The following is a 71,524-nucleotide window of genomic DNA, read 5'->3' on the forward strand; positions in this document are numbered from 1 at the left end:
CTCCAAATCTTTCCTCAATTCTTTTCCTCTAATATGAAGAAATGACTTTTAGTAACGTATATACTGTCAGCAGAGACCCAAGGACTGTGCATATGATCACGTTCGCGGGCTTCTTGCAGTTATGGCTCCTATTACATATAAAGCAGATATGCTCGCCTCAGGTGCAGCAAGGCGGGAACGGGGCCGCCCCGTGCGCCGCAGCCGTTGGGGCGGACGGCGGGAGAGGCACGCGCCGCCGGCCCACCAACCCGCCGCTCTGATTGGCCGAGCGGTGCGCGAGGCCGCCAGCTGATCGGTCGGGCCCGCCCCAACCGGAGGCTCCGCGCTCTCGGTTCAAACGTCCGTGCGGAGCTGCAGAGACCGCCTCAGAGCATCTCAGATGAGTTCCGCCCGTCGACGGGGCGGGGCGGTCCCCCGCTGCCGAGATGGGCTCCGGAAACAAGGTACCGCGGCCGAGGCCCCTCCTCCCCGGCGCCGTAACGCTCGCTCGGCCCCGTCCCTCCCGTCTCCCCGCTTCTCTCCGCAGGAGAACCGTCCCGACGCGCCGCTGCGGACTCCCCCGAAGCAGGCGGGCTGCTGTCAGCCGCTCGCCACGCCCCCCAAGCCCGGGGCGGCCCTTCCCGCCGAGCCCTGGACGCCCACCGCTAACCTGAAGCTGCTGATCAGAGCCGCCAGCCTCGAGATCCGCTGCCGCGAGCGGAGCCGGTCTCAGGTACCCGTGGGCCGTTTGCTTTGCCTCTCGGCAGCGGGCCATGCGAGGCCGTCCCTCGCAGCCCTCCCGCCGGCAGGAAAGCTCCTTAACGTCTCTACACCGGACTCTCGTCTCGCTCTGCGTAGGAGCACTCACCGGGAGACGAGCGAGGAAGGGCTCCGACGACGCGCAGGGAGAAGAGCCTGGGATCCCTGTGCCGCAGATTCCTGGCTCGGTACCCCGATTACCCCAGCGCTGAGGAGAACTACTGCATTTGCCTCGATGAAGTAGCTGAGGAGCTCAGTAAGTTGGTGGATGTGCTATTGCACGAGCCCATCGAGCACCCTGACATCGTGCCATACTCTGTCGCAGCCGGAACACTTAAACCCTCCACCTCCTCACTCCTCCCACAGTTCTTTTAAACCAGCTTCTCCAGCGTGCTGAACTTAGCAAATAAACTTAACATTTGTGGAGAGCACAAGTAAACCTGTTGGTTTGTAGGGTTTTTTTTTTGACATGGAAATGATGGCTTAGAGTCCAAATCGCTAACACAAAGCTGAAGCTTTCCTGCTGTCAGAATGGTGAAATTCCAATATTCTGCTGTTTTATGAAGCCCATCATAGTTACGAACCACACTGCTGTAACGGTGTTTGAATTGTTACAGCAAACTGTAGGAGAGCACCTAAAAGACAATTATAAAGCAATTGTGGAGCAGGAGTTTCCAAGAACGTTTCGTTTCTGCCTTTCATTTCTGCAGAGTGTGAACGCAGACGTATCTATGACATTGTGCATGTGTTGGAGAGCCTGCACATGCTGAGCCGCCTTGCCCAAAACAAATACATCTGGCACGGGAGGCATAACCTTGCCAAAACCCTGCACACCTTGAAGAAAGCTGGAGAAGAGAACAAATACATGCTCCTAATTGAGACGATCAAGAAAAGAGAGTACAAGGATGAGTTTGATTTGGATGGGAAAAGAAGTGAAGAAGTGGTAAGATCTTTCAGCACCAGTGAGCAAACAGAAATGTGTTCCGTGGAGCACCCAGGAATGGAGTTCCGTGCTGGTAAGGTTTCCCTGTAACGCCAAGAACAACATGCACTCATGATGATGAATATCTATAACAAATAGATAAATCACAGGGTAGGTGATAGGAGAGATGCATGGGAATATATCACAGTTTGATAGTCAGATGTGGCATCCACCTGATTTCCCAATGCTAGCTGTGTAGAAACTCAATTCTGGGCTCAGTGCTGGCCCTGCCTAGTTGTTGTGTTGTTTGCTCTCATCCTTGTTGCTGACAAATTTCTACAGCGTTATACAAATGTTTGTGGCTGGCATGTCACTTGATGCTTTAATCCTCTTTTCCTGTCTGCTGCAGCCTCTGTAAATAGCAAGAAAGACAAATCTCTGCGACTGATGAGTCAGAAATTTGTGATGCTGTTTCTTGTATCAACCCCACAAATAATAAGCCTTGAAGTCGCTGCTGAAATCTTAATTGTAGATCAGTTGGAAGTCTCTGATAAAAGCAAGTTTAAAAGTAAGTAAAAGGCTGCTGTTCCCATCTGCTTCTTGATCCTTCTCTAAAATCAAGTGTGAGCTAAATGAGCAAATCTGGTACAAGACTGCAGTGTGAAGTGCTGTCACCTTCACCTTGCAGTGCTGGAACCTCCAAAGCAACGACCGATGGAAGCCTAAAGAAATACTGTCCAAGTCCTTAAAGATTAAGCACATGAGGAAGCGAAACCCAATGCTGTAACTGCCAATTGTTTCTTCATTATTTTACCCTTCTTTCAGTTCCCTGTGCATTTCCTCCCCATTCATATGTAAAGGTGCTTCGAGGTCTAGGCTTGGGTGTTCTAATAGTTGAGAACATGTGCTTGCTCTTGAGGGATCAACAATTCATCTCGCGTTTCCTTCTTAATTATACTTTTCTTTGGTTCTCAAGCTCACCTTTTATTTTTTATTCTTTTCTTTTGCATGAAATAGTACAAATGCAACAAAAAAGCTGTCATGTCTGTGATGTTAAGTCATAACACACCAAAACAGTTCTCGTAAATGAAGACTTGTCCTTTCAACCGCTAAAAATACACCACAGCTTTTGTAATCAGATCAGTTGTAGCTCGTTATTAAAAATTGCTCTGCTTTACATGCATTTGTTTCAGCCAAAATCAGGAGGGTTTACGACATAGCAAATGTTCTCAGCAGCCTTCAGCTTATCAAGAAGCTTTACATCACAGAGGAGAGAGGCAGAAAACCAGCATTTATATGGACAGGACCTGAAGTCACACCAAACACCCAGGGTACATATGTGTCACTTTCTTTTGTTTTGCTGATGGCTGTGACTCCTCTGTTTTCACTCCCAGAAAGCTGTGAACCGAAATACCGAGTAAAAGCAGCACCAAGTCCTCCACACGCAACTCACTGCACTTGGTTCTCAGCAGCACAGCAATTCTTGGAGTAGCACATATGAGCCACACAGTATAGAGCCACACAGAATATGTTCTTATTCTGAGACTCCCATTTCCATTTCTACCACTGCTGATGCTTCAGTAGTTATAAGCCAGGCTCAAGTAATTGCTTTTAATTACTGCATATGTGACTACATATATATCATACAGACCCTTCTGTTTGTTCTGCCTTCTAACTACAAAGCTTGAAACAACACCTGCAGCCTGCAGCTCACATATTTCAGAATCCACCGCCACCGTACAGCAATGTGCCAAAAATCTTTTTCCTTCAAGAGGAAAGCAACACTTCACTCGGCATCTATCCGTGATAAAGTTACTTAAAAGTACAGAAAGCGACAGAAGGAAGATCCAATCTGCTCCAACCAGTCCACTTAAAATAAGCACAAGTACATAGCTGCAAACTGTATTTGTCCATCTCTTTCTAGTCACGTTTTTCTCTTGTATGTGTAGTCTTGTATTAGACATGCAGGCTGGCCACCCTACGATAGAAGATGTGGATGGGTCGATACGCCTCTTTACAACAACTACATTTGAAAATAAGAAAGCAACAAGATGGGGGGAAATGAAATGTATGTTGTCTGTAAATCTTGAGGCCTTAAAAGAATAATAGCAAAAACAAATCTAAATTAATCTGTATTCAAAGAAGAAGCTCTGCAATTAGTGGCAATAATGGTAGAAATAACACAGTCTGAAGGCAGTATTTCACTTAAACGTTTTGAGACATTATCAGTTATGTTCCTTTTCTGTTTTCTCCCTTGAAGCAGGTACAGATGAAAATGTATCAGTTGACACAAGCAAAACTGCTCAGCTTGCAGCAGTCCCTTGGCATCAGCTGGAAGGAGCACCAAAGTAAGTTTGCACATGTTGTGTTTGGAAGCTTTTGGTCACTGGCTGTTAAGTTTAATCTATACTTATTTGGAGTTGGGCAGTGATCTGCAAAAACCTTGTCACCCCTGACTGTACGCTATTTTTTCCACTTAGAGTTTTCTGTTCAGTTTATCAAGACACACAAATTCACGCTCTCTGTATAACAAAAATAAAAACACTCGAGGCATTTCTGCAGGAAAACATTAAAATGTGTGTTCTGTCCTGCTTTTTTGTTTTAAGGACACCAAAAGTGAAAAAGAATCTGTCGGGATCTGCTTTGGAGCACAGCGTGCCCCAGCCTGAGGCAGCTCCCAGGGCCAACACTCACAATGCTGCACCCCCTCCCAAGTCACTTATCACTCAGCCATTAAGTGCCTTCCCTCCCAGCCACTGCTCAGCATTGCCAGTCATACTACCTCAGCCTCACTCTGGAGCCTCCAATGCAGTATATCTGCCTCCTTTCCAAGCCCACGCTGTGACAACGTATGGCCCGAGTTTCATGCCTCAACCGTGTGCTAACGTGACAGGAATTAAAAGTACCAACCCAAAAGCATTACATGAAATGACCACCAGGGAAGGGGACAACTGCACAGCTGCAGCTGATCCAGGAAAGGCCACGGCAGCTAAAGAAAGATGTGAATCTTCCTCGAAGAGTTGCCTTAAGAGATGGCAAGCACTGCAAGAGAATAACTTGATTAAAAAGCACAGAAGCAACGAGGAAAGCCTTGACAGTGCTATGGCAAGTTAATTGCTGTAACTCTGGCTCAGAGCATAGTAATGGGGCCATCTATTCATTTCCAAAGTGATTTAGGAGCTGCGAGGAACCAGGCTAACACAATGAATAATACCAAATTGTATTATAGCCAAGATATTTTATAGATGGCATTATTAGATTATTCTGATAGAAAAGAATCGAAATAAAGGGGAAAAAATGCTCTCCAGCATCCAAGGCTCACCATAAGAAACTCCAGAGGAGAGATCTTCAACAAGAGATCCTTCCCCAGTGGTGGTCAACCCTTAAATGGAGTCTGGGAAAGGTGGAGCCAGACTCCACCCCTTCTGCTCACACAGGAGCATTGCCTTCGCCTGTGCTCCTATGGCTGACTCAGTGCTCACCTCAGGTGATCCATCAGTGGTTCAGGCCATGATTCAGCAGTTCCCATACAGGAGCCTAATGTGCTCTCATATTTTTACATTAACTGTAGAGAAGCCTCTCGGGCAGCTGAGTTTTGTTGCAGTGCTTGGTTTGGGTTTTTTTATGTAGAAAATATAACCATGGTATTTGCAAAGCATCAGGCAGAATATACAGGATACAACACAATGTAAATCTTCACAAAGCCAGCCTAGAATCAGGCTGTATTCTCTCATTTCCCCATCACATCTTTGTTCCTGAGAAGGTGTGTCAAAGAGTACACTGTCAAAAAGAAACAATTCCTGACACATTATTTCAAGACTCTTTCAATCTGTTTATGCAATGGTTCTAAAGTAGCTCCTGTTACTCATGTTTATGCAGGAATCTGCTTTTCTAATCAGTAACACAGGGCTATCACAGTACTTGAGTAGTTAATGTCAGGCCTTTTACAGCATTACAGCATCTGCTTTCTTTTTCCATACGTAGTTTATTTTAAAGGGAGAACCCACCGAGCACAAGAGACCACCTTCCAACAGCTCTCAAAGCAATTGTGAAATGGACAGCTTCCAGGAAGAGAAACAGACCAGACCCCAAACACTAGATCAAAGCGTGGCAAACTCTTCTGACCAACACAAAAGAGAACACGCTCCAGAAAACGAGGACAGAACCAAAACAGGAATGGCGTTTGCCATTCCTGCTCGTGAGGTGAGCTTTGCCTGACACCACAGCATTTCTTGCTGTTAAGTGCAAAAGCACACACGGAACAATCTGCAAAAGAAACCAAACAGGAATAACTACACGAATACAGATTTGCCTTAGTTGGATTATTATAAAGCGTGCTTTAAAATAAAACAAACAGCTTAGCATAGGACTCCCCTGTAAGAGGAAACAAAATGATTTTCAGGCTTTGACTGGGATAGGTTCATAGGTTCATTAGGTTGGAAAGGACCTACAAGATCATCTAGTCCAACCATGGATGAAGATATCTAAGTAGATGGAAGCTATACTGAATTCTCATTCTGTCCCACACTGTTATTTATAAACATTTATTTCACCACGCTTTGATTCACAGTGGAACTGTGGTAAAACTCGCTGCTCCACAGTTTAGACTGACTGCTACAGCCAAATTGCAAATCACAAGCAGTTCTGTTGACAAAAGCAGAACACACAAACACCAAAGGATTGTCTTCTGGAATTTGCCACAGAAAAAAGACACAACGTAGGAATGAGGTGACACAACACTAAACCCAAATATTTCCTCTTAAAAAAATTCCTCATGAGGATTTCTTTTGCCTAGTTGAACTGCACTGTGTTAACTGCACGTAGGTTTGCAGTTCCTCTCTGAGCACACTGTCAGGGGATGAGGCAAGGTGACTTGTGTGGATGAGGACAACCTCACTTTAGAGCACGGCTTTGATTAGACCACGTGCAATTTCAGACAGCAGCCAGTATGGGCATGGAATGCTGAGACCTGGGGATGTGAGGGATGGAGAATAAGAAAGTGGCAAGGGGAATGCAACTGTGAAGAAAAGCTTATTTTCTTCTTACACCTATGGGGTACATTGTCTTCTTTTTCAGGCCTTTCTTCCATCTGGCTACCTTATTCCTATTACTCAGTGCACTCACCACAGCAATAAGGCATGTCTTCTTAATAGAGAGAATACTGGGATGTGTTCACTGCAGCACCCTGGTACCTACAGCTCACCCACTGCAGGCGAGTACTAAATGAAATACATACGCATACACCTGGATTGAAGGACTGTGGGTCAGTTCATCCGACCAGAGTCATAAAATCGCAATGCAAGGTCTCTAGTTTCAATTTTCAGTCCTTCCATCGTTGTTTCTTTCTGTTTCAGGTTTCATTCCAATGACAGCATCTGAACAGACAGCAGTTAACATTCCAGCTTTTCAAATAACGTCCTTGAACATCACACTGACACCAACTTCTACAGCTACTGCACCCGTACTGAGCAACTCCTGTCTCAATTCTGGCAACATCAGCCCCGTCCCAAATCCAAGTTCTTCACTTCTGGACTTTGCACTGCTGCACGGAAGACTGATAGCTGCTGGTGTGCAAGTTCCCCCAAATCCCGTTCTGCAGCATATTCCAACCCCATTGAAGCCAGAAAGCATTAATCATAGCTCACAAAATGTGACCTTACAAGGAAAGGTAAGAAACAGTGGATTGCAACTGCTTCACCGTTGGTTGAGTGGGAATTAATGGTGCAGTAATTCCTGAAGAAGGTAGCAGTTTAAAATGAGCACTTTTCCTGTTCTTATTCATAACCCAGCACTGCCTCCCATAAGGGCAGGCAGGGAAGACTGGCGACAGCACGATAGAATTGAGAGGTTAGAAGGGAAGAAAATGTACTTTACTTGTTGAGAAAGTGGAGCCACCTGGAGGGGCTGGAGGAGGACCAGGTGTGAAGAGTCTTTGAGAGGATGCTGAATGATATCCAAAATGACATGCTCTTAACAGTCTACTTGTTGCCTCTTCTCCTAATTGACTCTCAGCTTCTATTTATATAGTACTGCACTGCCTACGGTTTGTTGGCATTAAACAAGGAGATAGGAGGAGGTTAGATAAATGAGTTTATTTCTATCAGAGTCGATACAGATGAATATGGATGCATAGCTTCAAAAAGAAGGACGCTCTTCTCCACAGGCAGCTGTTAGATTTCTACATTTGAGGAAGGAATGCGTTTGATACCACTCTGCAAAAACCTACAACTGACTTTTTTTCCTTCACTGAAAGTTCCCTTTCTCTTTCCCTTCAGCCCACTGTGCCAGAAGACCCCTGGAGCCTGAGACGACAACAGAAAACTTCTTCCACAACCCAGGAGGACCAAAACCAGCATCTGCTCCATCCACAAACTCAGGTACTACTGACACAGTCTCCCAAGGAACCTCACACGTTCCACAAGGAAAACTGTAAGCGGCAGGGAACTGATGTCTGGGCACAGACTTGCTGACTGTGTCAGCAGGCATCGTTACTGATTGCACACTGCATGCACGGTGAGCTGGGCTGTGTCCTGGAACTGGCAAGACCACAACACTGGGACAGCCTGAACGCTTTAGAACTCAAACCAGCTTTGCTGAGAAAGTTAGGGCTGGATGTCTTTACAACAGGCTTACCTGAAGCATTGCAGCAGAGCTCTGCATCTTGTGTCTTCTGCTTCGCTTTTCTGCTATGCAAAGCAAGGTGAAAGTGTCTTTGTAAGGACAGGTACAGTCCATTGCTCAGTCCATGTGTTGCACAAAGGAAGTACTGTGAGCGTGCACATAGTTTATGTCTTTCTAAAAGGCCAGAGATAGAATTTCCTTTGTTCCTATGACCAGTGATCCTCTTCTGGTAAGTTAATTGAAAAAGTCTTTAAAACAAGCAAACAAAAAAATGTTAGCTTATATAAAACTTGAGAATTATTTACGCTGCAATGTAAAACGCATTTGTTCAGATAAAAATTACATCCAACTCTCACTCTGACTTCATGTTTAATGAAATTAAATTACTGGTGTTGTGTCCTACGTTGTATGCTGACTTTCTGCTGGCTTTCTGTTGGGGTTTTCCTTGCTCAGTGAAGGCTACATGTATTCTGAAGAAGGGGAAAACTATATTTAATCAGCAAGGGGCAGAAAGAACTGGTGCTTTCTCTCTGAACACGAGGTGCTGTCACATAGCGTGTATGAACTAGTGTGCCTGAGCTCAGCAGGAGGAGTCCCACCTCCGGATGACCCCACCCAAAGATGCTTCCCCGCTTTGCCTCGATAACCGCAACGCAGCAGGGATTACACACAACCCCAGGGAAGCAAGGAGGCATCCTTGGAGCTCTCCGTTGCGAAGGGCTCAGTGCAGCATCACACAAAGACATCCATAAACATTTATAAGCACTTTGGTAAGCAATTCTGGCAACGTCACTATGACAGAAGCCTCATTGGAGGATTCTTACATTTCACATCCACCAGCGACCACAGCGCTTTCATCTTTATTTAGGACCTATTAGGCTGCACTCAGGAATGCGCCATAGGTGTCATCTGAGGGGCTGCATTGTTGTCCACCTACTCACAAGTGGACACAAGGGCACAAAATGCCAGGCTTTTATCAGCAGCTATTTCAGCTTGGCGATAGCAATGGCACTGCTCAGATCCCCTAAGCCCTCTCTCTTTCCCCTCCCCTCCCTGCTCATAGGGCCGGCAGCAGCAGCCCCTGCATTTAAAGAGCGCAGGAATCCCTCCAGTTCAAATCCTTTGAGGCGTATGAGAAGAGATTTATATCGCCATGATATCACACTGTAGGACTCCTTTCTAAAAGTGAATGTCTTGGTTATTTCAAGGAGTAAAAGCCAGAGGAAGTGGGCTTTAAGAACTTGGAATCATTATCTCTGAAAGAAATTTCCTCTGCTGTACCAAAGACAGATGCTCTGCAGCTGCGCTGATATCAAGGTACAGAACACCAAACCTAAACTTGTGATGAAATAACCATGATGCTTTTCCGCATGTTTAGGGATCAAACAAATAGCCAAGAAAACCCAATAAAGGAATGAAGAAAAAGCCCAAGCAAAGATGCCACAAACCTCCTTTGGGATTAAAGCAAGCATGTGTAATGGGAGCCCGAAGGGTAATGCATTCAGAAAGCTCTAAGTGCCTGAAAATTAAGGCTGAGAATGAAAGCACCTCTTCAGCCATAACTCCAGTGTCAGTGACATACAGCTATCATCTTTTCTCCTATTTTCCAACTATTATCTAAGCGCTACTTGTCAGTTAAAATGGAACAGAGCAAGAATTTTCAGTGGCCTGGAAATCTTTTGTTGCCTCATTTCATATGCATATAGGAGCGCTAAGAACAAAATTACCATTTTGTCATTGTGTTTAACTGACCTTTGGTTTACTGCTGCTGTGACAACCTTTTAAAGAGAGACACTGTGAAATGAGATGATACTTCAGCACTCTAATAGACTGAAAGTGTCTTTTTTTCTTTTTTCCTTTGAACCAGAATTTAACACCAGAAAGCTTAAAGCCCAGATCTATGATAAAAGAGAGAGAAGCATATTGGTTAGCAAGCACATGAAGGGATCCTGGTTCAAACCTTCCTCATCATTTGAGGGCTGACAGATTAGATGTAGCTGTCCGGAGTCACAGCGTGCCTTTGCTTTACACGTCTTCCTATTGGTAGCAGAAAAAATATTCTGCTTTTGCTTAAGTGTTTTACTGAAGAAAAGTATTGCAATGGGAAAAGCTATGCACAATGTGCTCCCTGTCCACAGTCTGACATTCTTTCATCGCAGAGCTCCTTTGAGAATATTCACACTGGTGCTTGTTCCACTGTTTAAAGAATGAAATAGTAACCAGAGAAAGGAAGAAAGCAGAATATATCCGTAAGTTAGCAATCAGCTAAGCCTCCTGACTCAATTACTTCATAACTGGAAATGGACAAGGCTCCAGACTCAAGGTAGGCTATGGATTTGAGTGGAGTGCCTGAATTTTGAACTGACTGACAAAGCAGAGAAGGAGCACAAGTCTGGATTTGGATTCACTGTATTGGAGACTTCCTCCTAAAATGAGGAGACTCAGGCTGCAAGTTCTAATGTTTACAATATTTTATTGTCCTTAGAAAGTATTGAGGCAGCTGACAAATATATATATTTATGAGCTAGCTGTAAATGGTGGCTGGGGCTAATTTTGTACCAAGTTGCCATACTCAGGCTGTTGTACCTGGGGGATGAGATGCAGCTCAGCTCCACTCTGCCCTCTCTTCATTCTCCCCCTCTTCTCACATGTTGGCATATGAGCTGCTGAAGCTCATTTTCCTGATTCAGAAGGGCTGTGCCCACTCAGTTGTTCTCATTTCATTTTTCCAGCTATTATACAAACACCTTATTAACACCAAACCATCTATTATCTTTTCCAATAATTATTTAGTTTTCCATCTAGCATTGAAGAACCTACTGTGCAAGAACTAGGATCTCACTTAATGCCACTTCTCATTGTTTTTCACAGGACTAGTCAGCTCATTCTCCTCTTCCTCCCGCTCCCTACACCCGCAGAGATGATGAACACAGGAGATGTCTTCCCACATGGAAGGACATCTTCAGCCCCCGTTTAGTGTGACCTGGTGTTATGGTTTTATGATTTTGGTACTGGTATTCCACATCATAACATCATGCAGTGCATTTGGAGTTAAGGAGTTAATATTCCAGCTCCGTGGACCATCGATAGTTCCAGGTATGCCTGTCTCAGAAGAGAAGAACTCCATTCCCCAGAGGACTTTGCGATGCTTTGCGTTCTTACGTGTTTACGCTCAGAGGGAAAGATAAAAACTGTCTGCAGTCACGGGACTCTCTCTTCCCTTCGGGACCGAGCTCGGCAGTGGGTGTTTGTTGCAGCCGTCCGCCTTCAGCGTTAGCGTAAGGCCTTCGGTTTATCGGACACTCTCTCTCTTGCTCATTTTATTTGATTCATTTGCCTCAATTCCAATTATATTATATTGTGTTATTTTCCTTTCTGATATCTTATTTAGTAAATTAGCTTTCCTCCTCAGATCGTTGCCGCTGTTCTGTTCCTGGGCCCATCTCCCTTCTCCTTTTTCCCTTTCCCCCTTCCCCTTCCCCGGGGTGTGGGCCCGTGGGTCCCCTGCCTCAATTGTCACGGTACCGGGTCAAACTGTCCCGCAAACCGCTGACACCTGGCCTGGTTCTCGTTTAACCAAAAGCAGCAAAATGAAGAAGTGATGCTCAGGACCCAGACTGCTCACATCGCAGAGCGTTTCTGAACTCTCTACTCTGAGATGAGCAGACAGTAAAGTGCTTTGCTCACTCACAAGGCGAGCACTCCAACTGCAGTCACGCATCCCTGCACTCGGCACTGCCTTCTGGTTCCTCAATTTCACACTTTGCTAGAAGCACAGAGCAGCAGCGAGTTTCAATTACTCACATCTAAAACACTTATCAATACTGGCGAGCCTCAACTGCGACATTTGGAGCTCTGCTTCTGACACAGAGGCTGCATCCTTTTGAATTTGTTACCGCTGCCTGGTTATTGCTATTTTGACCACCACTTCTCCATCCTAAAGAGATATGTTAAGGGAGGAACATGGCAACCGACACATCGTTTACTACAAATAACACAAGCAGTAGCTTTCCTCAGCAAAGGAAAGAAACGTTTTTCCCTTTAACCTTAGAAGAAACGAAACGCATCCCCTGCTGCCCTAAGTAATGGCAGAAAGGACCCTTTGAAAATACTAAGAGCTCGCTGTGTTTATTCACACCCACAGAAATCACATTCGTTTGACACGTGCACGAATGGATTAACAACCACAAATGGCGAGCGACTCGGTAAACTTCAACTCTGCAGAGTGAACTCATTTTTTGGCCTGTCAGCTCTGTTAGCATCACATGCATTGCCTGAGAAAACGGGAGATCATCTGAGGGAGCACAGTCATACAAGGAATCACTCCAGCAGCTCCTGAGCTGCAATAGCAGCAGTAACATGGACCAACCTCAGCCCCGCAACCTTTTCTACATCAACACACGCACTTACAGTCACGGTCCAACTCGCTCCCTGCTTGCATCCAGAAGCAGCTCACAACCAGGAACACTCGGGGCCTTTTTTCTTATTTGATAGCATCAAGGACGGCTCAGCTCCAAATCTTTCCTCAATTCTTTTCCTCTAATATGAAGAAATGACTTTTAGTAACGTATATACTGTCAGCAGAGACCCAAGGACTGTGCATATGATCACGTTCGCGGGCTTCTTGCAGTTATGGCTCCTATTACATATAAAGCAGATATGCTCGCCTCAGGTGCAGCAAGGCGGGAACGGGGCCGCCCCGTGCGCCGCAGCCGTTGGGGCGGACGGCGGGAGAGGCACGCGCCGCCGGCCCACCAACCCGCCGCTCTGATTGGCCGAGCGGTGCGCGAGGCCGCCAGCTGATCGGTCGGGCCCGCCCCAACCGGAGGCTCCGCGCTCTCGGTTCAAACGTCCGTGCGGAGCTGCAGAGACCGCCTCAGAGCATCTCAGATGAGTTCCGCCCGTCGACGGGGCGGGGCGGTCCCCCGCTGCCGAGATGGGCTCCGGAAACAAGGTACCGCGGCCGAGGCCCCTCCTCCCCGGCGCCGTAACGCTCGCTCGGCCCCGTCCCTCCCGTCTCCCCGCTTCTCTCCGCAGGAGAACCGTCCCGACGCGCCGCTGCGGACTCCCCCGAAGCAGGCGGGCTGCTGTCAGCCGCTCGCCACGCCCCCCAAGCCCGGGGCGGCCCTTCCCGCCGAGCCCTGGACGCCCACCGCTAACCTGAAGCTGCTGATCAGAGCCGCCAGCCTCGAGATCCGCTGCCGCGAGCGGAGCCGGTCTCAGGTACCCGTGGGCCGTTTGCTTTGCCTCTCGGCAGCGGGCCATGCGAGGCCGTCCCTCGCAGCCCTCCCGCCGGCAGGAAAGCTCTCGTCTCGCTCTGCGTAGGAGCACTCACCGGGAGACGAGCGAGGAAGGGCTCCGACGACGCGCAGGGAGAAGAGCCTGGGATCCCTGTGCCGCAGATTCCTGGCTCGGTACCCCGATTACCCCAGCGCTGAGGAGAACTACTGCATTTGCCTCGATGAAGTAGCTGAGGAGCTCAGTAAGTTGGTGGATGTGCTATTGCACGAGCCCATCGAGCACCCTGACATCGTGCCATACTCTGTCGCAGCCGGAACACTTAAACCCTCCACCTCCTCACTCCTCCCACAGTTCTTTTAAACCAGCTTCTCCAGCGTGCTGAACTTAGCAAATAAACTTAACATTTGTGGAGAGCACAAGTAAACCTGTTGGTTTGTAGGGTTTTTTTTTGACATGGAAATGATGGCTTAGAGTCCAAATCGCTAACACAAAGCTGAAGCTTTCCTGCTGTCAGAATGGTGAAATTCCAATATTCTGCTGTTTTATGAAGCCCATCATAGTTACGAACCACACTGCTGTAACGGTGTTTGAATTGTTACAGCAAACTGTAGGAGAGCACCTAAAAGACAATTATAAAGCAATTGTGGAGCAGGAGTTTCCAAGAACGTTTCGTTTCTGCATTTCATTTCTGCAGAGTGTGAACGCAGACGTATCTATGACATTGTGCATGTGTTGGAGAGCCTGCACATGCTGAGCCGCCTTGCCCAAAACAAATACATCTGGCACGGGAGGCATAACCTTGCCAAAACCCTGCACACCTTGAAGAAAGCTGGAGAAGAGAACAAATACATGCTCCTAATTGAGACGATCAAGAAAAGAGAGTACAAGGATGAGTTTGATTTGGATGGGAAAAGAAGTGAAGAAGTGGTAAGATCTTTCAGCACCAGTGAGCAAACAGAAATCTGTTCCGTGGAGCACCCAGGAATGGAGTTCCGTGCTGGTAAGGTTTCCCTGTAACGCCAAGAACAACATGCACTCATGATGATGAATATCTATAACAAATAGATAAATCACAGGGTAGGTGATAGGAGAGATGCATGGGAATATATCACAGTTTTATAGTCAGATGTGGCATCCACCTGATTTCCCAATGCTAGCTGTGTAGAAACTCAATTCTGGGCTCAGTGCTGGCCCTGCCTAGTTGTTGTGTTGTTTGCTCTCATCCTTGTTGCTGACAAATTTCTACAGCGTTATACAAATGTTTGTGGCTGGCATGTCACTTGATGCTTTAATCCTCTTTTCCTGTCTGCTGCAGCCTCTGTAAATAGCAAGAAAGACAAATCTCTGCGACTGATGAGTCAGAAATTTGTGATGCTGTTTCTTGTATCAACCCCACAAATAATAAGCCTTGAAGTCGCTGCTGAAATCTTAATTGTAGATCAGTTGGAAGTCTCTGATAAAAGCAAGTTTAAAAGTAAGTAAAAGGCTGCTGTTCCCATCTGCTTCTTGATCCTTCTCTAAAATCAAGTGTGAGCTAAATGAGCAAATCTGGTACAAGGCTGCAGTGTGAAGTGCTGTCACCTTCACCTTGCAGTGTTGGAACCTCCAAAGCAACGATCGATGGAAGCCTAAAGAAATACTGTCCAAGTCCTTAAAGATTAAGCACATGAGGAAGCGAAACCCAATGCTGTAACTGCCAATTGTTTCTTCATTATTTTACCCTTCTTTCAGTTCCCTGTGCATTTCCTCCCCATTCATATGTAAAGGTGCTTCGAGGTCTAGGCTTGGGTGTTCTAATAGTTGAGAACATGTGCTTGCTCTTGAGGGATCAACAATTCATCTCGCGTTTCCTTCTTAATTATACTTTTCTTTGGTTCTCAAGCTCACCTTTTATTTTTTATTCTTTTCTTTTGCATGAAATAGTACAAATGCAACAAAAAAGCTGTCATGTCTGTGATGTTAAGTCATAACACACCAAAACAGTTCTCGTAAATGAAGACTTGTCCTTTCAACCGCTAAAAATACACCACAGCTTTTGTAATCAGATCAGTTGTAGCTCGTTATTAAAAATTGCTCTGCTTTACATGCATTTGTTTCAGCCAAAATCAGGAGGGTTTACGACATAGCAAATGTTCTCAGCAGCCTTCAGCTTATCAAGAAGCTTTACATCACAGAGGAGAGAGGCAGAAAACCAGCATTTATATGGACAGGACCTGAAGTCACACCAAACACCCAGGGTACATATGTGTCACTTTCTTTTGTTTTGCTGATGGCTGTGACTCCTCTGTTTTCACTCCCAGAAAGCTGTGAACCGAAATACCGAGTAAAAGCAGCACCAAGTCCTCCACACGCACCTCACTGCACTTGGTTCTCAGCAGCACAGCAATTCTTGGAGTAGCACATATGAGCCACACAGTATAGAGCCACACAGAATATGTTCTTATTCTGAGACTCCCATTTCCATTTCTACCACTGCTGATGCTTCAGTAGTTATAAGCCAGGCTCAAGTAATTGCTTTTAATTACTGCATATGTGACTACATATATATCATACAGACCCTTCTGTTTGTTCTGCCTTCTAACTACAAAGCTTGAAACAACACCTGCAGCCTGCAGCTCACATATTTCAGAATCCACCGCCACCGTACAGCAATGTGCCAAAAATCTTTTTCCTTCAAGAGGAAAGCAACACTCCACTCGGCATCTATCCGTGATAAAGTTACTTAAAAGTACAGAAAGCGACAGAAGGAAGATCCAATCTGCTCCAACCAGTCCACTTAAAATAAGCACAAGTACATAGCTGCAAACTGTATCTGTCCATCTCTTTCTAGTCATGTTTTTCTCTTGTATGTGTAGTCTTGTATTAGACATGCAGGCTGGCCACCCTACGATAGAAGATGTGGATGGGTCGATACGCCTCTTTACAACAACTACATTTGAAAATAAGAAAGCAACAAGATGGGGGGAAATGAAATGTATGTCGTCTGTAAATCTTGAGGCCTTAAAAGAATAATAGCAAAAACAAATCTAAATTAATCTGTATTCAAAGAAGAAGCTCTGCAATTAGTGGCAATAACGGTAGAAATAACACAGTCTGAAGGTAGTATTTCACTTAAACGTTTTGAGACATTATCAGTTATGTTCCTTTTTTGTTTTCTCCCTTGAAGCAGGTACAGATGAAAATGTATCAGTGCTCAGCTTGCAGCAGTCCCTTGGCATCAGCTGGAAGGACCACCAAAGTAAGTTTGCACATGTTGTGTTTGGAAGCTTTTGGTCACTGGCTGTTAAGTTTAATCTATACTTATTTGGAGTTGGGCAGTGATCTGCAAAAACCCTGTCACCTCTGACTGTACGCTATTTTTTCCACTTAGAGTTTTCTGTTCAGAAAAACACAGATAGAACTGGAAATCTGGGATATTAGAAGTAAAAAATCCCAGCCAGGTGAAATACATCAAAAAGATCAGAATAAGCACAACAGAAAAGACATCCTACAACATTTTTGGAGATATTTGTTGAATTGGACAACGGTTTTCCAGTGTATCAGCATTTGAAATGCAATAACACAGCAGTTTAATTCTACTATCTAAAAAGGCTCAAAAGATGGGACACTGGAGAGTATTAAATGAAGTTACAAGACAGGGAAATATATTGAGTTAGATGTATTATTCTAGAAAAGCTATTGTGAAACGATAAACGTCAAGCTGAATCCTTCATGCTAGCAAAATCAAGCCCAGAAAATTTAACAAGTTGTAGCATAATTATTCTTCTCTATAAAAGCATTGGCATCTTGCCATTTGGATGAATACAGAACTTCCTTCAATTTTACATTTTTGCTAATACAGCTGCTATTAAAAATGAATAAGCAATTAAAAGAATAGAGTTGTCCTTATCTTATGTTGTGAATTAATGAAAAACCCTAGGCTCTGTGACTGAATACAGTTTAACCAGTACTATCCAGACACAGTTTTAAGAAGGAATTTGACTCATATTTCAGCCTGGAGTGGAGAGAGCTCAGGGGAGACCTGAGAGAGGCCTTTTAGAATCCAAAGTGGAGCCATAACAAACAAGGGGAAACAATTTTGTCAACTGGAAACCCATTGTATGTGCATACTAGCAAGTCCATTGTTGTTATGCTTTCATCTTGTTCAGGAATTTTATCTAACGGCTTGTATTAATTCTAATGTATTTATTCTAATGGCTTGTATTATTGTAATAATTTATATTAAAGCAGAAGTGAAATTATGCTAATAACACTGACTTTGCATGCCATCCCAAACGCTGTAAATTACTGCGTGTGTACAGTTTCAGGAAGTAAAGCTGTGCCAACTGACATGCAGAGTCTTAGAGAAAAAAATGATTTTGCCATTTCAGATGGTGACTCAAGATTGCAAAGCTCTTACATAAGTAAAAATAGCACTACAAATACAGTTTATCAGTGGCCCAGAAACAGCACCAAAGAGGTCAAACAGAAAAGGATAAAGAGTTAACAAGAAAGTGATAACTTAAGTTTCAGCTGTTTCTAAGTCTGCATAATGCCTCTCTGTTTATGTGGCAGGTCCCGTACTGGGAAGCTATGAAGATTTTTAATGAAAGAACAGTGATAATTATTCCCTTAACGAAAGACAAACACGGATTTTAAATACAAGTAACAAGCGTAGGTACCGTAAGAGTAACAGAAGAAAATACCTTGAGAATTACTACTGGCAATTCCCATTTCATGAGCTCAAAATAAAGACAATTAAGAAAATTGCTGTTTACAGAGTCACATCTACTTATGTTTTCCATGTAGGCTGAGATAATAGGAATGGCAATACTATCAGAGCAGCCTTGATTCAGTGAAAGTTGTGACACACAAAGCCTTAGGTATTTCAGAGCATGGTTGCAGAAGTAGTAAGTCAACAAGCTTAGACCTATTTTCCACTTGACTTCCCCACCCTTACCAAGCTGTCAGCTTCTGCACATTATGCCCACTTCTGCAGTCTTTACTGTCAAATCCAAAGTAATAGAAGAGTTTTCTAATGTAGTAGTTTTTAAGGTAAATAATGTAAATAACTTCCTTGCATGTCAAACCAGGCACGCTCCAAAAAGCTGTTAAAACCATTAAAACACAGCATAGTGTTACAAGGTACTTTGCAAATCTTTGTTCCTTGTCTAGCCTAGAACTCCAAAAACATTTAAAATAATAAAAGTTTTCAAGAACCATAAGGATTCAATGAACATACACTGGTGGCAACCTTGATAATGGCTATTTCTAAACAGTTGTGTTCCTTGAAGACCTATAGGTGTTCTTTTTTTAATAGCACTAAGAAAACTTTTTTTAAAGCTTCAGCCAAGAAACAAATATTCTACCATCAGAGAACGCAATTTTCACTATTTTTTCTCATAGAATAAACTTTCATGAGAAGTGGTCAAACTTCTCATGACTAAGCTTCCATCTCTTTCTGCTACGCCTTCTGATATTAACTATGTAATGTCACAATGCTGATCTCAGATTTTAGCATAGGCATACGCTGCAAGAGCACAGCCATGTTAAACTTTTCCATCAGATCTTTCTGCTGATTCAGTCTTATCAAAGACTACATTTTGATGGCTATTTGTTGTGCGACTCTAAGTAAGATTTGACTTTTTCTTATTAGAGTCTAAGTTTGAAGAAGGAATAACCAACCAAGGGACTTGAAACTTCTTGATGTCACATATCGGCAGGACACTGATACAGCAAAACTATTAGCTGCTGGAGTCATTTGAATTAATAGAACCCCAAATTCAGTTCCCTGAATCATATCCTTACTTTGTTTTCTTTTTGGAGCAAAATAATCAGTTTGACTCAAACATTCCAAAACTTGATTTGATATAAACTGCTCTTCCAAAATGCAGTTGGATAGATGGTATTGCATCCGAACCATTTGTCCATTTTTTCCATGTGCAAGAACTGAATTTTTAAGGACTGATTCAAAAAGTTTGTTACAGATGTCAGTTTATTGAAGATGTCACTTAATTACATCTTCCCCCACTTCAGCTGAGTCTCAGTCTTTCATCCAGTGGTCATAGACATATGAAAAAAACTATAAAACACAGATTACTCCTCAGGAGTTGTTCATCACAATATGTGACGTGGTCTTTTCAGAAGCAGGAACAAGTATCTGTCGGGATCTGTTGGGAAATGGCTGCAGGAGCAGGGAAGTCACGGTGATATGTACGAGCACAGTTTGCACTGCAGCACAGACTATATGCTCATGGAAAGGTATTAGATGTTGATAGGAGGTCATGATGCTCCTAGGCCAAGTGACAAACAACTCAAAGCGGACATGAACTGCTTCAGCTGAGCAACCCAAGCTGCCAAGACATCTATGGGAAACTTCTGTGATTATGTTATTCACCACCAGTTTAATAGCCCTAAATGTCTGTGCTCCTCAGTGTTCCATTGATTTCCAGTGTCCTACAGACATACAATATTCCTCAGGCTTCTTTCACTCATCTTTACTTTTTTTCTCTAAAAAATCTGGGTATGATTGCACAAGAAAGACTGGAAAAAAAATTATTTGTATTTCACACACAGAGACCTCTAAAGCTTCTTTCTTTTTTGCTGTTTTTAGGATATCAGCTTTCATGTCAGCAAGGTGGTCAGGTTAGCTTAAACCATTATGCTCAACAGTTGTACAGAAAAATAGGAATTTCCTCTGTTACGGAACTTTAGAATTCTCCATTAAACACAGTCAAGCTAAACATCTCAGCTGCTTTTTTAGTTAATGGAAGAAGATGGGACTCCCCAGAGGGTAATTCAACCTATTGGTAGGCTTCTAGCCCGCTCACTCCCTTCACAACAGGGTGAAATAAACAGGATGACTCGTTGCCTCTACTGCTGTTTAATCTTGCATGGATTGCAGGAGCACCCTTGCTGACTTGAATGTCTGGATTACATTTAGACATGGAAATGAAAATGGAAATTGTCTGTTACCTGAGTCTCCTCTGATTCAACAACAGACCCAGATATCTAAAAATGTAAGTTATTTATCTATTTTGTGTGAATAGTTTCCAAATAAAATATAGTTTGTGTCTTGGGAAGGGAACCACCCAATTATGTGCTCTGCTTCACGGAGCAGCTTGGGAACTGCATCAGTTTATCATAAAAGAGACCCAAACCTGCCCCTTTCCCACTCCCTTTGTTAGCATTTTAAATAGTTGTGTAGTCTGGCTGCCTCTCCTAGTGACTGAAAAGGAAAAGTCTCTTCCATAGACTAAAGAGACACCCACTGGTTTTAGTGAGAAGCTTCTCCTCCAGATGAAATATACTCCGGTGAGTTTAATTCTTTCCTGGTGAATAGATAATATGCAATGCTTAGCTGAAAAGACGAAGGAAGTTGCAGAACTCATTCAGCATTTACCATATGTGTTTCTGAAGCCACTGCTGATACACCTGCACATCAAAATTAGCATCACCAAAGTAGCTGTGTTGTTGCAGATGCACGCAGCTGTCCCTCAAAGAAAGATCACTGGGCACCTCACTATTATTTTCCTCCTTGAGGATGCTCCCAATTCTGAAAATATTATCAACGTTTTTGAGGATGCTTTAAGGAATCATAGCTGAACTAAAGGGAAGCAAGGTCCAGATACGTAATCTCAGCCTCTGTGCTACTTAATGGTAGCACTACTCATGAATAATGTTTCTTTCTCTCTTAGCTATATGGTCATCACACACCTCATCTCTGCAGGTAAACTGTTACAGAGGAGAGGATGACTGTAATCAATCACACCACAGTCACCTACTTCATCCTCTTGGGACTGACGGATTGCCCGAAACTACAGCACCCTCTCTTTGTGATGATTCTGCTAATCTATGTCATCACCCTGCTGGGCAACCTCGGCATGATCAGCTTGATCACAGTTGACTTCCAGCTGCAAACACCCATGTATTTCTTCCTCCTTAATTTGTCCATTGTGGATCTCTGCTATTCTTCTGTTTTTATTCCGAGGATGCTGGTAAACATCTTAGTGGAGATTAAGACTATTTCTTACTCAGAATGTCTTGCCCAGCATTTTTCATTTGTTCTGTTTGCGACCACAGAAGGATTTCTGCTGGCTGCGATGGCTTATGACCGCTACATTGCTATATGCAACCCACTGCTTTATACCTCTCTTATGGCCAGGAGAGTCTGTGTTTGCTTGGTGACTGGGTCATATTTAGGTGGACTCTGTAACTCCTTGGTACATACTTGTGGCTTACTGAAATTGTCCTTCTGTGGCCCTAACACCATCAATCACTTTTTTTGTGACACAAACCCACTGCTACAACTCACTTGCTCTGATAACCATCTCAATGAACTGGTTTATGAATTTTATTTCAACATTTAAATTTTGAATGAACATTTAACGATTAACATTTAATGAACAACAATGAACATTTAAAAATTGACTATGTGTTTATGTGGTCTCCAATATTGACTTTTTCTGAATAATCCCTTAAAAATCAAAATGAAATCACACTGGACAGACCCAAGAGTAAGTGAAGCCACGTGCTGGTGTCTATGGCTTTCTGTAGAGCATCCTTTACCTCCTTGTTCCTCCAGCTGTAGATGAGGGGGTTCAGCACAGGGATCACCACAGTGTAGAACAACGACGCAATTTTGTCTGTGTCCAGAGAGAAACTGCTGACTGGTCGCAAATACATGAAGACAACGGTTCCGTGGAACAAGGAGACAGCCACCAGGTGAGAGGTGCAGGTGGAAAAGGCCTTGTATTTCTTCTCAGTGGAGCGGAACCTCAGCACAGTCAGAATAATGAAAATATACGAGATGAGGATGGCAATGATGCTGCTCATCAGAAAAAAGCTGCCGGTAATGAAAACCAGCAGCTCATTGAGGGCGATACTGGAAGAAGAAATCTGGAAGAGCGGGCTGTTATCACAGAAGAAATGCTTCACCACATTTGAAGAGCAAAAGATAGTTTCAGCAATATATTCAGTAATAATACTCAAGATATTGAATGTGGGGATGAATAACTCCCAAGGATGGTACTTCACAAAGAAATAGTAGAGATGATAGTATATTTTGAGTAGTTCTATATAGATAGGATACAAATAAAACAAAAGAGAAGATGGCTCACCTTCAGGATGTCAAGGCTCGCAGGGGACTCCACGTGGGAGGGATCTCCAAGAAGAGATCCTTCCCTGGTGGTGGTCAGCCCTTAAGTGGGGTTTGGGAGAGGTGGAGCCAGGCTCCACCCCTTCCAATCACACAGGTATATCACCTTCACCTGAGGCCCCATGGCTGACTCAGTGCTCACCTCAGGTAACCAATCAGTGGTTCAGGTCGTGACTCAGCAGTTCCCATACACTCCACCCCTTCACAACGTGAACCACTGATCAAGTAACCGTAAGGTGAGCTCCCCTTGATACAGAGACCCAATACATCACGACGCTTACATAATTGCCCGTCGCAACACATGTTGATTTAATCCGAGATGGGTGATCATTGGCGCATCAGTTGAACTCTTCTTTGGGCCAGTGCTCAGTGGTATCTACTGGAAGCATGCAATCACACAGTGCAGGTCCATCTTATGTGTCATCAGTCCTGGTTAGACCATCACCAGACGCTGCACATGGTCTTATGGCAACTCTGGAACACTGCAGCATTGTTTGGTTCCTTCTGGTGACTCATAGGCTTATCGGGAGTAATATAAGTGTTTTAGAGGTACCAAGAGGGGAAAATCCGCTCTCCAGGGTAAGATACAGGCTGTATTCCTGTCTTGGGTTAACAGTTCAGCTTGTACAGGGGCATGCCCTGGCTGCCTGTACCATACTTTCTGACCCCATGTCTGTGGCTGTACGACTATATCAGGCACCAAAGGGGGTGTCCTGATCTGCCACAGAGACATGATAGGGGTCCCCTTAGCAATAAAGGCTGGAGTGTTAACCATTATTTCAGTAGGCCATGTACCAATTACCGGAGGGGCTACCGAACCCCCCACCTCCAATAATCTCCCCCAAGGTGCAAGTAGGCCGCACCATCATGGTCCTACCTGCACCTTCCAGGGCCATTTTATTTTATTGGTACCTGGTTTTAGGTCCTCAGGGGCAGGGAGCAGAAGATTGTTTTCACGGCCAATCTGAGGTCTCACCTCATTATCGGTACTCGTAATTTGGATCCTAAGTGAGGAGGCCCATGTTGTCTGTAACATTTTCAAGGCACTGGGTCTGCCGTCTCTAGGTCTTTCATTCAGGTCCCGCAGGGTCTCGTGGAATCTCTTTGTCCAACCCTGCAGGGACTGAGAGTCTGTCTTCAGGGCAGCCTTGAGAATACCATTGTAACGTTCGATAAGGCCTGCCCCCATTGGATTATATGGCAGGTGGAATCGCCACTCAATGTTATTTTCTTCTGCCCAGCGTTGTATCACTGCACCTGTGAAATGACTTCCTTGGTCGCTCTCGATGACTTGCGGTGTCCTGTAGGAAGCCATCAGCCTTGTGAGTGCCTTTATAGTGTATGCCTGGTTGGCTTTTGGTACTGGATAGGCCTGCATTAGCCCACTCGCGGTGTCGACACAGGTTAGGGCATATCTCGCCCTCTCAGACCGAGGGAGGGGCCCAATATAATCAACCTGCCACCGCTGTAGAGGATTGTGTCCACTAGCAAGATGGGCTGTAGTTTCAGGCAACGACCTCGGTCTTATCTTAGAGCAGGCATCACAGTCTCAGCATACTTGAGCGATGTCCGATAGTTGTACGGGCAGTCCTCACGCTTTAGCGGCTGCCCACATGGTCTTCTGCCCAGCATGCCGCAGCTTTTGATGTAGCCAGTAAGCGATATTCTCAGATGGCGAGTTCTCAACCCATCTAACTCGGTGTTGAAGCCAGTGTGTCGGCTTCATCATTTCCTGGTGACTGTAGGGGTAGATGACCAGAAACATGGTAGACACGTACAGTTCTGTGTTTAACTGCGTTCCATATGCCTAACCACATATCTTTGCCCCAGATCGGTCGGGAGTGGATAGTCCAATCCTGGGTGGCCCACTGTGCGATCCACAGAGTGAGCCCCCGATACACAGCTCAACTATCTGTGCAAATATTCAGGATACCATCACCAGGTTCTTTGCTTATAACCATCCACACCGCCTGCAGCTCTGCCCACTGGCTGCTTTGACCATCCCCCTCTTCAAACCATATTGTGACTGTGGCAGGATGGTACGCTACTGCTCTCCACTTACTTGGGTTGCCCTTGCTGGACCCATCCGTGTACCAGGCATCTTCAGGGATAGGATATTTTCCTTCCTGGACAGGACTCTTCCGTGGTGGAGCAACCAAAGTTTGTTTCGGTGCATCACTATGATACGTTACTGGGCCAAGAATCTTCTGGAGCTCTTCTTTCAACGGTGAGGAAGACAGACTACTCCTCTGACTGAGATAGGCGACCCATCATGCCACTGTCTGCGCCTGGGCCACCCCTGTCTTAGGAAGGTGGGTCAGATCTCTTACCCACCCCCGGATTGGCAACGTAGTCTTGACTATAACTTCATCCGTTTGGGTTATTGGCTCTTCCGCTTGTAATGCGGAATAGGCAGCCAATAACTGTTTTTCAGTCATACTATATCTTTCCTCTGCTCCATGCCACACCTGAGACCAAAATCCAATGGGGGTCCAAACAGAACTCTGACGTTGCTACAGGCCCCAGCCAAAGCCATCTTGAGTTATGTGGACATCTAGCTCAGCTGGGAGGGTAGGATCAAATATACCCAGTGCCTGGGCTTGTTTAACCGCCTGTTTCGCCTGTTGGAAAGCATCCTGTTCTGTTCTCCCCCAGTCCCATAATTGTCCCTTTTTGGTAAGTCTATATAAAGGTCTCAGCAGCTGCGCCAAATGAGGTATAAAGGAACGCCAATATCTCAATATACCTAGGAACTCCTGCAGCTGCTTTGGTGTTGTAGGGACTGGAAATGCTTGAACCTTATCTACGATGGCATCAGGTAACACTTTGGTCTTTCCTGACCATTCTACCCCTAGAAATTTTACGGACAGTCCTGGACCTTGCACTTTTTGAGGATTGATAGCCCATCCTCTTTCACTTAGGTAGGCAGTTAATGAATCTGCTGCCTCCCCTACTGCTTCCAGTGAGTCGGATGTTAACAGGAGGTCATCAATATAGTGGTATAGGTTCACATTGTTTGGTTTTCTCCAATCAGCCAGGTCACGTGCCACCCAATTATGACAGTATGTTGGTGAGTGCACGTACCCCTGTGGCAAGACCTGAAAGGTCCACTGCCTGCCTCCCCATGTAAACACAAATTGATCTTGTGATTCTTTAGCAATAGGTATGCTAAAAAACGCATTTGCTAAATCCAGGACACAATGGTAGGTTTTATTTTCCCAACTAAGAGTGTCCATTAAGGAGGCAATATTGGGTACGGCTGCATGGATGGGCGGCGTCACCTTATTTAGTTCCCTATAATCCACCGTCATTCTCCATGTTCCATCCGACTTCCGTACTGGCCATATGGGGGAATTATATGGGCTGTGTGAAGGTCTGATAATACCTACTTTCTCTAATTCCTGCACCGTCTTTGATATTTCTTCCTGCCCCCGCAGGAGTCTGTACTGTCTTACATTAGTAATCCGGTGTGGTTTTGGCAAACAAATGGGCTCATGTTTGGCATGGCCCCTTCATATTGTCCGTATTGCCTGGATACTAATGTACCTCTGCCATAGTCTGAACTCTCCCACAGTCGTCTGGAGAGCCAGACCCCATAGAATGTCTATGCCCAGGATATATTCTGGAATTGGGGCAATCGACACCTTATACTCCCGGGGCGGGAGATGCCCAACCCCCAATTTCAACCATGTTTGGGTGACTGGAATAGTCTGTAACCGGGTGACTGGAATAGTCTGTCCCCCAAACCCACCAATCGTCACTGTATTACCCTTAAATTTTGTTGGGTCTCCATATATAATTGACGTTTCTGCACCAGTATCCACTAGAGCCATCACCTCCTGCACATTTGTCCTAGACCAAAATATTGTTAATTCTACATAGGGCCTCCGGTCACATCTGGAGGCTCTAGGGGGACCAGTATTTTTCGTTCATCCATGAACTTTGCCAGATCCAAATCTTTTGCCACAGGTGGCTCAGGCACTGTAGCCCGCGACACCTGTGGATGTTTTTTCCTTCTATTTGGTATTATGAAGTCGGCCAGATTCCAGGTTGTTGGTGGTGTTTCTTGTATAATTTGTACTCCTGATTTCTGGGAGCACTCTGAAATTTTTGATCATTTTTAAGCTGTTTCCACAGCTGTAACAAAACATGGTTGGGTTGCCCATCAATTTTGGTAAATGCAATCCCAGCCCATGTGAGGTCATTGAACATAGTCTTCTGGGATACCCATACGGGGCCTGATCGGGGTATCCGTGGAGCAGGCTTTTTAGTTTTAATAGGGAAGGCCTCAGCATCTTCCACTACACGAACATTGCGCCTGGTTCTTACACACTCTGTCTCCCCTAAGTCTGCCACTAACAAGGCTGCCTGCTGTATGATGGCCTCTGATGCCAACAACGGATTTAGTATGGAAACTAGCATCCTGTATAGGCGGGAGGGGGCCTGCTGCAGTATTAGATCTCTCATACCTGCTGTAAATTTCTCTGTATCGGGGCTTTCAAAAGTGTCTGCGTACATAGCCTCCCTCATACCTAATTCTCAGATGTTTGTCTGGAGGTCCTCCATAGAGGACCACAAACCAGCATTGAAAGGAATATCAGTTTTATTAGGCCACGTTAGGCGTCATGCTGCCATCAACCAATCTATAATAGAATGGTTTTCATCACTGTAGTGGACGGCTGCATATAACCTTTGTCTCAAGGCTGGGTTTATTGTTATGGATGCTAATTTTGACATCTCTGTCCCATTCCCTAAAAAACTTTCAGCTCCTGCATCCCATAACCTTAGGAGCCATGATGGTATGCTTTCCCTTGGTTTTTGATGGAACCGCTGTACTAGGTCCATCAACTCATTAGCTGTATATGGACGAGTGGTCACATGGAGGCAGGTTTCAGCAGGGGGCCATTGGTCAGGAGGCACCCCTGCTGGTCTATCTCACACCTTTTTTGTTTTTTGCATTATAATAGGCCTGTTGGGAAATGGCTGCAGGAGCAGGGAAGTCACGGTGATATGTACGAGCACAGTTTGCACTGCAGCACAGACTATATGCTCATGGAAAGGTATTAGATGTTGATAGGAGGTCATGATGCTCCTGGGCCAAGTGACAAACAACTCAAAGCGGACATGAACTGCTTCAGCTGAGCAACCCATGCTGCCAAGACATCTATGGGAAACTTCTGTGATTATGTTATTCACCCTGCTTTCAGTGAAGAAGGCTTCACAGGGTTGCTGATAATTGTAACTATAGGTATTTTTAGAATAAGCTGTCCTTGGTAGTCTAGTCTGTTTAGCTTTCCTTTGGGCTCTGTGTTATGCGCTGGCCACGCTGATACGGCGCTCAGGGGAAAGTACACTGTGTGAACCTAGAGAAAAGCAGAAGCAGGAGATGGTCTTTGGCGAGTGGGAGAGGAAAAGTGCACTTTGAGCAGGGGACGCCCTGCCAGCACTGCCTTTCACACCCGCTGCCGACGCATTCCTGTTTGGATTTCTTAGGATTAGGATGATATCAAGAGTTACCTCCCTCAGGATGGTTTCTCACTGCTGTTAATTGTTGGGAACTGCTTAAAGTTGTTTTTTCTCTGAGGCTCTCAGCCAATGACTGTGTGCCATTCTCTGTACGCCCCTGTCTTAAACACTATAAGAATAAGGCTGTCCGGGTAATAAAAAAAGCCTGATCATTCATGTATTGAGTCCTGTCGTGCTCCCCGCCCGAGAGCAATCCACTCGGACCCTGATATCCGCAGCAGGGATCTGCTTTGGAGCACAGCGTGCCCCAGCCTGAGGCAGCTCCCAGGGCCAACACTCACAATGCTGCACCCCCTCCCAAGTCACTTATCACTCAGCCATTAAGTGCCTTCCCTCCCAGCCAGGAGGGAAGAGCCTGGCTGGGAGGGAAGGCACTTAATGGCTGCAGGGAGAAGAGCCTGGGATCCCTGTGCCACAGATTCCTGGCTCGGTACCCGGATTACCCCAGCGCTGAGGAGAACTACTGCATTTGCCTCGATGAAGTAGCTGAGGAGCTCAGTAAGTTGGTGGATGTGCTATTGCACGAGCCCATCGAGCACCCTGACATCGTGCCATACTCTGTCGCAGCCGGAACACTTAAACCCTCCACCTCCTCACTCCTCCCACAGTTCTTTTAAACCAGCTTCTCCAGCGTGCTGAACTTAGCAAATAAACTTAACATTTGTGGAGAGCACACAGTATAGAGCCACACAGTATATGTTCTTATTCTGAGACTCCCATTTCCATTTCTACCACTGCTGATACTTCAGTAGTTATAAGCCAGGCTCAAGTAATTGCTTTTAATTACTGCATATGTGACTACATATATATCATACAGACCCTTCTGTTTGTTCTGCCTTCTAACTACAAAGCTTGAAACAACACCTGCAGCCTGCAGCTCACATATTTCAGAATCCACCGCCACCGTACAGCAATGTGCCAAAAATCTTTTTCCTTCAAGAGGAAAGCAACACTTCACTCGGCATCTATCCGTGATAAAGTTACTTAAAAGTACAGAAAGCGACAGAAGGAAGATCCAATCTGCTCCAACCAGTCCACTTAAAATAAGCACAAGTACATAGCTGCAAACTGTATCTGTCCATCTCTTTCTAGTCATGTTTTTCTCTTGTATGTGTAGTCTTGTATTAGACATGCAGGCTGGCCACCCTACGATAGAAGATGTGGATGGGTCGATACGCCTCTTTACAACAACTACATTTGAAAATAAGAAAGCAACAAGATGGGGGGAAATGAAATGTATGTCGTCTGTAAATCTTGAGGCCTTAAAAGAATAATAGCAAAAACAAATCTAAATTAATCTGTATTCAAAGAAGAAGCTCTGCAATTAGTGGCAATAATGGTAGAAATAACACCGTCTGAAGGCAGTATTTCACTTAAACGTTTTGAGACATTACCAGTTATGTTCCTTGTCAGTTAAAATGGAACAGAGCAAGAATTTTCAGTGGCCTGGAAATCTTTTGTTGCCTCATTTCATATGCATATAGGAGCGCTAAGAACAAAATTACCATTTTGTCATTGTGTTTAACTGACCTTTGGTTTACTGCTGCTGTGACAACCTTTTAAGGAGAGACACTGTGAAATGAGATGATACTTCAGCACTCTAATAGACTGAAAGTGTCTTTTTTTCTTTTTTCCTTTGAACCAGAATTTAACACCAGAAAGCTTAAAGCCCAGATCTATGATAAAAGAGAGAGAAGCATATTGGTTAGCAAGCACATGAAGGGATCCTGGTTCAAACCTTCCTCATCATTTGAGGGCTGACAGATTAGATGTAGCTGTCCGGAGTCACAGCGTGCCTTTGCTTTACACGTCTTCCTATTGGTAGCAGAAAAAATATTCTGCTTTTGCTTAAGTGTTTTACTGAAGAAAAGTATTGCAATGGGAAAAGCTATGCACAATGTGCTCCCTGTCCACAGTCTGACATTCTTTCATCGCAGAGCTCCTTTGAGAATATTCACACTGGTGTTTGTTCCACTGTTTAAAGAATGAAATAGTAACCAGAGAAAGGAAGAAAGCAGAATATATCCGTAAGTTAGCAATCAGCTAAGCCTCCTGACTCAATTACTTCATAACTGGAAATGGACAAGGCTCCAGACTCAAGGTAGGCTATGGATTTGAGTGGAGTGACTGAATTTTGAACTGACTGACAAAGCAGAGAAGGAGCACAAGTCTGGATTTGGATTCACTGTATTGGAGACTTCCTCCTAAAATGAGGAGACTCAGGCTGCAAGTTCTAATGTTTACAATATTTTATTGTCCTTAGAAAGTATTGAGGCAGCTGATAAATATATATATTTATGAGCTAGCTGTAAATGGTGGCTGGGGCTAATTTTGTACCAAGTTGCCATACTCAGGCTGTTGTACCTGGGGGATGAGATGCAGCTCAGCTCCACTCTGCCCTCTCTTCATTCTCCCCCTCTTCTCACATGTTGGCATATGAGCTGCTGAAGCTCATTTTCCTGATTCAGAAGGGCTGTGCCCACTCAGTTGTTCTCATTTCATTTTTCCAGCTATTATACAAACACCTTATTAACACCAAACCATCTATTATCTTTTCCAATAATTATTTAGTTTTCCATCTAGCATTGAAGAACCTACTGTGCAAGAACTAGGATCTCACTTAATGCCACTTCTCATTGTTTTTCACAGGACTAGTCAGCTCATTCTCCTCTTCCTCCCGCTCCCTACACCCGCAGAGATGATGAACACAGGAGATGTCTTCCCACATGGAAGGACATCTTCAGCCCCCGTTTAGCGTGACCTGGCCTGGTTCTCGTTTAACCAAAAGCAGCAAAATGAAGAAGTGATGCTCAGGACCCAGACTGCTCACATCGCAGAGCGTTTCTGAACTCTCTACTCTGAGATGAGCAGACAGTAAAGTGCTTTGCTCACTCACAAGGCGAGCACTCCAACTGCAGTCACGCATCCCTGCACTCGGCACTGCCTTCTGGTTCCTCAATTTCACACTTTGCTAGAAGCACAGAGCAGCAGCGAGTTTCAATTACTCACATCTAAAACACTTATCAATACTGGCGAGCCTCAACTGCGACATTTGGAGCTCTGCTTCTGACACAGAGGCTGCATCCTTTTGAATTTGTTACCGCTGCCTGGTTATTGCTATTTTGACCACCACTTCTCCATCCTAAAGAGATATGTTAAGGGAGGAACATGGCAACCGACACATCGTTTACTACAAATAACACAAGCAGTAGCTTTCCTCAGCAAAGGAAAGAAACGTTTTTCCCTTTAACCTTAGAAGAAACGAAACGCATCCCCTGCTGCCCTAAGTAATGGCAGAAAGGACCCTTTGAAAATACTAAGAGCTCGCTGTGTTTATTCACACCCACAGAAATCACATTCGTTTGACACGTGCACGAATGGATTAACAACCACAAATGGCGAGCGACTCGGTAAACTTCAACTCTGCAGAGTGAACTCATTTTTTGGCCTGTCAGCTCTGTTAGCATCACATGCATTGCCTGAGAAAACGGGAGATCATCTGAGGGAGCACAGTCATACAAGGAATCACTCCAGCAGCTCCTGAGCTGCAATAGCAGCAGTAACATGGACCAACCTCAGCCCCGCAACCTTTTCTACATCAACACACGCACTTACAGTCACGGTCCAACTCGCTCCCTGCTTGCATCCAGAAGCAGCTCACAACCAGGAACACTCGGGGCCTTTTTTCTTATTTGATAGCATCAAGGACGGCTCAGCTCCAAATCTTTCCTCAATTCTTTTCCTCTAATATGAAGAAATGACTTTTAGTAACGTATATACTGTCAGCAGAGACCCAAGGACTGTGCATATGATCACGTTCGCGGGCTTCTTGCAGTTATGGCTCCTATTACATATAAAGCAGATATGCTCGCCTCAGGTGCAGCAAGGCGGGAACGGGGCCGCCCCGTGCGCCGCAGCCGTTGGGGCGGACGGCGGGAGAGGCACGCGCCGCCGGCCCACCAACCCGCCGCTCTGATTGGCCGAGCGGTGCGCGAGGCCGCCAGCTGATCGGTCGGGCCCGCCCCAACCGGAGGCTCCGCGCTCTCGGTTCAAACGTCCGTGCGGAGCTGCAGAGACCGCCTCAGAGCATCTCAGATGAGTTCCGCCCGTCGACGGGGCGGGGCGGTCCCCCGCTGCCGAGATGGGCTCCGGAAACAAGGTACCGCGGCCGAGGCCCCTCCTCCCCGGCGCCGTAACGCTCGCTCGGCCCCGTCCCTCCCGTCTCCCCGCTTCTCTCCGCAGGAGAACCGTCCCGACGCGCCGCTGCGGACTCCCCCGAAGCAGGCGGGCTGCTGTCAGCCGCTCGCCACGCCCCCCAAGCCCGGGGCGGCCCTTCCCGCCGAGCCCTGGACGCCCACCGCTAACCTGAAGCTGCTGATCAGAGCCGCCAGCCTCGAGATCCGCTGCCGCGAGCGGAGCCGGTCTCAGGTACCCGTGGGCCGTTTGCTTTGCCTCTCGGCAGCGGGCCATGCGAGGCCGTCCCTCGCAGCCCTCCCGCCGGCAGGAAAGCTCCTTAACGTCTCTACACCGGACTCTCGTCTCGCTCTGCGTAGGAGCACTCACCGGGAGACGAGCGAGGAAGGGCTCCGACGACGCGCAGGGAGAAGAGCCTGGGATCCCTGTGCCGCAGATTCCTGGCTCGGTACCCCGATTACCCCAGCGCTGAGGAGAACTACTGCATTTGCCTCGATGAAGTAGCTGAGGAGCTCAGTAAGTTGGTGGATGTGCTATTGCACGAGCCCATCGAGCACCCTGACATCGTGCCATACTCTGTCGCAGCCGGAACACTTAAACCCTCCACCTCCTCACTCCTCCCACAGTTCTTTTAAACCAGCTTCTCCAGCGTGCTGAACTTAGCAAATAAACTTAACATTTGTGGAGAGCACAAGTAAACCTGTTGGTTTGTAGGGTTTTTTTTTGACATGGAAATGATGGCTTAGAGTCCAAATCGCTAACACAAAGCTGAAGCTTTCCTGCTGTCAGAATGGTGAAATTCCAATATTCTGCTGTTTTATGAAGCCCATCATAGTTACGAACCACACTGCTGTAACGGTGTTTGAATTGTTACAGCAAACTGTAGGAGAGCACCTAAAAGACAATTATAAAGCAATTGTGGAGCAGGAGTTTCCAAGAACGTTTCGTTTCTGCATTTCATTTCTGCAGAGTGTGAACGCAGACGTATCTATGACATTGTGCATGTGTTGGAGAGCCTGCACATGCTGAGCCGCCTTGCCCAAAACAAATACATCTGGCACGGGAGGCATAACCTTGCCAAAACCCTGCACACCTTGAAGAAAGCTGGAGAAGAGAACAAATACATGCTCCTAATTGAGACGATCAAGAAAAGAGAGTACAAGGATGAGTTTGATTTGGATGGGAAAAGAAGTGAAGAAGTGGTAAGATCTTTCAGCACCAGTGAGCAAACAGAAATCTGTTCCGTGGAGCACCCAGGAATGGAGTTCCGTGCTGGTAAGGTTTCCCTGTAACGCCAAGAACAACATGCACTCATGATGATGAATATCTATAACAAATAGATAAATCACAGGGTAGGTGATAGGAGAGATGCATGGGAATATATCACAGTTTTATAGTCAGATGTGGCATCCACCTGATTTCCCAATGCTAGCTGTGTAGAAACTCAATTCTGGGCTCAGTGCTGGCCCTGCCTAGTTGTTGTGTTGTTTGCTCTCATCCTTGTTGCTGACAAATTTCTACAGCGTTATACAAATGTTTGTGGCTGGCATGTCACTTGATGCTTTAATCCTCTTTTCCTGTCTGCTGCAGCCTCTGTAAATAGCAAGAAAGACAAATCTCTGCGACTGATGAGTCAGAAATTTGTGATGCTGTTTCTTGTATCAACCCCACAAATAATAAGCCTTGAAGTCGCTGCTGAAATCTTAATTGTAGATCAGTTGGAAGTCTCTGATAAAAGCAAGTTTAAAAGTAAGTAAAAGGCTGCTGTTCCCATCTGCTTCTTGATCCTTCTCTAAAATCAAGTGTGAGCTAAATGAGCAAATCTGGTACAAGGCTGCAGTGTGAAGTGCTGTCACCTTCACCTTGCAGTGTTGGAACCTCCAAAGCAACGATCGATGGAAGCCTAAAGAAATACTGTCCAAGTCCTTAAAGATTAAGCACATGAGGAAGCGAAACCCAATGCTGTAACTGCCAATTGTTTCTTCATTATTTTACCCTTCTTTCAGTTCCCTGTGCATTTCCTCCCCATTCATATGTAAAGGTGCTTCGAGGTCTAGGCTTGGGTGTTCTAATAGTTGAGAACATGTGCTTGCTCTTGAGGGATCAACAATTCATCTCGCGTTTCCTTCTTAATTATACTTTTCTTTGGTTCTCAAGCTCACCTTTTATTTTTTATTCTTTTCTTTTGCATGAAATAGTACAAATGCAACAAAAAAGCTGTCATGTCTGTGATGTTAAGTCATAACACACCAAAACAGTTCTCGTAAATGAAGACTTGTCCTTTCAACCGCTAAAAATACACCACAGCTTTTGTAATCAGATCAGTTGTAGCTCGTTATTAAAAATTGCTCTGCTTTACATGCATTTGTTTCAGCCAAAATCAGGAGGGTTTACGACATAGCAAATGTTCTCAGCAGCCTTCAGCTTATCAAGAAGCTTTACATCACAGAGGAGAGAGGCAGAAAACCAGCATTTATATGGACAGGACCTGAAGTCACACCAAACACCCAGGGTACATATGTGTCACTTTCTTTTGTTTTGCTGATGGCTGTGACTCCTCTGTTTTCACTCCCAGAAAGCTGTGAACCGAAATACCGAGTAAAAGCAGCACCAAGTCCTCCACACGCACCTCACTGCACTTGGTTCTCAGCAGCACAGCAATTCTTGGAGTAGCACATATGAGCCACACAGTATAGAGCCACACAGTATATGTTCTTATTCTGAGACTCCCATTTCCATTTCTACCACTGCTGATGCTTCAGTAGTTATAAGCCAGGCTCTAGTAATTGCTTTTAATTACTGCATATGTGACTACATATATATCATACAGACCCTTCTGTTTGTTCTGCCTTCTAACTACAAAGCTTGAAACAACACCTGCAGCCTGCAGCTCACATATTTCAGAATCCACCGCCACCGTACAGCAATGTGCCAAAAATCTTTTTCCTTCAAGAGGAAAGCAACACTTCACTCGGCATCTATCCGTGATAAAGTTACTTAAAAGTACAGAAAGCGACAGAAGGAAGATCCAATCTGCTCCAACCAGTCCACTTAAAATAAGCACAAGTACATAGCTGCAAACTGTATCTGTCCATCTCTTTCTAGTCATGTTTTTCTCTTGTATGTGTAGTCTTGTATTAGACATGCAGGCTGGCCACCCTACGATAGAAGATGTGGATGGGTCGATATGCCTCTTTACAACAACTACATTTGAAAATAAGAAAGCAACAAGATGGGGGGAAATGAAATGTATGTTGTCTGTAAATCTTGAGGCCTTAAAAGAATAATAGCAAAAACAAATCTAAATTAATCTGTATTCAAAGAAGAAGCTCTGCAATTAGTGGCAATAATGGTAGAAATAACACCGTCTGAAGGCAGTATTTCACTTAAACGTTTTGAGACATTATCAGTTATGTTCCTTTTCTGTTTTCTCCCTTGAAGCAGGTACAGATGAAAATGTATCAGTTGACACAAGCAAAACTGCTCAGCTTGCAGCAGTCCCTTGGCATCAGCTGGAAGGACCACCAAAGTAAGTTTGCACATGTTGTGTTTGGAAGCTTTTGGTCACTGGCTGTTAAGTTTAATCTATACTTATTTGGAGTTGGGCAGTGATCTGCAAAAACCTTGTCACCTCTGAGTGTACGCTATTTTTTCCACTTAGAGTTTTCTGTTCAGTTTATCAAGACACACAAATTCACGCTCTCTGTATAACAAAAATAAAAACACTCGAGGCATTTCTGCAGGAAAACATTAAAATGTGTGTTCTGTCCTGCTTTTTTGTTTTAAGGACACCAAAAGTGAAAAAGAATCTGTCGGGATCTGCTTTGGAGCACAGCGTGCCCCAGCCTGAGGCAGCTCCCAGGGCCAACACTCACAATGCTGCACCCCCTCCCAAGTCACTTATCACTCAGCCATTAAGTGCCTTCCCTCCCAGCCACTGCTCAGCATTGCCAGTCATACTACCTCAGCCTCACTCTGGAGCCTCCAATGCAGTATATCTGCCTCCTTTCCAAGCCCACGCTGTGACAACGTATGGCCCGAGTTTCATGCCTCAACCGTGTGCTAACGTGACAGGAATTAAAAGTACCAACCCAAAAGCATTACATGAAATGACCACCAGGGAAGGGGACAACTGCACAGCTGCAGCTGATCCAGGAAAGGCCACGGCAGCTAAAGAAAGATGTGAATCTTCCTCGAAGAGTTGCCTTAAGAGATGGCAAGCACTGCAAGAGAATAACTTGATTAAAAAGCACAGAAGCAACGAGGAAAGCCTTGACAGTGCTATGGCAAGTTAATTGCTGTAACTCTGGCTCAGAGCATAGTAATGGGGCCATCTATTCATTTCCAAAGTGATTTAGGAGCTGCGAGGAACCAGGCTAACACAATGAATAATACCAAATTGTATTATAGCCAAGATATTTTATAGATGGCATAATTAGATTATTCTGATAGAAAAAAATCGAAATAAAGGGGAAAAAATGCTCTCCAGCATCCAAGGCTCACCATAAGAAACTCCAAAGGAGAGATCTTCAACAAGAGATCCTTCCCCAGTGGTGGTCAACCCTTAAATGGAGTCTGGGAAAGGTGGAGCCAGACTCCACCCCTTCTGCTCACACAGGAGCATTGCCTTCGCCTGTGCTCCTATGGCTGACTCAGTGCTCACCTCAGGTGATCCATCAGTGGTTCAGGCCATGATTCAGCAGTTCCCATACAGGAGCCTAATGTGCTCTCATATTTTTACATTAACTGTAGAGAAGCCTCTCGGGCAGCTGAGTTTTGTTGCACTGCTTGGTTTGGGTTTTTTATGTAGAAAATATAACCATGGTAATTGCAAAGCATCAGGCAGAATATACAGGATACAACACAATGTAAATCTTCACAAAGCCAGCCTAGAATCAGGCTGTATTCTCTCATTTCCCCATCACATCTTTGTTCCTGAGAAGGTGTGTCAAAGAGTACACTGTCAAAAAGAAACAATTCCTGACACATTATTTCAAGACTCTTTCAATCTGTTTATGCAATGGTTCTAAAGTAGCTCCTGTTACTCATGTTTATGCAGGAATCTGCTTTTCTAATCAGTAACACAGGGCTATCACAGTACTTGAGTAGTTAATGTCAGGCCTTTTACAGCATTACAGCATCTGCTTTCTTTTTCCATACGTAGTTTATTTTAAAGGGAGAACCCACCGAGCACAAGAGACCACCTTCCAACAGCTCTCAAAGCAATTGTGAAATGGACAGCTTCCAGGAAGAGAAACAGACCAGACCCCAAACACTAGATCAAAGCGTGGCAAACTCTTCTGACCAACACAAAAGAGAACACGCTCCAGAAAACGAGGACAGAACCAAAACAGGAATGGCGTTTGCCATTCCTGCTCGTGAGGTGAGCTTTGCCTGACACCACAGCATTTCTTGCTGTTAAGTGCAAAAGCACACACGGAACAATCTGCAAAAGAAACCAAACAGGAATAACTACACGAATACAGATTTGCCTTAGTTGGATTATTATAAAGCGTGCTTTAAAATAAAACAAACAGCTTAGCATAGGACTCCCCTGTAAGAGGAAACAAAATGATTTTCAGGCTTTGACTGGGATAGGTTCATAGGTTCATCAGGTTGGAAAGGACCTACAAGATCATCTAGTCCAACCATGGATGAAGATATCTAAGTAGATGGAAGCTATACTGAATTCTCATTCTGTCCCACACTGTTATTTATAAACATTTATTTCACCACGCTTTGATTCACAGTGGAACTGTGGTAAAACTCGCTGCTCCACAGTTCAGACTGACTGCTACAGCCAAATTGCAAATCACAAGCAGTTCTGTTGACAAAAGCAGAACACACAAACACCAAAGGATTGTCTTCTGGAATTTGCCACAGAAAAAAGACACAACGTAGGAATGAGGTGACACGACACTAAACCCAAATGTTTCCTCTTAAAAAAATTCCTCATGAGGATTTCTTTTGCCTAGTTGAACTGCACTGTGTTAACTGCACGTAGGTTTGCAGTTCCTCTCTGAGCACACTGTCAGGGGATGAGGCAAGGTGACTTGTGTGGATGAGGACAACCTCACTTTAGAGCACGGCTTTGATTAGACCACGTGCAATTTCAGACAGCAGCCAGTATGGGCATGGAATGCTGAGACCTGGGGATGTGAGGGATGGAGAATAAGAAAGTGGCAAGGGGAATGCAACTGTGAAGAAAAGCTTATTTTCTTCTTACACCTATGGGGTAAAGGTACATTGTCTTCTTTTTCAGGCCTTTCTTCCATCTGGCTACCTTATTCCTATTACTCAGTGCACTCACCACAGCAATAAGGCATGTCTTCTTAATAGAGAGAATACTGGGATGTGTTCACTGCAGCACCCTGGTACCTACAGCTCACCCACTGCAGGCGAGTACTAAATGAAATACATACGCATACACCTGGATTGAAGGACTGTGGGTCAGTTCATCCGACCAGAGTCATAAAATCGCAATGCAAGGTCTCTAGTTTCAATTTTCAGTCCTTCCATCGTTGTTTCTTTCTGTTTCAGGTTTCATTCCAATGACAGCATCTGAACAGACAGCAGTTAACATTCCAGCTTTTCAAATAACGTCCTTGAACATCACACTGACACCAACTTCTACAGCTACTGCACCCGTACTGAGCAACTCCTGTCTCAATTCTGGCAACATCAGCCCCGTCCCAAATCCAAGTTCTTCACTTCTGGACTTTGCACTGCTGCACGGAAGACTGATAGCTGCTGGTGTGCAAGTTCCCCCAAATCCCGTTCTGCAGCATATTCCAACCCCATTGAAGCCAGAAAGCATTAATCATAGCTCACAAAATGTGACCTTACAAGGAAAGGTAAGAAACAGTGGATTGCAACTGCTTCACCGTTGGTTGAGTGGGAATTAATGGGGCAGTAATTCCTGAAGAAGGTAGCAGTTTAAAATGAGCACTTTTCCTGTTCTTATTCATAACCCAGCACTGCCTCCCATAAGGGCAGGCAGGGAAGACTGGCGACAGCACGATAGAATTGAGAGGTTAGAAGGGAAGAAAATGTACTTTACTTGTTGAGAAAGTGGAGCCACCTGGAGGGGCTGGAGGAGGACCAGGTGTGAAGAGTCTTTGAGAGGATGCTGAATGATATCCAAAATGACATGCTCTTAACAGTCTACTTGTTGCCTCTTCTCCTAATTGACTCTCAGCTTCTATTTATATAGTACTGCACTGCCTACGGTTTGTTGGCATTAAACAAGGAGATAGGAGGAGGTTAGATAAATGAGTTTATTTCTATCAGAGTCGATACAGATGAATATGGATGCATAGCTTCAAAAAGAAGGACGCTCTTCTCCACAGGCAGCTGTTAGATTTCTACATTTGAGGAAGGAATGCGTTTGATACCACTCTGCAAAAACCTACAACTGACTTTTTTTCCTTCACTGAAAGTTCCCTTTCTCTTTCCCTTCAGCCCACTGTGCCAGAAGACCCCTGGAGCCTGAGACGACAACAGAAAACTTCTTCCACAACCCAGGAGGACCAAAACCAGCATCTGCTCCATCCACAAACTCAGGTACTACTGACACAGTCTCCCAAGGAACCTCACACGTTCCACAAGGAAAACTGTAAGCGGCAGGGAACTGATGTCTGGGCACAGACTTGCTGACTGTGTCAGCAGGCATCGTTACTGATTGCACACTGCATGCACGGTGAGCTGGGCTGTGTCCTGGAACTGGCAAGACCACAACACTGGGACAGCCTGAACGCTTTAGAACTCAAACCAGCTTTGCTGAGAAAGTTAGGGCTGGATGTCTTTACAACAGGCTTACCTGAAGCATTGCAGCAGAGCTCTGCATCTTGTGTCTTCTGCTTCGCTTTTCTGCTATGCAAAGCAAGGTGAAAGTGTCTTTGTAAGGACAGGTACAGTCCATTGCTCAGTCCATGTGTTGCACAAAGGAAGTACTGTGAGCGTGCACATAGTTTATGTCTTTCTAAAAGGCCAGAGATAGAATTTCCTTTGTTCCTATGACCAGTGATCCTCTTCTGGTAAGTTAATTGAAAAAGTCTTTAAAACAAGCAAACAAAAAAATGTTAGCTTATATAAAACTTGAGAATTATTTACGCTGCAATGTAAAACGCATTTGTTCAGATAAAAATTACATCCAACTCTCACTCTGACTTCATGTTTAATGAAATTAAATTACTGGTGTTGTGTCCTACGTTGTATGCTGACTTTCTGCTGGCTTTCTGTTGGGGTTTTCCTTGCTCAGTGAAGGCTACATGTATTCTGAAGAAGGGGAAAACTATATTTAATCAGCAAGGGGCAGAAAGAACTGGTGCTTTCTCTCTGAACACGAGGTGCTGTCACATAGCGTGTATGAACTAGTGTGCCTGAGCTCAGCAGGAGGAGTCCCACCTCCGGATGACCCCACCCAAAGATGCTTCCCCGCTTTGCCTCGATAACCGCAACGCAGCAGGGATTACACACAACCCCAGGGAAGCAAGGAGGCATCCTTGGAGCTCTCCGTTGCGAAGGGCTCAGTGCAGCATCACACAAACACATCCATAAACATTTATAAGCACTTTGGTAAGCAATTCTGGCAACGTCACTATGACAGAAGCCTCATTGGAGGATTCTTACATTTCACATCCACCAGCGACCACAGCGCTTTCATCTTTACTTAGGACCTATTAGGCTGCACTCAGGAATGCGCCATAGGTGTCATCTGAGGGGCTGCATTGTTGTCCACCTACTCACAAGTGGACACAAGGGCACAAAATGCCAGGCTTTTATCAGCAGCTATTTCAGCTTGGCGATAGCAATGGCACTGCTCAGATCCCCTAAGCCCTCTCTCTTTCCCCTCCCCTCCCTGCTCATAGGGCCGGCAGCAGCAGCCCCTGCATTTAAAGAGCGCAGGAATCCCTCCAGTTCAAATCCTTTGAGGCGTATGAGAAGAGATTTATATCGCCATGATATCACACTGTAGGACTCCTTTCTAAAAGTGAATGTCTTGGTTATTTCAAGGAGTAAAAGCCAGAGGAAGTGGGCTTTAAGAACTTGGAATCATTGTCTCTGAAAGAAATTTCCTCTGCTGTACCAAAGACAGATGCTCTGCAGCAGCGCTGATATCAAGGTACAGAACACCAAATCTAAACTTGTGATGAAATAACCATGATGCTCTTCCGCATGTTTAGGGATCAAACAAATAGCCAAGAAAGCCCAATAAAGGAATGAAGAAAAAGCCCAAGCAAAGATGCCACAAACCTCCTTTGGGATTAAAGCAAGCATGTGTAATGGGAGCCTGAAGGGTAATGCATTCAGAAAGCTCTAAGTGCCTGAAAATTAAGGCTGAGAATGAAAGCACCTCTTCAGCCATAACTCCAGTGTCAGTGACATACAGCTATCATCTTTTCTCCTATTTTCCAACTATTATCTAAGCGCTACTTGTCAGTTAAAATGGAACAGAGCAAGAATTTTCAGTGGCCTGGAAATCTTTTGTTGCCTCATTTCATATGCATATAGGAGCGCTAAGAACAAAATTACCATTTTGTCATTGTGTTTAACTGACCTTTGGTTTACTGCTGCTGTGACAACCTTTTAAGGAGAGACACTGTGAAATGAGATGATACTTCAGCACTCTAATAGACTGAAAGTGTCTTTTTTTCTTTTTTCCTTTGAACCAGAATTTAACACCAGAAAGCTTAAAGCCCAGATCTATGATAAAAGAGAGAGAAGCATATTGGTTAGCAAGCACATGAAGGGATCCTGGTTCAAACCTTCCTCATCATTTGAGGGCTGACAGATTAGATGTAGCTGTCCGGAGTCACAGCGTGCCTTTGCTTTACACGTCTTCCTATTGGTAGCAGAAAAAATATTCTGCTTTTGCTTAAGTGTTTTACTGAAGAAAAGTATTGCAATGGGAAAAGCTATGCACAATGTGCTCCCTGTCCACAGTCTGACATTCTTTCATCGCAGAGCTCCTTTGAGAATATTCACACTGGTGTTTGTTCCACTGTTTAAAGAATGAAATAGTAACCAGAGAAAGGAAGAAAGCAGAATATATCCGTAAGTTAGCAATCAGCTAAGCCTCCTGACTCAATTACTTCATAACTGGAAATGGACAAGGCTCCAGACTCAAGGTAGGCTATGGATTTGAGTGGAGTGCCTGAATTTTGAACTGACTGACAAAGCAGAGAAGGAGCACAAGTCTGGATTTGGATTCACTGTATTGGAGACTTCCTCCTAAAATGAGGAGACTCAGGCTGCAAGTTCTAATGTTTACAATATTTTATTGTCCTTAGAAAGTATTGAGGCAGCTGATAAATATATATATTTATGAGCTAGCTGTAAATGGTGGCTGGGGCTAATTTTGTACCAAGTTGCCATACTCAGGCTGTTGTACCTGGGGGATGAGATGCAGCTCAGCTCCACTCTGCCCTCTCTTCATTCTCCCCCTCTTCTCACATGTTGGCATATGAGCTGCTGAAGCTCATTTTCCTGATTCAGAAGGGCTGTGCCCACTCAGTTGTTCTCATTTCATTTTTCCAGCTATTATACAAACACCTTATTAACACCAAACCATCTATTATCTTTTCCAATAATTATTTAGTTTTCCATCTAGCATTGAAGAACCTACTGTGCAAGAACTAGGATCTCACTTAATGCCACTTCTCATTGTTTTTCACAGGACTAGTCAGCTCATTCTCCTCTTCCTCCCGCTCCCTACACCCGCAGAGATGATGAACACAGGAGATGTCTTCCCACATGGAAGGACATCTTCAGCCCCCGTTTAGCGTGACCTGGCCTGGTTCTCGTTTAACCAAAAGCAGCAAAATGAAGAAGTGATGCTCAGGACCCAGACTGCTCACATCGCAGAGCGTTTCTGAACTCTCTACTCTGAGATGAGCAGACAGTAAAGTGCTTTGCTCACTCACAAGGCGAGCACTCCAACTGCAGTCACGCATCCCTGCACTCGGCACTGCCTTCTGGTTCCTCAATTTCACACTTTGCTAGAAGCACAGAGCAGCAGCGAGTTTCAATTACTCACATCTAAAACACTTATCAATACTGGCGAGCCTCAACTGCGACATTTGGAGCTCTGCTTCTGACACAGAGGCTGCATCCTTTTGAATTTGTTACCGCTGCCTGGTTATTGCTATTTTGACCACCACTTCTCCATCCTAAAGAGATATGTTAAAGGAGGAACATGGCAACCGACACATCGTTTACTACAAATAACACAAGCAGTAGCTTTCCTCAGCAAAGGAAAGAAACGTTTTTCCCTTTAACCTTAGAAGAAACGAAACGCATCCCCTGCTGCCCTAAGTAATGGCAGAAAGGACCCTTTGAAAATACTAAGAGCTCGCTGTGTTTATTCACACCCACAGAAATCACATTCGTTTGACACGTGCACGAATGGATTAACAACCACAAATGGCGAGCGACTCGGTAAACTTCAACTCTGCAGAGTGAACTCATTTTTTGGCCTGTCAGCTCTGTTAGCATCACATGCATTGCCTGAGAAAACGGGAGATCATCTGAGGGAGCACAGTCATACAAGGAATCACTCCAGCAGCTCCTGAGCTGCAATAGCAGCAGTAACATGGACCAACCTCAGCCCCGCAACCTTTTCTACATCAACACACGCACTTACAGTCACGGTCCAACTCGCTCCCTGCTTGCATCCAGAAGCAGCTCACAACCAGGAACACTCGGGGCCTTTTTTCTTATTTGATAGCATCAAGGACGGCTCAGCTCCAAATCTTTCCTCAATTCTTTTCCTCTAATATGAAGAAATGACTTTTAGTAACGTATATACTGTCAGCAGAGACCCAAGGACTGTGCATATGATCACGTTCGCGGGCTTCTTGCAGTTATGGCTCCTATTACATATAAAGCAGATATGCTCGCCTCAGGTGCAGCAAGGCGGGAACGGGGCCGCCCCGTGCGCCGCAGCCGTTGGGGCGGACGGCGGGAGAGGCACGCGCCGCCGGCCCACCAACCCGCCGCTCTGATTGGCCGAGCGGTGCGCGAGGCCGCCAGCTGATCGGTCGGGCCCGCCCCAACCGGAGGCTCCGCGCTCTCGGTTCAAACGTCCGTGCGGAGCTGCAGAGACCGCCTCAGAGCATCTCAGATGAGTTCCGCCCGTCGACGGGGCGGGGCGGTCCCCCGCTGCCGAGATGGGCTCCGGAAACAAGGTACCGCGGCCGAGGCCCCTCCTCCCCGGCGCCGTAACGCTCGCTCGGCCCCGTCCCTCCCGTCTCCCCGCTTCTCTCCGCAGGAGAACCGTCCCGACGCGCCGCTGCGGACTCCCCCGAAGCAGGCGGGCTGCTGTCAGCCGCTCGCCACGCCCCCCAAGCCCGGGGCGGCCCTTCCCGCCGAGCCCTGGACGCCCACCGCTAACCTGAAGCTGCTGATCAGAGCCGCCAGCCTCGAGATCCGCTGCCGCGAGCGGAGCCGGTCTCAGGTACCCGTGGGCCGTTTGCTTTGCCTCTCGGCAGCGGGCCATGCGAGGCCGTCCCTCGCAGCCCTCCCGCCGGCAGGAAAGCTCCTTAACGTCTCTACACCGGACTCTCGTCTCGCTCTGCGTAGGAGCACTCACCGGGAGACGAGCGAGGAAGGGCTCCGACGACGCGCAGGGAGAAGAGCCTGGGATCCCTGTGCCGCAGATTCCTGGCTCGGTACCCCGATTACCCCAGCGCTGAGGAGAACTACTGCATTTGCCTCGATGAAGTAGCTGAGGAGCTCAGTAAGTTGGTGGATGTGCTATTGCACGAGCCCATCGAGCACCCTGACATCGTGCCATACTCTGTCGCAGCCGGAACACTTAAACCCTCCACCTCCTCACTCCTCCCACAGTTCTTTTAAACCAGCTTCTCCAGCGTGCTGAACTTAGCAAATAAACTTAACATTTGTGGAGAGCACAAGTAAACCTGTTGGTTTGTAGGGTTTTTTTTTGACATGGAAATGATGGCTTAGAGTCCAAATCGCTAACACAAAGCTGAAGCTTTCCTGCTGTCAGAATGGTGAAATTCCAATATTCTGCTGTTTTATGAAGCCCATCATAGTTACGAACCACACTGCTGTAACGGTGTTTGAATTGTTACAGCAAACTGTAGGAGAGCACCTAAAAGACAATTATAAAGCAATTGTGTAGCAGGAGTTTCCAAGAACGTTTCGTTTCTGCCTTTCATTTCTGCAGAGTGTGAACGCAGACGTATCTATGACATTGTGCATGTGTTGGAGAGCCTGCACATGCTGAGCCGCCTTGCCCAAAACAAATACATCTGGCACGGGAGGCATAACCTTGCCAAAACCCTGCAGACCTTGAAGAAAGCTGGAGAAGAGAACAAATACATGCTCCTAATTGAGACGATCAAGAAAAGAGAGTACAAGGATGAGTTTGATTTGGATGGGAAAAGAAGTGAAGAAGTGGTAAGATCTTTCAGCACCAGTGAGCAAACAGAAATGTGTTCCGTGGAGCACCCAGGAATGGAGTTCCGTGCTGGTAAGGTTTCCCTGTAACGCCAAGAACAACATGCACTCATGATGATGAATATCTATAACAAATAGATAAATCACAGGGTAGGTGATAGGAGAGATGCATGGGAATATATCACAGTTTGATAGTCAGATGTGGCATCCACCTGATTTCCCAATGCTAGCTGTGTAGAAACTCAATTCTGGGCTCAGTGCTGGCCCTGCCTAGTTGTTGTGTTGTTTGCTCTCATCCTTGTTGCTGACAAATTTCTACAGCGTTATACAAATGTTTGTGGCTGGCATGTCACTTGATGCTTTAATCCTCTTTTCCTGTCTGCTGCAGCCTCTGTAAATAGCAAGAAAGACAAATCTCTGCGACTGATGAGTCAGAAATTTGTGATGCTGTTTCTTGTATCAACCCCACAAATAATAAGCCTTGAAGTCGCTGCTGAAATCTTAATTGTAGATCAGTTGGAAGTCTCTGATAAAAGCAAGTTTAAAAGTAAGTAAAAGGCTGCTGTTCCCATCTGCTTCTTGATCCTTCTCTAAAATCAAGTGTGAGCTAAATGAGCAAATCTGGTACAAGGCTGCAGTGTGAAGTGCTGTCACCTTCACCTTGCAGTGTTGGAACCTCCAAAGCAACGATCGATGGAAGCCTAAAGAAATACTGTCCAAGTCCTTAAAGATTAAGCACATGAGGAAGCGAAACCCAATGCTGTAACTGCCAATTGTTTCTTCATTATTTTACCCTTCTTTCAGTTCCCTGTGCATTTCCTCCCCATTCATATGTAAAGGTGCTTCGAGGTCTAGGCTTGGGTGTTCTAATAGTTGAGAACATGTGCTTGCTCTTGAGGGATCAACAATTCATCTCGCGTTTCCTTCTTAATTATACTTTTCTTTGGTTCTCAAGCTCACCTTTTATTTTTTATTCTTTTCTTTTGCATGAAATAGTACAAATGCAACAAAAAAGCTGTCATGTCTGTGATGTTAAGTCATAACACACCAAAACAGTTCTCGTAAATGAAGACTTGTCCTTTCAACCGCTAAAAATACACCACAGCTTTTGTAATCAGATCAGTTGTAGCTCGTTATTAAAAATTGCTCTGCTTTACATGCATTTGTTTCAGCCAAAATCAGGAGGGTTTACGACATAGCAAATGTTCTCAGCAGCCTTCAGCTTATCAAGAAGCTTTACATCACAGAGGAGAGAGGCAGAAAACCAGCATTTATATGGACAGGACCTGAAGTCACACCAAACACCCAGGGTACATATGTGTCACTTTCTTTTGTTTTGCTGATGGCTGTGACTCCTCTGTTTTCACTCCCAGAAAGCTGTGAACCGAAATACCGAGTAAAAGCAGCACCAAGTCCTCCACACGCACCTCACTGCACTTGGTTCTCAGCAGCACAGCAATTCTTGGAGTAGCACATATGAGCCACACAGTATAGAGCCACACAGAATATGTTCTTATTCTGAGACTCCCATTTCCATTTCTACCACTGCTGATGCTTCAGTAGTTATAAGCCAGGCTCAAGTAATTGCTTTTAATTACTGCATATGTGACTACATATATATCATACAGACCCTTCTGTTTGTTCTGCCTTCTAACTACAAAGCTTGAAACAACACCTGCAGCCTGCAGCTCACATATTTCAGAATCCACCGCCACCGTACAGCAATGTGCCAAAAATCTTTTTCCTTCAAGAGGAAAGCAACACTTCACTCGGCATCTATCCGTGATAAAGTTACTTAAAAGTACAGAAAGCGACAGAAGGAAGATCCAATCTGCTCCAACCAGTCCACTTAAAATAAGCACAAGTACATAGCTGCAAACTGTATCTGTCCATCTCTTTCTAGTCATGTTTTTCTCTTGTATGTGTAGTCTTGTATTAGACATGCAGGCTGGCCACCCTACGATAGAAGATGTGGATGGGTCGATACGCCTCTTTACAACAACTACATTTGAAAATAAGAAAGCAACAAGATGTGGGGAAATGAAATGTATGTCGTCTGTAAATCTTGAGGCCTTAAAAGAATAATAGCAAAAACAAATCTAAATTAATCTGTATTCAAAGAAGAAGCTCTGCAATTAGTGGCAATAACGGTAGAAATAACACAGTCTGAAGGTAGTATTTCACTTAAACGTTTTGAGACATTATCAGTTATGTTCCTTTTTTGTTTTCTCCCTTGAAGCAGGTACAGATGAAAATGTATCAGTGCTCAGCTTGCAGCAGTCCCTTGGCATCAGCTGGAAGGACCACCAAAGTAAGTTTGCACATGTTGTGTTTGGAAGCTTTTGGTCACTGGCTGTTAAGTTTAATCTATACTTATTTGGAGTTGGGCAGTGATCTGCAAAAACCCTGTCACCTCTGACTGTACGCTATTTTTTCCACTTAGAGTTTTCTGTTCAGAAAAACACAGATAGAACTGGAAATCTGGGATATTAGAAGTAAAAAATCCCAGCCAGGTGAAATACATCAAAAAGATCAGAATAAGCACAACAGAAAAGACATCCTACAACATTTTTGGAGATATTTGTTGAATTGGACAACGGTTTTCCAGTGTATCAGCATTTGAAATGCAATAACACAGCAGTTTAATTCTACTATCTAAAAAGGCTCAAAAGATGGGACACTGGAGAGTATTAAATGAAGTTACAAGACAGGGAAATATATTGAGTTAGATGTATTATTCTAGAAAAGCTATTGTGAAACGATAAACGTCAAGCTGAATCCTTCATGCTAGCAAAATCAAGCCCAGAAAATTTAACAAGTTGTAGCATAATTATTCTTCTCTATAAAAGCATTGGCATCTTGCCATTTGGATGAATACAGAACTTCCTTCAATTTTACATTTTTGCTAATACAGCTGCTATTAAAAATGAATAAGCAATTAAAAGAATAGAGTTGTCCTTATCTTATGTTGTGAATTAATGAAAAACCCTAGGCTCTGTGACTGAATACAGTTTAACCAGTACTATCCAGACACAGTTTTAAGAAGGAATTTGACTCATATTTCAGCCTGGAGTGGAGAGAGCTCAGGGGAGACCTGAGAGAGGCCTTTTAGAATCCAAAGTGGAGCCATAACAAACAAGGGGAAACAATTTTGTCAACTGGAAACCCATTGTATGTGCATACTAGCAAGTCCATTGTTGTTATGCTTTCATCTTGTTCAGGAATTTTATCTAACGGCTTGTATTAATTCTAATGTATTTATTCTAATGGCTTGTATTATTGTAATAATTTATATTAAAGCAGAAGTGAAATTATGCTAATAACACTGACTTTGCATGCCATCCCAAACGCTGTAAATTACTGCGTGTGTACAGTTTCAGGAAGTAAAGCTGTGCCAACTGACATGCAGAGTCTTAGAGAAAAAAATGATTTTGCCATTTCAGATGGTGACTCAAGATTGCAAAGCTCTTACATAAGTAAAAATAGCACTACAAATACAGTTTATCAGTGGCCCAGAAACAGCACCAAAGAGGTCAAACAGAAAAGGATAAAGAGTTAACAAGAAAGTGATAACTTAAGTTTCAGCTGTTTCTAAGTCTGCATAATGCCTCTCTGTTTATGTGGCAGGTCCCGTACTGGGAAGCTATGAAGATTTTTAATGAAAGAACAGTGATAATTATTCCCTTAACGAAAGACAAACACGGATTTTAAATACAAGTAACAAGCGTAGGTACCGTAAGAGTAACAGAAGAAAATACCTTGAGAATTACTACTGGCAATTCCCATTTCATGAGCTCAAAATAAAGACAATTAAGAAAATTGCTGTTTACAGAGTCACATCTACTTATGTTTTCCATGTAGGCTGAGATAATAGGAATGGCAATACTATCAGAGCAGCCTTGATTCAGTGAAAGTTGTGACACACAAAGCCTTAGGTATTTCAGAGCATGGTTGCAGAAGTAGTAAGTCAACAAGCTTAGACCTATTTTCCACTTGACTTCCCCACCCTTACCAAGCTGTCAGCTTCTGCACATTATGCCCACTTCTGCAGTCTTTACTGTCAAATCCAAAGTAATAGAAGAGTTTTCTAATGTAGTAGTTTTTAAGGTAAATAATGTAAATAACTTCCTTGCATGTCAAACCAGGCATGCTCCAAAAAGCTGTTAAAACCATTAAAACACAGCATAGTGTTACAAGGTACTTTGCGAATCTTTGTTCCTTGTCTAGCCTAGAACTCCAAAAACATTTAAAATAATAAAAGTTTTCAAGAACCATAAGGATTCAATGAACATACACTGGTGGCAACCTTGATAATGGCTATTTCTAAACAGTTGTGTTCCTTGAAGACCTATAGGTGTTCTTTTTTTAATAGCACTAAGAAAACTTTTTTTAAAGCTTCAGCCAAGAAACAAATATTCTACCATCAGAGAACGCAATTTTCACTATTTTTTCTCATAGAATAAACTTTCATGAGAAGTGGTCAAACTTCTCATGACTAAGCTTCCATCTCTTTCTGCTACGCCTTCTGATATTAACTATGTAATGTCACAATGCTGATCTCAGATTTTAGCATAGGCATACGCTGCAAGAGCACAGCCATGTTAAACTTTTCCATCAGATCTTTCTGCTGATTCAGTCTTATCAAAGACTACATTTTGATGGCTATTTATTGTGCGACTCTAAGTAAGATTTGACTTTTTCTTATTAGAGTCTAAGTTTGAAGAAGGAATAACCAACCAAGGGACTTGAAACTTCTTGATGTCACATATCGGCAGGACACTGATACAGCAAAACTATTAGCTGCTGGAGTCATTTGAATTAATAGAACCCCAAATTCAGTTCCCTGAATCATATCCTTACTTTGTTTTGTTTTTGGAGCAAAATAATCAGTTTGACTCAAACATTCCAAAACTTGATTTGATATAAACTGCTCTTCCAAAATGCAGTTGGATAGATGGTATTGCATCCGAACCATTTGTCCATTTTTTCCATGTGCAAGAACTGAATTTTTAAGGACTGATTCAAAAAGTTTGTTACAGATGTCAGTTTATTGAAGATGTCACTTAATTACATCTTCCCCCACTTCAGCTGAGTCTCAGTCTTTCATCCAGTGGTCATAGACATATGAAAAAAACTATAAAACACAGATTACTCCTCAGGAGTTGTTCATCACAATATGTGACGTGGTCTTTTCAGAAGCAGGAACAAGTATCTGTCGGGATCTGTTGGGAAATGGCTGCAGGAGCAGGGAAGTCACGGTGATATGTACGAGCACAGTTTGCACTGCAGCACAGACTATATGCTCATGGAAAGGTATTAGATGTTGATAGGAGGTCATGATGCTCCTGGGCCAAGTGACAAACAACTCAAAGCGGACATGAACTGCTTCAGCTGAGCAACCCAAGCTGCCAAGACATCTATGGGAAACTTCTGTGATTATGTTATTCACCACCAGTTTAATAGCCCTAAATGTCTGTGCTCCTCAGTGTTCCATTGATTTCCAGTGTCCTACAGACATACAATATTCCTCAGGCTTCTTTCACTCATCTTTACTTTTTTTCTCTAAAAAATCTGGGTATGATTGCACAAGAAAGACTGGAAAAAAATTATTTGTATTTCACACACAGAGACCTCTAAAGCTTCTTTCTTTTTTGCTGTTTTTAGGATATCAGCTTTCATGTCAGCAAGGTGGTCAGGTTAGCTTAAACCATTATGCTCAACAGTTGTACAGAAAAATAGGAATTTCCTCTGTTACGGAACTTTAGAATTCTCCATTAAACACAGTCAAGCTAAACATCTCAGCTGCTTTTTTAGTTAATGGAAGAAGATGGGACTCCCCAGAGGGTAATTCAACCTATTGGTAGGCTTCTAGCCCGCTCACTCCCTTCACAACAGGGTGAAATAAACAGGATGACTCGTTGCCTCTACTGCTGCTTAATCTTGCATGGATTGCAGGAGCACCCTTGCTGACTTGAATGTCTGGATTACATTTAGACATGGAAATGAAAATGGAAATTGTCTGTTACCTGAGTCTCCTCTGATTCAACAACAGACCCAGATATCTAAAAATATAAGTTATTTATCTATTTTGTGTGAATAATTTCCAAATAAAATATAGTTTGTGTCTTGGGAAGGGAACCACCCAATTATGTGCTCTGCTTCACAGAGCAGCTTGGGAACTGCATCAGTTTATCATAAAAGAGACCCAAACCTGCCCCTTTCCCACTCCCTTTGTTAGCATTTTAAATAGTTGTGTAGTCTGGCTGCCTCTCCTAGTGACTGAAAAGGAAAAGTCTCTTCCATAGACTAAAGAGACACCCACTGGTTTTAGTGAGAAGCTTCTCCTCCAGATGAAATATACTCCGGTGAGTTTAATTCTTTCCTGGTGAAGAGATAATATGCAATGCTTAGCTGAAAAGATGAAGGAAGTTGCAGAACTCATTCAGCATTTACCATATGTGTTTCTGAAGCCACTGCTGATACACCTGCACATCAAAATTAGCATCACCAAAGTAGCTGTGTTGTTGCAGATGTACGCAGCTGTCCCTCAAAGAAAGATCACTGGGCACCTCACTATTATTTTCCTCCTTGAGGATGCTCCCAATTCTGAAAATATTATCAACGTTTTTGAGGATGCTTTAAGGAATCATAGCTGAACTAAAGGGAAGCAAGGTCCAGATACGTAATCTCAGCCTCTGTGCTACTTAATGGTAGCACTACTCATGAATAATGTTTCTTTCTCTCTTAGCTATATGGTCATCACACACCTCATCTCTGCAGGTAAACTGTTACAGAGGAGAGGATGACTGTAATCAATCACACCACAGTCACCTACTTCATCCTCTTGGGACTGACGGATTGCCTGAAACTACAGCACCCTCTCTTTGTGATGATTCTGCTAATCTATGTCATCACCCTGCTGGGCAACCTCGGCATGATCAGCTTGATCACAGTTGACTTCCAGCTGCAAACACCCATGTATTTCTTCCTCCTTAATTTGTCCATTGTGGATCTCTGCTATTCTTCTGTTTTTATTCCGAGGATGCTGGTAAACATCTTAGTGGAGATTAAGACTATTTCTTACTCAGAATGTCTTGCCCAGCATTTTTCATTTGTTCTGTTTGTGACCACAGAAGGATTTCTGCTGGCTGCGATGGCTTATGACCGCTACATTGCTATATGCAACCCACTGCTTTATACCTCTCTTATGGCCAGGAGAGTCTGTGTTTGCTTGGTGACTGGGTCATATTTAGGTGGACTCTGTAACTCATTGGTACATACTTGTGGCTTACTGAAATTGTCCTTCTGTGGCCCTAATACCATCAATCACTTTTTTTGTGACACAAACCCACTGCTACAACTCACTTGCTCTGATAACCATCTCAATGAACTAGTTTATGAATTTTATTTGAACATTTAAATTTTGAATGAACATTTAATGATTAACATTTAATGAACAACAATGAACATTTAAAAATTGACTATGTGTTTATGTGGTCTCCAATATTGACTTTTTCTGAATAATCCCTTAAAAATCAAAATGAAATCACACTGGACAGACCCAAGAGAAAGTGAAGCCACGTGCTGGTGTCTATGGCTTTCTGTAGAGCATCCTTTACCTCCTTGTTCCTCCAGCTGTAGATGAGGGGGTTCAGCACAGGGATCACCACAGTGTAGAACAACGACGCAATTTTGTCTGTGTCCAGAGAGAAACTGCTGACTGGTCGCAAATACATGAAGACAACGGTTCCGTGGAACAAGGAGACAGCCACCAGGTGAGAGGTGCAGGTGGAAAAGGCCTTGTATTTCTTCTCAGTGGAGCGGAACCTCAGCACAGTCAGAATAATGAAAATATACGAGATGAGGATGGCAATGATGCTGCTCATCAGAAAAAAGCTGCCGGTAATGAAAACCAGCAGCTCATTGAGGGCGATACTGGAAGAAGAAATCTGGAAGAGCGGGCTGTTATCACAGAAGAAATGCTTCACCACATTTGAAGAGCAAAAGATAGTTTCAGCAATATATTCAGTAATAATACTCAAGATATTGAGTGTGGGGATAAATAACTCCCAAGAATGGTACTTCACAAAGAAATAGTAGAGATGATAGTATATTTTGAGTAGTTCTATATAGATAGGATACAAATAAAACAAAAGAGAAGATGGCACACCTTCAGGATGTCAAGGCTCGCAGGGGACTCCACGTGGGAGGGATCTCCAAGAAGAGATCCTTCCCTGGTGGTGGTCAGCCCTTAAGTGGGGTTTGGGAGAGGTGGAGCCAGGCTCCACCCCTTCCAATCACACAGGTATATCACCTTCACCTGAGGCCCCATGGCTGACTCAGTGCTCACCTCAGGTAACCAATCAGTGGTTCAGGTCGTGACTCAGCAGTTCCCATACACTCCACCCCTTCACAACGTGAACCACTGATCAAGTAACCGTAAGGTGAGCTCCCCTTGATACAGAGACCCAATACATCACGACGCTTACATAATTGCCCGTCGCAACACATGTTGATTTAATCCGAGATGGGTGATCATTGGCGCATCAGTTGAACTCTTCTTTGGGCCAGTGCTCAGTGGTATCTACTGGAAGCATGCCATCACACAGTGCAGGTCCATCTTATGTGTCATCAGTCCTGGTTAGACCATCACCAGACGCTGCACATGGTCTTATGGCAACTCTGGAACACTGCAGCATTGTTTGGTTCCTTCTGGTGACTCATAGGCTTATCGGAAGTAATATAAGTGTTTCAGAGGTACCAAGAGGGGAAGATCCGCTCTCCAGGTTAAGATACAGGCTGTATTCCTGTCTTGGGTTAACACTTCAGCTTGTACAGGGGCATGCCCTGGCTGCCTGTACCATACTCTCTGACCCCATGTCTGTGGCTGTACGACTATATCAGGCACCAAAGGGGGTGTCCTGATCTGCCACAGAGACATGATAGGGGTCCCCTTAGCAATAAAGGCTGGAGTGTTAACCATTATTTCAGTAGGCCATGTACCAATTACCGGAGGGGCTACCGAACCCCCCACCTCCAATAATCTCCCCCAAGGTGCAAGTAGGCCGCACCATCATGGTCCTACCTGCACCTTCCAGGGCCATTTTATTTTATTGGTACCTGGTTTTAGGTCCTCAGGGGCAGGGAGCAGAAGATTGTTTTCACGGCCAATCTGAGGTCTCACCTCATTATCGGTACTCGTAATTTGGATCCTAAGTGAGGAGGCCCATGTTGTCTGTAACATTTTCAAGGCACTGGGTCTGCCGTCTCTAGGTCTTTCATTCAGGTCCCGCAGGGTCTCGTGGAATCTCTTTGTCCAACCCTGCAGGGACTGAGAGTCTGTCTTCAGGGCAGCCTTGAGAATACCATTGTAACGTTCGATAAGGCCTGCCCCCATTGGATTATATGGCAGGTGGAATCGCCACTCAATGTTATTTTCTTCTGCCCAGCGTTGTATCACTGCACCTGTGAAATGACTTCCTTGGTCGCTCTCGATGACTTGCGGTGTCCTGTAGGAAGCCATCAGCCTTGTGAGTGCCTTTATAGTGTATGCCTGGTTGGCTTTTGGTACTGGATAGGCCTGCATTAGCCCACTCGCGGTGTCGACACAGGTTAGGGCATATCTCGCCCTCTCAGACCGAGGGAGGGGCCCAATATAATCAACCTGCCACCGCTGTAGAGGATTGTGTCCACTAGCAAGATGGGCTGTAGTTTCAGGCAACGACCTCGGTCTTATCTTAGAGCAGGCATCACAGTCTCAGCATACTTGAGCGATGTCCGATAGTTGTACGGGCAGTCCTCACGCTTTAGCGGCTGCCCACATGGTCTTCTGCCCAGCATGCCGCAGCTTTTGATGTAGCCAGTAAGCGATATTCTCAGATGGCGAGTTCTCAACCCATCTAACTCGGTGTTGAAGCCAGTGTGTCGGCTTCATCATTTCCTGGTGACTGTAGGGGTAGATGACCAGAAACATGGTAGACACGTACAGTTCTGTGTTTAACTGCATTCCATATGCCTAACCACATATCTTTGCCCCAGATCGGTCGGGAGTGGATAGTCCAATCCTGGGTGGCCCACTGTGCGATCCACAGAGTGAGCCCCCGATACATAGCCCAACTATCTGTGCAAATATTCAGGATACCATCACCAGGTTCTTTGCTTATAACCATCCACACCGCCTGCAGCTCTGCCCACTGGCTGCTTTGACCATCCCCCTCTTCAAACCATATTGTGACTGTGGCAGGATGGTACGCTACTGCTCTCCACTTACTTGGGTTGCCCTTGCTGGACCCATCCGTGTACCAGGCATCTTCAGGGATAGGATATTTTCCTTCCTGGACAGGACTCTTCCGTGGTGGAGCAACCAAAGTTTGTTTCGGTGCATCACTATGATACGTTACTGGGCCAAGAATCTTCTGGAGCTCTTCTTTCAACGGTGAGGAAGACAGACTACTCCTCTGACTGAGATAGGCGACCCATCATGCCACTGTCTGCGCCTGGGCCACCCCTGTCTTAGGAAGGTGGGTCAGATCTCTTACCCACCCCCGGATTGGCAACGTAGTCTTGACTATAACTTCATCCGTTTGGGTTATTGGCTCTTCCGCTTGTAATGCGGAATAGGCAGCCAATAACTGTTTTTCAGTCATACTATATCTTTCCTCTGCTCCATGCCACACCTGAGACCAAAATCCAATGGGGGTCCAAACAGAACTCTGACGTTGCTACAGGCCCCAGCCAAAGCCACCTTGAGTTATGTGGACATCTAGCTCAGCTGGGAGGGTAGGATCAAATATACCCAGTGCCTGGGCTTGTTTAACCGCCTGTTTCGCCTGTTGGAAAGCATCCTGTTCTGTTCTCCCCCAGTCCCATAATTGTCCCTTTTTGGTAAGTCTATATAAAGGTCTCAGCAGCTGCGCCAAATGAGGTATAAAGGAACGCCAATATCTCAATATACCTAGGAACTCCTGCAGCTGCTTTGGTGTTGTAGGGACTGGAAATGCTTGAACCTTATCTACGATGGCATCAGGTAACACTTTGGTCTTTCCTGACCATTCTACCCCTAGAAATTTTACGGACAGTCCTGGACCTTGCACTTTTTGAGGATTGATAGCCCATCCTCTTTCACTTAGGTAGGCAGTTAATGAATCTGCTGCCTCCCCTACTGCTTCCAGTGAGTCGGATGTTAACAGGAGGTCATCAATATAGTGGTATAGGTTCACATTGTTTGGTTTTCTCCAATCAGCCAGGTCACGTGCCACCCAATTATGACAGTATGTTGGTGAGTGCACGTACCCCTGTGGCAAGACCTGAAAGGTCCACTGCCTGCCTCCCCATGTAAACGCAAATTGATCTTGTGATTCTTTAGCAATAGGTATGCTAAAAAACGCATTTGCTAAATCCAGGACACAATGGTAGGTTTTATTTTCCCAACTAAGAGTGTCCATTAAGGAGGCAATATTGGGTACGGCTGCATGGATGGGCGGCGTCACCTTATTTAGTTCCCTATAATCCACCGTCATTCTCCATGTTCCATCCGACTTCCGTACTGGCCATATGGGGGAATTATATGGGCTGTGTGAAGGTCTGATAATACCTACTTTCTCTAATTCCTGCACCGTCTTTGATATTTCTTCCTGCCCCCGCAGGAGTCTGTACTGTCTTACATTAGTAATCCGGTGTGGTTTTGGCAAACAAATGGGCTCATGTTTGGCATGGCCCCTTCATATTGTCCGTATTGCCTGGATACTAATGTACCTCTGCCATAGTCTGAACTCTCCCACAGTCGTCTGGAGAGCCAGACCCCATAGAATGTCTATGCCCAGGATATATTCTGGAATTGGGGCAATCGACACCTTATACTCCCGGGGCGGGAGATGCCCAACCCCCAATTTCAACCATGTTTGGGTGACTGGAATAGTCTGTCCCCCAAACCCACCAATCGTCACTGTATTACCCTTAAATTTTGTTGGGTCTCCATATATAATTGACGTTTCTGCACCAGGATCCACTACAGCCATCACCTCCTGCACATTTGTCCTAGACCAAAATATTGTTAATTCTACATAGGGCCTCCGGTCACATCTGGAGGCTCTAGGGGGACCAGTATTTTTCGTTCATCCATGAACTTTGCCAGATCCAAATCTTTTGCCACAGGTGGCTCAGGCACTGTAGCCCGCGACACCTGTGGATGTTTTTTCCTTCTATTTGGTATTATGAAGTCGGCCAGATTCCAGGTTGTTGGTGGTGTTTCTTGTATAATTTGTACTCCTGATTTCTGGGAGCACTCTGAAATTGTTGATCATTTCTAAGCTGTTTCCACAGCTGTAACAAAACATGGTTGGGTTGCCCATCAATTTTGGTAAATGCAATCCCAGCCCATGTGAGGTCATTGAACATAGTCTTCTGGGATACCCATACGGGGCCTGATCGGGGTATCCGTGGAGCAGGCTTTTTAGTTTTAATAGGGAAGGCCTCAGCATCTTCCACTACACGAACATTGCGCCTGGTTCTTACACACTCTGTCTCCCCTAAGTCTGCCACTAACAAGGCTGCCTGCTGTATGATGGCCTCTGATGCCACCAACGGATTTAGTATGGAAACTAGCATCCTGTATAGGCGGGAGGGGGCCTGCTGCAGTATTAGATCTCTCATACCTGCTGTAAATTTCTCTGTATCGGGGCTTTCAAAAGTGTCTGCGTACATAGCCTCCCTCATACCTAATTCTCAGATGTTTGTCTGGAGGTCCTCCATAGAGGACCACAAACCAGCATTGAAAGGAATATCAGTTTTATTAGGCCACGTTAGGCGTCATGCTGCCATCAACCAATCTATAATAGAATGGTTTTCATCACTGTAGTGGACGGCTGCATATAACCTTTGTCTCAAGGCTGGGTTTATTGTTATGGATGCTAATTTTGACATCTCTGTCCCATTCCCTAAAAAACTTTCAGCTCCTGCATCCCATAACCTTAGGAGCCATGATGGTATGCTTTCCCTTGGTTTTTGATGGAACCGCTGTACTAGGTCCATCAACTCATTAGCTGTATATGGACGAGTGGTCACATGGAGGCAGGTTTCAGCAGGGGGCCATTGGTCAGGAGGCACCCCTGCTGGTCTATCTCACACCTTTTTTGTTTTTTGCATTATAATAGGCCTGTTGGGAAATGGCTGCAGGAGCAGGGAAGTCACGGTGATATGTACGAGCACAGTTTGCACTGCAGCACAGACTATATGCTCATGGAAAGGTATTAGATGTTGATAGGAGGTCATGATGCTCCTGGGCCAAGTGACAAACAACTCAAAGCGGACATGAACTGCTTCAGCTGAGCAACCCATGCTGCCAAGACATCTATGGGAAACTTCTGTGATTATGTTATTCACCCTGCTTTCAGTGAAGAAGGCTTCACAGGGTTGCTGATAATTGTAACTATAGGTATTTTTAGAATAAGCTGTCCTTGGTAGTCTAGTCTGTTTAGCTTTCCTTTGGGCTCTGTGTTATGCGCTGGCCACGCTGATACGGCGCTCAGGGGAAAGTACACTGTGTGAACCTAGAGAAAAGCAGAAGCAGGAGATGGTCTTTGGCGAGTGGGAGAGGAAAAGTGCACTTTGAGCAGGGGACGCCCTGCCAGCACTGCCTTTCACACCCGCTGCCGACGCATTCCTGTTTGGATTTCTTAGGATTAGGATGATATCAAGAGTTACCTCCCTCAGGATGGTTTCTCACTGCTGTTAATTGTTGGGAACTGCTTAAAGTTGTTTTTTCTCTGAGGCTCTCAGCCAATGACTGTGTGCCATTCTCTGTACGCCCCTGTCTTAAACACTATAAGAATAAGGCTGTCCGGGTAATAAAAAAAGCCTGATCATTCATGTATTGAGTCCTGTCGTGCTCCCCGCCCGAGAGCAATCCACTCGGACCCTGATATCCGCAGCAGGGATCTGCTTTGGAGCACAGCGTGCCCCAGCCTGAGGCAGCTCCCAGGGCCAACACTCACAATGCTGCACCCCCTCCCAAGTCACTTATCACTCAGCCATTAAGTGCCTTCCCTCCCAGCCAGGAGGGAAGAGCCTGGCTGGGAGGGAAGGCACTTAATGGCTGCAGGGAGAAGAGCCTGGGATCCCTGTGCCACAGATTCCTGGCTCGGTACCCGGATTACCCCAGCGCTGAGGAGAACTACTGCATTTGCCTCGATGAAGTAGCTGAGGAGCTCAGTAAGTTGGTGGATGTGCTATTGCACGAGCCCATCGAGCACCCTGACACCGTGCCATACTCTGTCGCAGCCGGAACACTTAAACCCTCCACCTCCTCACTCCTCCCACAGTTCTTTTAAACCAGCTTCTCCAGCGTGCTGAACTTAGCAAATAAACTTAACATTTGTGGAGAGCACACAGTATAGAGCCACACAGTATATGTTCTTATTCTGAGACTCCCATTTCCATTTCTACCACTGCTGATACTTCAGTAGTTATAAGCCAGGCTCAAGTAATTGCTTTTAATTACTGCATATGTGACTACATATATATCATACAGACCCTTCTGTTTGTTCTGCCTTCTAACTACAAAGCTTGAAACAACACCTGCAGCCTGCAGCTCACATATTTCAGAATCCACCGCCACCGTACAGCAATGTGCCAAAAATCTTTTTCCTTCAAGAGGAAAGCAACACTTCACTCGGCATCTATCCGTGATAAAGTTACTTAAAAGTACAGAAAGCGACAGAAGGAAGATCCAATCTGCTCCAACCAGTCCACTTAAAATAAGCACAAGTACATAGCTGCAAACTGTATTTGTCCATCTCTTTCTAGTCATGTTTTTCTCTTGTATGTGTAGTCTTGTATTAGACATGCAGGCTGGCCACCCTACGATAGAAGATGTGGATGGGTCGATACGCCTCTTTACAACAACTACATTTGAAAATAAGAAAGCAACAAGATGTGGGGAAATGAAATGTATGTCGTCTGTAAATCTTGAGGCCTTAAAAGAATAATAGCAAAAACAAATCTAAATTAATCTGTATTCAAAGAAGAAGCTCTGCAATTAGTGGCAATAACAGTAGAAATAACACAGTCTGAAGGCAGTATTTCACTTAAACGTTTTGAGACATTATCAGTTATGTTCCTTTTTTGTTTTCTCCCTTGAAGCAGGTACAGATGAAAATGTATCAGTTGACACAAGCAAAACTGCTCAGCTTGCAGCAGTCCCTTGGCATCAGCTGGAAGGACCACCAAAGTAAGTTTGCACATGTTGTGTTTGGAAGCTTTTGGTCACTGGCTGTTAAGTTTAATCTATACTTATTTGGAGTTGGGCAGTGATCTGCAAAAACCCTGTCACCTCTGACTGTACGCTATTTTTTCCACTTAGAGTTTTCTGTTCAGTTTATCAAGACACACAAATTCACGCTGTCTGTATAGCAAAAATAAAAACACTCGAGGCATTTCTGCAGGAAAACATTAAAATGTGTGTTCTGTCCTGCTTTTTTGTTTTAAGGACACCAAAAGTGAAAAAGAATCTGTCGGGATCTGCTTTGGAGCACAGCGTGCCCCAGCCTGAGGCAGCTCCCAGGGCCAACACTCACAATGCTGCACCCCCTCCCAAGTCACTTATCACTCAGCCATTAAGTGCCTTCCCTCCCAGCCACTGCTCAGCATTGCCAGTCATACTACCTCAGCCTCACTCTGGAGCCTCCAATGCAGTATATCTGCCTCCTTTCCAAGCCCACGCTGTGACAACGTATGGCCCGAGTTTCATGCCTCAACCGTGTGCTAACGTGACAGGAATTAAAAGTACCAACCCAAAAGCATTACATGAAATGACCACCAGGGAAGGGGACAACTGCACAGCTGCAGCTGATCCAGGAAAGGCCACGGCAGCTAAAGAAAGATGTGAATCTTCCTCGAAGAGTTGCCTTAAGAGATGGCAAGCACTGCAAGAGAATAACTTGATTAAAAAGCACAGAAGCAACGAGGAAAGCCTTGACAGTGCTATGGCAAGTTAATTGCTGTAACTCTGGCTCAGAGCATAGTAATGGGGCCATCTATTCATTTCCAAAGTGATTTAGGAGCTGCGAGGAACCAGGCTAACACAATGAATAATACCAAATTGTATTATAGCCAAGATATTTTATAGATGGCATAATTAGATTATTCTGATAGAAAAGAATCGAAATAAAGGGGAAAAAATGCTCTCCAGCATCCAAGGCTCACCATAAGAAACTCCAGAGGAGAGATCTTCAACAAGAGATCCTTCCCCAGTGGTGGTCAACCCTTAAATGGAGTCTGGGAAAGGTGGAGCCAGACTCCACCCCTTCTGCTCACACAGGAGCATTGCCTTCGCCTGTGCTCCTATGGCTGACTCAGTGCTCACCTCAGGTGATCCATCAGTGGTTCAGGCCATGATTCAGCAGTTCCCATACAGGAGCCTAATGTGCTCTCATATTTTTACATTAACTGTAGAGAAGCCTCTCGGGCAGCTGAGTTTTGTTGCAGTGCTTGGTTTGGGTTTTTTTATGTAGAAAATATAACCATGGTATTTGCAAAGCATCAGGCAGAATATACAGGATACAACACAATGTAAATCTTCACAAAGCCAGCCTAGAATCAGGCTGTATTCTCTCATTTCCCCATCACATCTTTGTTCCTGAGAAGGTGTGTCAAAGAGTACACTGTCAAAAAGAAACAATTCCTGACACATTATTTCAAGACTCTTTCAATCTGTTTATGCAATGGTTCTAAAGTAGCTCCTGTTACTCATGTTTATGCAGGAATCTGCTTTTCTAATCAGTAACACAGGGCTATCACAGTACTTGAGTAGTTAATGTCAGGCCTTTTACAGCATTACAGCATCTGCTTTCTTTTTCCATACGTAGTTTATTTTAAAGGGAGAACCCACCGAGCACAAGAGACCACCTTCCAACAGCTCTCAAACCAATTGTGAAATGGACAGCTTCCAGGAAGAGAAACAGACCAGACCCCAAACACTAGATCAAAGCGTGGCAAACTCTTCTGACCAACACAAAAGAGAACACGCTCCAGAAAACGAGGACAGAACCAAAACAGGAATGGCGTTTGCCATTCCTGCTCGTGAGGTGAGCTTTGCCTGACACCACAGCATTTCTTGCTGTTAAGTGCAAAAGCACACACGGAACAATCTGCAAAAGAAACCAAACAGGAATAACTACACGAATACAGATTTGCCTTAGTTGGATTATTATAAAGCGTGCTTTAAAATAAAACAAACAGCTTAGCATAGGACTCCCCTGTAAGAGGAAACAAAATGATTTTCAGGCTTTGACTGGGATAGGTTCATAGGTTCATCAGGTTGGAAAGGACCTACAAGATCATCTAGTCCAACCATGGATGAAGATATCTAAGTAGATGGAAGCTATACTGAATTCTCATTCTGTCCCACACTGTTATTTATAAACATTTATTTCACCACGCTTTGATTCACAGTGGAACTGTGGTAAAACTCGCTGCTCCACAGTTCAGACTGACTGCTACAGCCAAATTGCAAATCACAAGCAGTTCTGTTGACAAAAGCAGAACACACAAACACCAAAGGATTGTCTTCTGGAATTTGCCACAGAAAAAAGACACAACGTAGGAATGAGGTGACACGACACTAAACCCAAATGTTTCCTCTTAAAAAAATTCCTCATGAGGATTTCTTTTGCCTAGTTGAACTGCACTGTGTTAACTGCACGTAGGTTTGCAGTTCCTCTCTGAGCACACTGTCAGGGGATGAGGCAAGGTGACTTGTGTGGATGAGGACAACCTCACTTTAGAGCACGGCTTTGATTAGACCACGTGCAATTTCAGACAGCAGCCAGTATGGGCATGGAATGCTGAGACCTGGGGATGTGAGGGATGGAGAATAAGAAAGTGGCAAGGGGAATGCAACTGTGAAGAAAAGCTTATTTTCTTCTTACACCTATGGGGTAAAGGTACATTGTCTTCTTTTTCAGGCCTTTCTTCCATCTGGCTACCTTATTCCTATTACTCAGTGCACTCACCACAGCAATAAGGCATGTCTTCTTAATAGAGAGAATACTGGGATGTGTTCACTGCAGCACCCTGGTACCTACAGCTCACCCACTGCAGGCGAGTACTAAATGAAATACATACGCATACACCTGGATTGAAGGACTGTGGGTCAGTTCATCCGACCAGAGTCATAAAATCGCAATGCAAGGTCTCTAGTTTCAATTTTCAGTCCTTCCATCGTTGTTTCTTTCTGTTTCAGGTTTCATTCCAATGACAGCATCTGAACAGACAGCAGTTAACATTCCAGCTTTTCAAATAACGTCCTTGAACATCACACTGACACCAACTTCTACAGCTACTGCACCCGTACTGAGCAACTCCTGTCTCAATTCTGGCAACATCAGCCCCGTCCCAAATCCAAGTTCTTCACTTCTGGACTTTGCACTGCTGCACGGAAGACTGATAGCTGCTGGTGTGCAAGTTCCCCCAAATCCCGTTCTGCAGCATATTCCAACCCCATTGAAGCCAGAAAGCATTAATCATAGCTCACAAAATGTGACCTTACAAGGAAAGGTAAGAAACAGTGGATTGCAACTGCTTCACCGTTGGTTGAGTGGGAATTAATGGCGCAGTAATTCCTGAAGAAGGTAGCAGTTTAAAATGAGCACTTTTCCTGTTCTTATTCATAACCCAGCACTGCCTCCCATAAGGGCAGGCAGGGAAGACTGGCGACAGCACGATAGAATTGAGAGGTTAGAAGGGAAGAAAATGTACTTTACTTGTTGAGAAAGTGGAGCCACCTGGAGGGGCTGGAGGAGGACCAGGTGTGAAGAGTCTTTGAGAGGATGCTGAATGATATCCAAAATGACATGCTCTTAACAGTCTACTTGTTGCCTCTTCTCCTAATTGACTCTCAGCTTCTATTTATATAGTACTGCACTGCCTACGGTTTGTTGGCATTAAACAAGGAGATAGGAGGAGGTTAGATAAATGAGTTTATTTCTATCAGAGTCGATACAGATGAATATGGATGCATAGCTTCAAAAAGAAGGACGCTCTTCTCCACAGGCAGCTGTTAGATTTCTACATTTGAGGAAGGAATGCGTTTGATACCACTCTGCAAAAACCTACAACTGACTTTTTTTCCTTCACTGAAAGTTCCCTTTCTCTTTCCCTTCAGCCCACTGTGCCAGAAGACCCCTGGAGCCTGAGACGACAACAGAAAACTTCTTCCACAACCCAGGAGGACCAAAACCAGCATCTGCTCCATCCACAAACTCAGGTACTACTGACACAGTCTCCCAAGGAACCTCACACGTTCCACAAGGAAAACTGTAAGCGGCAGGGAACTGATGTCTGGGCACAGACTTGCTGACTGTGTCAGCAGGCATCGTTACTGATTGCACACTGCATGCACGGTGAGCTGGGCTGTGTCCTGGAACTGGCAAGACCACAACACTGGGACAGCCTGAACGCTTTAGAACTCAAACCAGCTTTGCTGAGAAAGTTAGGGCTGGATGTCTTTACAACAGGCTTACCTGAAGCATTGCAGCAGAGCTCTGCATCTTGTGTCTTCTGCTTCGCTTTTCTGCTATGCAAAGCAAGGTGAAAGTGTCTTTGTAAGGACAGGTACAGTCCATTGCTCAGTCCATGTGTTGCACAAAGGAAGTACTGTGAGCGTGCACATAGTTTATGTCTTTCTAAAAGGCCAGAGATAGAATTTCCTTTGTTCCTATGACCAGTGATCCTCTTCTGGTAAGTTAATTGAAAAAGTCTTTAAAACAAGCAAACAAAAAAATGTTAGCTTATATAAAACTTGAGAATTATTTACGCTGCAATGTAAAACGCATTTGTTCAGATAAAAATTACATCCAACTCTCACTCTGACTTCATGTTTAATGAAATTAAATTACTGGTGTTGTGTCCTACGTTGTATGCTGACTTTCTGCTGGCTTTCTGTTGGGGTTTTCCTTGCTCAGTGAAGGCTACATGTATTCTGAAGAAGGGGAAAACTATATTTAATCAGCAAGGGGCAGAAAGAACTGGTGCTTTCTCTCTGAACACGAGGTGCTGTCACATAGCGTGTATGAACTAGTGTGCCTGAGCTCAGCAGGAGGAGTCCCACCTCCGGATGACCCCACCCAAAGATGCTTCCCCGCTTTGCCTCGATAACCGCAACGCAGCAGGGATTACACACAACCCCAGGGAAGCAAGGAGGCATCCTTGGAGCTCTCCGTTGCGAAGGGCTCAGTGCAGCATCACACAAACACATCCATAAACATTTATAAGCACTTTGGTAAGCAATTCTGGCAACGTCACTATGACAGAAGCCTCATTGGAGGATTCTTACATTTCACATCCACCAGCGACCACAGCGCTTTCATCTTTACTTAGGACCTATTAGGCTGCACTCAGGAATGCGCCATAGGTGTCATCTGAGGGGCTGCATTGTTGTCCACCTACTCACAAGTGGACACAAGGGCACAAAATGCCAGGCTTTTATCAGCAGCTATTTCAGCTTGGCGATAGCAATGGCACTGCTCAGATCCCCTAAGCCCTCTCTCTTTCCCCTCCCCTCCCTGCTCATAGGGCCGGCAGCAGCAGCCCCTGCATTTAAAGAGCGCAGGAATCCCTCCAGTTCAAATCCTTTGAGGCGTATGAGAAGAGATTTATATCGCCATGATATCACACTGTAGGACTCCTTTCTAAAAGTGAATGTCTTGGTTATTTCAAGGAGTAAAAGCCAGAGGAAGTGGGCTTTAAGAACTTGGAATCATTGTCTCTGAAAGAAATTTCCTCTGCTGTACCAAAGACAGATGCTCTGCAGCAGCGCTGATATCAAGGTACAGAACACCAAACCTAAACTTGTGATGAAATAACCATGATGCTCTTCCGCATGTTTAGGGATCAAACAAATAGCCAAGAAAGCCCAATAAAGGAATGAAGAAAAAGCCCAAGCAAAGATGCCACAAACCTCCTTTGGGATTAAAGCAAGCATGTGTAATGGGAGCCTGAAGGGTAATGCATTCAGAAAGCTCTAAGTGCCTGAAAATTAAGGCTGAGAATGAAAGCACCTCTTCAGCCATAACTCCAGTGTCAGTGACATACAGCTATCATCTTTTCTCCTATTTTCCAACTATTATCTAAGCGCTACTTGTCAGTTAAAATGGAACAGAGCAAGAATTTTCAGTGGCCTGGAAATCTTTTGTTGCCTCATTTCATATGCATATAGGAGCGCTAAGAACAAAATTACCATTTTGTCATTGTGTTTAACTGACCTTTGGTTTACTGCTGCTGTGACAACCTTTTAAGGAGAGACACTGTGAAATGAGATGATACTTCAGCACTCTAATAGACTGAAAGTGTCTTTTTTTCTTTTTTCCTTTGAACCAGAATTTAACACCAGAAAGCTTAAAGCCCAGATCTATGATAAAAGAGAGAGAAGCATATTGGTTAGCAAGCACATGAAGGGATCCTGGTTCAAACCTTCCTCATCATTTGAGGGCTGACAGATTAGATGTAGCTGTCCGGAGTCACAGCGTGCCTTTGCTTTACACGTCTTCCTATTGGTAGCAGAAAAAATATTCTGCTTTTGCTTAAGTGTTTTACTGAAGAAAAGTATTGCAATGGGAAAAGCTATGCACAATGTGCTCCCTGTCCACAGTCTGACATTCTTTCATCACAGAGCTCCTTTGAGAATATTCACACTGGTGTTTGTTCCACTGTTTAAAGAATGAAATAGTAACCAGAGAAAGGAAGAAAGCAGAATATATCCGTAAGTTAGCAATCAGCTAAGCCTCCTGACTCAATTACTTCATAACTGGAAATGGACAAGGCTCCAGACTCAAGGTAGGCTATGGATTTGAGTGGAGTGCCTGAATTTTGAACTGACTGACAAAGCAGAGAAGGAGCACAAGTCTGGATTTGGATTCACTGTATTGGAGACTTCCTCCTAAAATGAGGAGACTCAGGCTGCAAGTTCTAATGTTTACAATATTTTATTGTCCTTAGAAAGTATTGAGGCAGCTGATAAATATATATATTTATGAGCTAGCTGTAAATGGTGGCTGGGGCTAATTTTGTACCAAGTTGCCATACTCAGGCTGTTGTACCTGGGGGATGAGATGCAGCTCAGCTCCACTCTGCCCTCTCTTCATTCTCCCCCTCTTCTCACATGTTGGCATATGAGCTGCTGAAGCTCATTTTCCTGATTCAGAAGGGCTGTGCCCACTCAGTTGTTCTCATTTCATTTTTCCAGCTATTATACAAACACCTTATTAACACCAAACCATCTATTATCTTTTCCAATAATTATTTAGTTTTCCATCTAGCATTGAAGAACCTACTGTGCAAGAACTAGGATCTCACTTAATGCCACTTCTCATTGTTTTTCACAGGACTAGTCAGCTCATTCTCCTCTTCCTCCCGCTCCCTACACCCGCAGAGATGATGAACACAGGAGATGTCTTCCCACATGGAAGGACATCTTCAGCCCCCGTTTAGCGTGACCTGGCCTGGTTCTCGTTTAACCAAAAGCAGCAAAATGAAGAAGTGATGCTCAGGACCCAGACTGCTCACATCGCAGAGCGTTTCTGAACTCTCTACTCTGAGATGAGCAGACAGTAAAGTGCTTTGCTCACTCACAAGGCGAGCACTCCAACTGCAGTCACGCATCCCTGCACTCGGCACTGCCTTCTGGTTCCTCAATTTCACACTTTGCTAGAAGCACAGAGCAGCAGCGAGTTTCAATTACTCACATCTAAAACACTTATCAATACTGGCGAGCCTCAACTGCGACATTTGGAACTCTGCTTCTGACACAGAGGCTGCATCCTTTTGAATTTGTTACCGCTGCCTGGTTATTGCTATTTTGACCACCACTTCTCCATCCTAAAGAGATATGTTAAGGGAGGAACATGGCAACCGACACATCGTTTACTACAAATAACACAAGCAGTAGCTTTCCTCAGCAAAGGAAAGAAACGTTTTTCCCTTTAACCTTAGAAGAAACGAAACGCATCCCCTGCTGCCCTAAGTAATGGCAGAAAGGACCCTTTGAAAATACTAAGAGCTCGCTGTGTTTATTCACACCCACAGAAATCACATTCGTTTGACACGTGCACGAATGGATTAACAACCACAAATGGCGAGCGACTCGGTAAACTTCAACTCTGCAGAGTGAACTCATTTTTTGGCCTGTCAGCTCTGTTAGCATCACATGCATTGCCTGAGAAAACGGGAGATCATCTGAGGGAGCACAGTCATACAAGGAATCACTCCAGCAGCTCCTGAGCTGCAATAGCAGCAGTAACATGGACCAACCTCAGCCCCGCAACCTTTTCTACATCAACACACGCACTTACAGTCACGGTCCAACTCGCTCCCTGCTTGCATCCAGAAGCAGCTCACAACCAGGAACACTCGGGGCCTTTTTTCTTATTTGATAGCATCAAGGACGGCTCAGCTCCAAATCTTTCCTCAATTCTTTTCCTCTAATATGAAGAAATGACTTTTAGTAACGTATATACTGTCAGCAGAGACCCAAGGACTGTGCATATGATCACGTTCGCGGGCTTCTTGCAGTTATGGCTCCTATTACATATAAAGCAGATATGCTCGCCTCAGGTGCAGCAAGGCGGGAACGGGGCCGCCCCGTGCGCCGCAGCCGTTGGGGCGGACGGCGGGAGAGGCACGCGCCGCCGGCCCACCAACCCGCCGCTCTGATTGGCCGAGCGGTGCGCGAGGCCGCCAGCTGATCGGTCGGGCCCGCCCCAACCGGAGGCTCCGCGCTCTCGGTTCAAACGTCCGTGCGGAGCTGCAGAGACCGCCTCAGAGCATCTCAGATGAGTTCCGCCCGTCGACGGGGCGGGGCGGTCCCCCGCTGCCGAGATGGGCTCCGGAAACAAGGTACCGCGGCCGAGGCCCCTCCTCCCCGGCGCCGTAACGCTCGCTCGGCCCCGTCCCTCCCGTCTCCCCGCTTCTCTCCGCAGGAGAACCGTCCCGACGCGCCGCTGCGGACTCCCCCGAAGCAGGCGGGCTGCTGTCAGCCGCTCGCCACGCCCCCCAAGCCCGGGGCGGCCCTTCCCGCCGAGCCCTGGACGCCCACCGCTAACCTGAAGCTGCTGATCAGAGCCGCCAGCCTCGAGATCCGCTGCCGCGAGCGGAGCCGGTCTCAGGTACCCGTGGGCCGTTTGCTTTGCCTCTCGGCAGCGGGCCATGCGAGGCCGTCCCTCGCAGCCCTCCCGCCGGCAGGAAAGCTCCTTAACGTCTCTACACCGGACTCTCGTCTCGCTCTGCGTAGGAGCACTCACCGGGAGACGAGCGAGGAAGGGCTCCGACGACGCGCAGGGAGAAGAGCCTGGGATCCCTGTGCCGCAGATTCCTGGCTCGGTACCCCGATTACCCCAGCGCTGAGGAGAACTACTGCATTTGCCTCGATGAAGTAGCTGAGGAGCTCAGTAAGTTGGTGGATGTGCTATTGCACGAGCCCATCGAGCACCCTGACATCGTGCCATACTCTGTCGCAGCCGGAACACTTAAACCCTCCACCTCCTCACTCCTCCCACAGTTCTTTTAAACCAGCTTCTCCAGCGTGCTGAACTTAGCAAATAAACTTAACATTTGTGGAGAGCACAAGTAAACCTGTTGGTTTGTAGGGTTTTTTTTTGACATGGAAATGATGGCTTAGAGTCCAAATCGCTAACACAAAGCTGAAGCTTTCCTGCTGTCAGAATGGTGAAATTCCAATATTCTGCTGTTTTATGAAGCCCATCATAGTTACGAACCACACTGCTGTAACGGTGTTTGAATTGTTACAGCAAACTGTAGGAGAGCACCTAAAAGACAATTATAAAGCAATTGTGTAGCAGGAGTTTCCAAGAACGTTTCGTTTCTGCCTTTCATTTCTGCAGAGTGTGAACGCAGACGTATCTATGACATTGTGCATGTGTTGGAGAGCCTGCACATGCTGAGCCGCCTTGCCCAAAACAAATACATCTGGCACGGGAGGCATAACCTTGCCAAAACCCTGCAGACCTTGAAGAAAGCTGGAGAAGAGAACAAATACATGCTCCTAATTGAGACGATCAAGAAAAGAGAGTACAAGGATGAGTTTGATTTGGATGGGAAAAGAAGTGAAGAAGTGGTAAGATCTTTCAGCACCAGTGAGCAAACAGAAATGTGTTCCGTGGAGCACCCAGGAATGGAGTTCCGTGCTGGTAAGGTTTCCCTGTAACGCCAAGAACAACATGCACTCATGATGATGAATATCTATAACAAATAGATAAATCACAGGGTAGGTGATAGGAGAGATGCATGGGAATATATCACAGTTTGATAGTCAGATGTGGCATCCACCTGATTTCCCAATGCTAGCTGTGTAGAAACTCAATTCTGGGCTCAGTGCTGGCCCTGCCTAGTTGTTGTGTTGTTTGTTCTCATCCTTGTTGCTGACAAATTTCTACAGCGTTATACAAATGTTTGTGGCTGGCATGTCACTTGATGCTTTAATCCTCTTTTCCTGTCTGCTGCAGCCTCTGTAAATAGCAAGAAAGACAAATCTCTGCGACTGATGAGTCAGAAATTTGTGATGCTGTTTCTTGTATCAACCCCACAAATAATAAGCCTTGAAGTCGCTGCTGAAATCTTAATTGTAGATCAGTTGGAAGTCTCTGATAAAAGCAAGTTTAAAAGTAAGTAAAAGGCTGCTGTTCCCATCTGCTTCTTGATCCTTCTCTAAAATC

The 71,524-nt window shown here is 45.0% G+C and overlaps 4 protein-coding genes and 1 pseudogene across 4 annotated transcripts; all 5 read left to right on the plus strand.

Annotated features, from left to right (window-relative positions):
* The first annotated feature begins 425 nt into the window (after positions 1 to 425).
* Positions 426 to 8,093, plus strand: LOC136060808 (transcription factor E2F8-like). The gene is given in 14 exon segments (XM_065755605.1): positions 426 to 443; positions 527 to 712; positions 838 to 994; positions 1,449 to 1,754; positions 2,070 to 2,228; positions 2,854 to 2,999; positions 3,344 to 3,545; positions 3,921 to 4,008; positions 4,267 to 4,765; positions 5,657 to 5,863; positions 6,737 to 6,872; positions 7,015 to 7,328; positions 7,936 to 7,954; positions 7,957 to 8,093. Coding segments are annotated over 14 exon segments (2,574 nt in total).
* A 5,124-nt stretch (positions 8,094 to 13,217) lies between these two features.
* Positions 13,218 to 16,321, plus strand: LOC136060809 (transcription factor E2F8-like). Its single transcript, XM_065755606.1, has 7 exons — positions 13,218 to 13,235; positions 13,319 to 13,504; positions 13,607 to 13,763; positions 14,217 to 14,522; positions 14,838 to 14,996; positions 15,622 to 15,767; positions 16,112 to 16,321. Exons 1-7 carry the CDS (start codon positions 13,218 to 13,220, stop codon positions 16,319 to 16,321), a joined length of 1,182 nt encoding a protein of 393 aa, XP_065611678.1.
* A 4,931-nt stretch (positions 16,322 to 21,252) lies between these two features.
* On the plus strand, positions 21,253 to 21,903 carry LOC136060647 (olfactory receptor 5J3-like; annotated as a pseudogene).
* A 10,422-nt stretch (positions 21,904 to 32,325) lies between these two features.
* Positions 32,326 to 39,997, plus strand: LOC136060810 (transcription factor E2F8-like). Its single transcript, XM_065755607.1, is given in 14 exon segments — positions 32,326 to 32,343; positions 32,427 to 32,612; positions 32,738 to 32,894; positions 33,348 to 33,653; positions 33,969 to 34,127; positions 34,753 to 34,898; positions 35,243 to 35,444; positions 35,820 to 35,907; positions 36,166 to 36,664; positions 37,555 to 37,761; positions 38,641 to 38,776; positions 38,919 to 39,232; positions 39,840 to 39,858; positions 39,861 to 39,997. Coding segments are annotated over 14 exon segments (2,574 nt in total).
* Positions 39,998 to 52,605: 12,608 nt separating this feature from the next.
* On the plus strand, positions 52,606 to 53,223 carry LOC136060811 (olfactory receptor 5J3-like). The gene has a single exon (XM_065755608.1). The coding sequence runs from the start codon at positions 52,606 to 52,608 to the stop codon at positions 53,221 to 53,223; it is 618 nt and encodes a 205-aa protein (XP_065611680.1).
* Positions 53,224 to 71,524: the final 18,301 nt, after the last annotated feature.

Source organism: Cyrtonyx montezumae, unplaced genomic scaffold, assembly GCF_038088225.1.
Source record: "Cyrtonyx montezumae isolate F1298 unplaced genomic scaffold, pur_monq_1.0 scaffold_10, whole genome shotgun sequence".
NCBI lineage: Eukaryota > Metazoa > Chordata > Aves > Galliformes > Odontophoridae > Cyrtonyx > Cyrtonyx montezumae.

What these genes read in the sequence shown, in the direction of transcription:
- LOC136060809 (XM_065755606.1), top strand. An exon ending in AGGAATGGAGTTCCGTGCTG is followed by an intron (nt 14,523 to 14,837) that starts GTAAGGTTTCCC and finishes TGTCTGCTGCAG; the next exon opens with CCTCTGTAAATAGCAAGAAA. An exon ending in TGATAAAAGCAAGTTTAAAA is followed by an intron (nt 14,997 to 15,621) that starts GTAAGTAAAAGG and finishes CATTTGTTTCAG; the next exon opens with CCAAAATCAGGAGGGTTTAC.
- LOC136060811 (XM_065755608.1), top strand. Translation starts at nt 52,606, where the DNA reads ATGACTGTAATCAATCACACCACAGTCACCTACTTCATCCTCTTGGGA.